This window comes from Idiotropiscis lumnitzeri, chromosome 5 (assembly GCF_059441095.1).
Source record: "Idiotropiscis lumnitzeri isolate Australia: NSW breed Sydney's pygmy pipehorse chromosome 5, RoL_Ilum_1.0, whole genome shotgun sequence".
In the NCBI taxonomy this organism is placed as follows: domain Eukaryota; kingdom Metazoa; phylum Chordata; class Actinopteri; order Syngnathiformes; family Syngnathidae; genus Idiotropiscis; species Idiotropiscis lumnitzeri.
The window spans coordinates 25,611,327-25,682,280 of record NC_142395.1 but is presented as its reverse complement, the minus strand read 5'-3'; the positions used below and the strand labels follow the sequence as shown (position 1 = coordinate 25,682,280).

The 70,954-nt window shown below is 40.9% G+C and overlaps 5 protein-coding genes across 6 annotated transcripts in view; 4 read left to right on the top strand and 1 right to left on the bottom strand.

Annotated features, from left to right (window-relative positions):
- Positions 1 to 13,884, top strand: part of LOC148337442 (uncharacterized) — a 15,965-nt gene extending 2,081 nt beyond the window's left edge. Inside the window, exons 2-6 of one of the 2 annotated variants that reach the window (XM_088295597.1) lie at positions 6,772 to 6,935; positions 8,443 to 10,035; positions 10,384 to 10,575; positions 10,654 to 10,825; positions 11,594 to 13,884. In XM_088295597.1, the coding sequence (XP_088151723.1) occupies positions 6,891 to 6,935; positions 8,443 to 10,035; positions 10,384 to 10,575; positions 10,654 to 10,825; positions 11,594 to 11,775 (2,184 nt within the window). In that variant the 5' untranslated portion in view covers positions 6,772 to 6,890 and the 3' untranslated portion in view covers positions 11,776 to 13,884. The remainder of the gene's footprint in view (positions 1 to 6,771; positions 6,936 to 8,442; positions 10,036 to 10,383; positions 10,576 to 10,653; positions 10,826 to 11,593) is intronic. The other variant, XM_088295599.1, reaches the window with a different exon arrangement.
- A 1,416-nt stretch (positions 13,885 to 15,300) lies between these two features.
- tmed3 (transmembrane p24 trafficking protein 3) lies at positions 15,301 to 18,355 on the bottom strand. The gene is made up of 3 exons (XM_088295601.1): positions 18,136 to 18,355; positions 17,269 to 17,514; positions 15,301 to 16,427 (listed from the first exon to the last, which is right to left on the bottom strand). Exons 1-3 carry the CDS (start codon positions 18,280 to 18,282, stop codon positions 16,194 to 16,196), a joined length of 627 nt encoding a protein of 208 aa, XP_088151727.1. The 5' UTR covers positions 18,283 to 18,355; the 3' UTR covers positions 15,301 to 16,193.
- Positions 18,356 to 18,773: 418 nt separating this feature from the next.
- Positions 18,774 to 21,763, top strand: LOC148337440 (retinol dehydrogenase 13). Its single transcript, XM_088295600.1, has 7 exons — positions 18,774 to 19,010; positions 19,635 to 19,775; positions 19,853 to 20,044; positions 20,448 to 20,609; positions 20,934 to 21,050; positions 21,127 to 21,328; positions 21,541 to 21,763. The coding sequence occupies exons 1-7, from the start codon at positions 18,935 to 18,937 to the stop codon at positions 21,635 to 21,637; spliced, it is 987 nt and encodes a 328-aa protein (XP_088151726.1). The 5' UTR covers positions 18,774 to 18,934; the 3' UTR covers positions 21,638 to 21,763.
- A 17,820-nt stretch (positions 21,764 to 39,583) lies between these two features.
- LOC148337439 (ras-specific guanine nucleotide-releasing factor 1-like) lies at positions 39,584 to 66,076 on the top strand. Its single transcript, XM_088296170.1, has 27 exons — positions 39,584 to 40,140; positions 44,384 to 44,490; positions 46,313 to 46,460; positions 47,174 to 47,266; positions 47,378 to 47,631; positions 47,728 to 47,807; positions 50,111 to 50,304; positions 50,961 to 51,070; positions 51,448 to 51,566; positions 52,000 to 52,160; positions 52,779 to 52,842; positions 53,751 to 53,893; positions 54,075 to 54,157; positions 54,471 to 54,719; positions 57,006 to 57,379; positions 57,565 to 57,681; positions 59,099 to 59,269; positions 59,737 to 59,843; positions 60,016 to 60,128; positions 60,338 to 60,398; positions 60,476 to 60,582; positions 60,861 to 60,945; positions 61,030 to 61,227; positions 62,170 to 62,249; positions 62,362 to 62,479; positions 62,603 to 62,671; positions 63,681 to 66,076. Exons 1-27 carry the CDS (start codon positions 39,865 to 39,867, stop codon positions 63,771 to 63,773), a joined length of 3,774 nt encoding a protein of 1,257 aa, XP_088152296.1. The 5' UTR covers positions 39,584 to 39,864; the 3' UTR covers positions 63,774 to 66,076.
- A 122-nt stretch (positions 66,077 to 66,198) lies between these two features.
- ctsh (cathepsin H) lies at positions 66,199 to 70,324 on the top strand. Its single transcript, XM_088296171.1, has 12 exons — positions 66,199 to 66,290; positions 67,226 to 67,257; positions 67,516 to 67,621; positions 67,705 to 67,775; positions 67,844 to 67,948; positions 68,058 to 68,144; positions 68,935 to 68,990; positions 69,081 to 69,162; positions 69,245 to 69,313; positions 69,549 to 69,655; positions 69,957 to 70,085; positions 70,174 to 70,324. The coding sequence occupies exons 1-12, from the start codon at positions 66,212 to 66,214 to the stop codon at positions 70,247 to 70,249; spliced, it is 999 nt and encodes a 332-aa protein (XP_088152297.1). The 5' UTR covers positions 66,199 to 66,211; the 3' UTR covers positions 70,250 to 70,324.
- The last annotated feature ends 630 nt before the right edge of the window (positions 70,325 to 70,954 follow it).

Here is a 70,954-nt window from a genome sequence, read left to right as displayed (position 1 = left end):
ATTTTGGATGCCACTTTGACTTTCATCCTCTCTATCAGTGCCCAACGGAGGGGTGCTGCGGGGCATCAGCCACCATCACCATCACTGGAACCAGTGGTCAGGAAGCTCACATTTCACCGCCCCCATCAAGCGGTTGAATAGTTTGCCAGGCAGCTTTTGTCTTCAATGAGTTCACCTCCAAACTCATTTAAGAAGCTCTGATTTTGATGCTACAATACAGTCAAGACCCATGATAACATTAAGCTGTTTCATGGCTGCTGGCTAAATTTTAATTAAGTGGCTTGTATATTAAAAGTGATTCAAGGCTTTGTCACGGTGGTATGTAAGCACCGTTCCCACAAAATGGCACACTTCTATTTTCCTTCACCAATTATTATGCAAAATAAGAATATATTTGTAACGGAATTGGAAAATGTCTGCACATGTTCTGGACTCATGTGTAAATGAAATCCAGTTTTTAATAAGAATAATGATATTATGATACTTCAGTGCACTTGCAGAGGTCAGAGTTCACCACAATGCTGTAGGTTGATTGGTTGAGAGCGAATCGCCCGCCGTCTTTTAGGTCACCACGAGAAAAGCATTCAACATACGAAACACTGCACATTGTTTATTTTCGTTTTCAATTGGACTTCTTGTTGTCTCCCTGGTATGCTACGATCTCAACGTTTTAACGCCGCTAAAGCGCTGCTAACGCAACACCTCAGTGAAAACTGCAGCCTGGTCGAAATGAGTGAGAAATTTGTTAGCGACTGGTGAAAAGTAGAGGCAACGCTGACTGTAATGAGCAAAACAAAGCAAAAAAAATAAAAGCTAAATAGCCGCAGCCACGGAGGAATGAGTTCGCCAGTGGCTGCTTGAACAAGGTGCCACGGGGTTCACCAGTGACGTTTCGGTACGTCGCCAAGCTCACGTCGTTGCCCCGGCGATGAATGTCAAGGATTTTGCGGGAGGATGTTCTTGGTGCTACCCCTTTTCTGTTCATGATTATTTTTCATTTAGCTAAATAACCTTCATTCATTAGATTGCTATCTGCTCCGGTCATAGCATGATGGATGAGGTCCAGCAGTAATAAATTGTACAAAACATGAGGATTTTATTTTAATATCGGTAACATACAGAAACCGACCACGCCGAGACATCCGCATGAAAAAAGGTCATTTGCAACCAACTGTGGGCTGAGAATACATGAATGAATGTTTTTTGTATATTATACCCAGTCCGTTCTTTATCATTGTGTGGAAATGTAGCCCATGCTAAGAGGTTTAGAATAGCGGATGATGGTGTCAGCACATTGCAGTGTTCTGCTCCGCTGCAGGCAGGGTTAAAAAAAAAAAGAGCGAGAGAGGCTGGTGAATCTGGAAGCAAAGGAGCCTAATGTGTTGGGTCTGTGTGTTCCCACCATGCTGAGCACCCTCTACTATTTAATGAGTGCTAGGGAAGCCCTTGAAGTGAAATCGAGGCTACATACAGCATGCAACTTGAAGGTAATTGTCTCATTATTAAAAGGAAGACATGTAGGGGGATGCCGTTAATCATCGAGTTTCAGAGTTGCTATACTCAGTATAGATCATTTAATTGTCGTAGTTTTGTGAATGTGAAATTTGTTGGTTGGCATGTACCAATATGACAATTCAAATCAAAACTTAGGAGATCAATCACACAGCGAACACAAAGAGACAGCAAACGGCAAACCAAGGTTGTTTTAGTTCATGAAAACTTAACGGAAAAAACATTTTTGTTGATGAAATAAAATAGACGAAAATGCTTTTAAAATGAAGCGAAATAAAATCGAGCTGAAACTACATTGTACGTTTATAAAACTATACAATATAAAAAAAAGTACACGGTACAACTGGGTTTTAACCTCTCAACAAGAATTCAATCCACAAATCCACTTTAGAAGTTGGCAGCAAGGCATCTTAGCTTTATTTAATTAGGGTGCACACACACGCATGCATGCATCTAATTTTAGAGGCGGTATCGTGCCCCGCACTTATAGTAATTCAAAGTATGTGGACTGTTAACCTGTATCCTGTATTATCAAAATGTTTGTTGAATTTTTACAACAGAACACTTGGCATGTTGTTTTTCTAGTCTTGCCCACACGTAAAACAAAAACTAATATTAACTAAAACTTTTTTTGAAAAAACTAAAACTAATAAAAAAAACTAACAAAGCGGAAAACTAATTTAAACTAACAAGACACTACATGAAAAAAAAAACAAACTCAAATCTAAATAAAAATTCTCCATAATAAAAATTCTCAAACTATAATAACCCTGGACCAAACTGAACAACTAAACGGCTACTATGATTTTACTTTTTTATAAAATGGACAACCGACCAGTTCGAGTGGACCTGACCATTAAAAGTTTAATAGGCAAACTGGCAGGTTAAAAGCTAAACAATGATCAACAAACAAGTCAAGGACCAATCTACTTACAGGTTACCAAAAAACCGGTGGAATGGTTTACAAGACGAACAGACCAGCGAACCAATTAACACCAGTTATCAATTTACTAGCTAACCAGCAGTAAGCGAACAGCCTAACTACCAACTGACAGTCTCAAAAGTTAAACAAGCAGCTAGCTAACGGACTAAGGAGTGACCTGGTAAAAGTGAATACACTCTGAATCTTACCATGCTACCCAACTGCAGGCTAATCCACCATTTTTTGTTAGCTTTGTCAGCATTTGTGGTTTTGTTTTCCATTCCTCTAAATCTGAAACATTACTGGCGTGGAACCAACTATAGTTCACTTGGGTAAAATATTAACGTGCGAGTCAAGTCCTTGTGTTTGGTCTGGTTGTTGTTATGTAGCATTCAATCTTTGGCGGGATTGTAAGTAGTTGTGTAGAAAGATGAGCTATTGTAATACTTGGCTAGCTGTTTTTTACGTGTGTGCGTGAGAAAAAGATGCACTGACTGATTTACTTTTGTCATGGTGGTAATCTTTGTGGCTGTGTATGTTAGCAAAGTACCTTTTTGTAGCGAGAAGAACCCTCTTAATTTGGGATCCAGGTCAATGTAAACAAAGACGGTGAGCACGCTTTTCATCTCCTTTGCTTGCTTGGCAGCTGGCCACCTTAAAAAGAGCATGACTGCCACCAACAGGACTGGAATGTAACTGCATGTTATGAAAGTTGTGAACTGGAGGTCCTATGTCTACCTGTTTAAGGATGTGTTTGCAGTCTGTGATTTCCATTCTGTAGCGCTGCAAATTTTGTTGCTGGGTGCCGCAGTAAGGATATAGAATATTATTATTCTGGAGGAGACTGATGGAAGCAAGAGAATGAAACAATGCAGCAACGGTAGACTGTAAAGTGTAATACTGCTGTGTGCAGGTAAACGGGGTGAGCCAACGTGAGAAATCTACTCATCTGATGAGTGATTGGAAGTATTGCACCCATATGGCATCGCGTTGCCACACTCGTATCCTCGGCTGACCTGACAGTAAAAATCGTATCTGGTACTACCTGCACTGAGCCAAGTTAGTATTGCATAGTGATTAAAAAATAGTCAAAGACTACTTGGAGCACCTGAAATTTTAAAGTTTGTTTACTGGAAGCCGGCCACTAAGACTAAAATTCAATTTCATCTTCAATTAATCTTGCATCATCAACATCATCGACTCTACATGTATACGCCTGCGTAATATGACACGGCAAGGAAATGGGAGTTCAGCACTTTCAGAGAGATTCTTCCATGGCATTTAAAAATATAATAATTTTTTTTTTTTCCTATAGTCGATGAAATGTGCACATACTGTAATGTGTCAATGATGATTTTTTTTTTCACACATTGGTGGAGGCTTGTGGCTTTTGAGTTACAGTTGTCGTCCTATTGAACTGAGAGGTGGATTTTTTTGTTGTCTATTGTTGTAATTATTGTAGCTTTCTACTGTGTCACTCAAATGGTTTTGCTCTTTGTTGGACCTCTTAGCTTGTGCAAGTGTACCTAATGTTGTCTCCATTGAAGGACTTTGAAGACATGACAGTGAATGGCACTCCGATCTGATGGTGACATGTGACACATGGTCAATGTTGACGAAAAGAACGAACACCCAAACCAAACTCCCCTTTCTCCCATGAATGCAGCCATATTTGTGTGAGGCTTTGCTTTGTGCGCGCCCTCTCTCGCTCTCTCTCTCTCTCTCTCTCTCTCTCTTGATCGCTCTCCCCCTCTCTCTCGCTCGATCACTCTCTCAATCTCTCTCTCTCTCTCGCTTTCCCCTTCCTCTTTTTTGTCTCTCCCCTCCCCCTCTCTTCATCTCCCTTCTTTCATTTCTCCCCTCCTCTCTCGCTCCATTCCCATCATGTCACCCTTCTCTCCAACACGGCACTTCTTCTCCAATCTCCCACCCTCCCTCCTTCCTTTTTGATTTTTTTTCTCTCCTTCCTCTCCATCATCCCTTCCCCCACTCCCGCCCTCTCTCTCTCTCTCTCTCTCTCTCTCTCTCTCTCTCTCTCCCTCCCCTCCCAGCCCTGTTCTCTTTATCTCCTCCCCCTTCAATCCCTCTTTCATTCCGTGCAGTCATCTGTTCTCTTCCCCTGCTTCCGCTATTGTGCCCCCATTTTGTCCTCTGCAGCTTTCCTCCTTTCTCTCTCCTCTCTCCTCCATGTTCTCTCTATCCTGTTGTTTGTTGCAACCCCCGCCCCCATCACCACTACCGCAATGTGTGATAAACAAAATACAAACTTTTGATGAATGCAAAGACTCCGACTCAATATATATCGCTTTTGTCTTTACCAGTCTTCTTTTTTAACCCTCCGTGGTAAAAGATTCCTGGTGTTTGCATATGCACTCAACAAGTGGCTAGAGCACAAATAAATGAAACCATTACGATACTCAGACTTTATCCAGTGTGTTTTAAAAGAGCTTTGAACGCAAAAATATGTGCATTTGCTTCACCCCATGTGGTCAAGCTGTCTTATTTATTATTATTATTATAATTAGTAGTCGTATTATCAGTAATAGTAGTAGTTGTCACGGTTTAGATCGTGTCACGGATCGAATCGTTTTTTAAATCGGCATTAAAAAAAACGATAAATATAACTGATTTAATTTTTCTTTTTTTTATAAAATGCCTTTGTTCATGAAAAAAAACCTCCTGATTTCTAGTATGGCTGTTTAGAATTAGAATTAGAATTAGAAATCCCTTTATTGTCATTGTACTCAAGTGTGCAACGAGATTAGAGGGCTCCCCTCTCCAGTGCAATACAACAATAATACAGACAAATATATAAAATCTTGCATCATCACAACATCCTGTTTATGCTAGGTTGTCTTAAAAAAATGTTTTACCTTTTAGCGATTTCGTTCCGTTAGTTCGGCCACAAGCCATTGAGCCACTGTTCATGTCGAACCCTGAGTTTAACAAACATTTGAATGATGCCCGGTAGAATTTTTTGTCCTCAAATCTGGTGAGAAGAGTGTAACATTTTGTGAAGTTTAACCTGAGGTGCTTAGTTGAAGAGAATGCCGAGCCATTGGTTGTGTAAATGTTGTGGCGTACACTGAGTGGGATCAGGAATGTGACATGAACATGGCCTGCCAGCAAGGACGCGTGTGATTAAAAGTGTCTAGAGAGAGCGAGAGATGCTCTAATGGACTCTGGGAGGTCTTGAGGCCTGAAATGTCATTCTTGAACCAGCATGAACTCCATTGCCCACAGGTTTTAGAACTGATCTCGAGGGGGCTTCGCATGGCCCGATTTCAAGACTGCCATCTCTAGTTGCTAGGCCTCAATTAATCTCCAGATGTGTCGTCCTCTCACTGATGAAACTGATTATACGGTGATCTGATATAGTTTTCTGCAGCCTTGTTGCAGAGACCAGATGATTCTCAAGCTCTCAAAACATGTTTTGTTCTGAACTGCAGTTCCCCTTTTTGCCTGAAGGTGGCTCTGCCCTCTCCTGTCCCAATGATTAGTGATGGGTAAATGCAGCTTCAAATCTGCTTCATGAACCAGTTGTAGTATTTTTGGATTCCAGTAGATGGCGCTCTCAGTTCAACGTTGAGCTGAAAGCACACTGACTTGACATTTTTTAAAGCAACAGTGCCATCTACAGGACTCCAAAATACCACAACTGGTTCATGAAGCACATTTGAAGCTTCATTTTCCCATCACTACCAATGAGTCATTTTTATAAATTACATTGGAACCTCGGGATCCATTCTGGGTCGCCTATGAATACCTTCCCAAAAATCCGATTTGACTCACGTACGTGTGTTTCAATATAGCTCTTTGGTGGCATCTCATTAGATTGTCCGTGTACCTAATTAATTGTCCACTTAATGTCCTTCCCTTTGAGACTCACAGCTTGCTCCTTTTGCTGTGGTCCACTTCGCACCACCGGTAGGATAAACACAAACATCTCGGCCTCCAGTTGGCACAATTTAGCCGTTTTCATACCTTTTTTTTCTTCTTTCTCTGCCTTATTTGGCTGACAGTTGGCAATCATGAATTAGGTGTGATGGCAGGAGTCTTCCCTTTCGTCGTCTTTTCATTTTCTTCTCCCACATCCTGCTCCCATCCTCCCGTCTCTTCCCCCCCCTTCTGTCTTTTCCCTCTCTCCTTCATCCTTCATTCGCTCCCCCACATGTCAGTCACCTGACAGCATCTCCCTCTCTGCTTCTTTTTCTGCTCCTTCCCAATACATTTCCACACTGGCTGCTCGCAATACAGAAGATGCACCTCAGCGAGCATTTGTGAGGCTTCAGACTTACTTTTTGTTTGTTTTTTTGTTTTTGTTTTTTCAAACGCAGCCGGCTCGGTTGTTTGGCCGGATGAAGGGAGGCAGGCTGAAACAGGTCCCGCCTCCCGTTTGCCTTGACATATAAATAGCGGACCAACCTCATCTTACTCGGTACTCTCGCTCTCAGGGATGAGATCCTTAAAGCACCTGAAGCCTCACAGCAGAAGGATTGTGGTGAGTTTACAGCGGCTTCATATGGTTGTTTTTTTTTTTTGTTTTTTTTCTGAGGTAATATCAAAGTTTGTTGTAATTGCTCCTCAGGCGAGGCTTTCTTTCCGTCTGCTTGTCATATTTTTTTTCTTGATCATTCTCCCTCTTCCCTTCCTGTCTCACTACATCTCTTTCATGGCTCTCTTCCTCCTCTCTTCCCTCACTCTCTGCCCTTCCCCCTTCTCTCTCCTTATCGCTCTTCCTTTCTACCCCCCCCCCTTGTCTGCTTCCCTCTTTCCTCCATCTATTTTGTTGTCATCTTTTTGTTTCATTTTGTTTTGTTGTTTTTATCCAAATCTGCCTTCCTTCCGTCATATGCTGTTTGTTGATGAGTGTCGCTTGGTGGGTCATCAAATCCCTCAACACACACACACACACACACACAAAACACATGGCGAGCATGCTGGATCGGGGACGGCGTCTCAGTTGGAAGATTGGCTGTTTTTTGTCGTAGTGTCTATAAATGGAAGCGTCCATTTCTTGTCATGTATTTGCGCTACAACATTTTTCTGTACGTGGACCCGAGATGAAAACTTTTTCACACCCCTCGTTTAGATGAAGGAACTAGCGGGCTTGTCAATTTTACTTTGATAGCGTTTTGACTTTTTGCGGACATTGTAGATTTTGTGGGATATTTTTTTCACCAGTTTTAATATCTTACCTCTGAACTTCAAAAAGACTTTGTAGAAAATATTTTCCCCCAACAATTTTTGAAGGACATTTCCAATTTCCATTTTGCAGGTTTTTGATGACTGTACAAACCCGATGAATCAAATTAGCCAATCATCTTAAATTGTCTTCTCTTTTGGAATGTGCAGCTTTTCTATGCGAGTCAGAATCAGTAAGGCGTGTAAAAATGTATGCTCGAGCAGGTTGTTGAACGATTACTTGGATCACACTCACGCTATCAAAGTGGAAGGTGAGTGGGAAATGATTCCACTGCACATGAAGAAGGAGCAGATTTTTATTTTTTTGCAAACGCTGCAAATTCCCGCTATGCGCAACCCACTGCTGTGGTGGGCCCCAAAAAAGTAGAAAGTCCATAATTTGTCTGAATGTGATTTATTTTTTTACTTAGTCACAAGTACTGTGCTGGAAAATATCTGTAAGGTCCTCATTGATTAGTTGATTGCAAATCAACTATTATTACATTAGTGTCGACTGACAAAAAAAAAAAATTGAAGTCATACAACCGCCAGTGTGAACGGTCTTCTGACTGACTCGATATGTTGCCACAATTTGACTGTCCGGGGTTTTTAGTTTGCCTTTTTAAGCTATCATCGGCAGCCTCCCCCGGACCCTGAACAGGATACATGAAATAAAAACTGAATTGATGTACTCTTGTAAATAAAAAATAATATCAAACAATCAAATGCCAAAGAGTCAAACAAAAAGAACAGTTTTATTCATCGCATGTCGAGCCTGACCACAAAACTGTCATGACTGGCCATCTGTGTCTGTGTGATTGCAGGAGGAGGCGAGCCGGCGCCTGGGTAGATGTGAGCCCAAGGTAATGGCCAGGCTGGTGGAGACAGGCACACAAACAGATCCGGTGGTCGTGCTGTCCTTGGCCCAGGCCGCCGTGCTCGGTCTCATCTCCCAAAATGAAGTCTTCGGCGCGACCATCGCACCCAACGGCTTCTACACCGGCGAGCCCAAAGAGTCGCCCGCGCCACCAGTAGACGGAGTGGACTACGAGTACGCGGACCAGCTTATCGGCGCCAACGGAGATTACCTCGGGGACAACTTGGCGGAGGACGGACAGATGCAACCCAGCTGCAGTCAGAGAAGGTGGCAGCAGGGCCCACCTCAGCACCCCGACGTCAAGATGGTGGTCCCCGATCGCCATGCCCTCCAAGGTGGCGATGGCGTCGTGTCTCACATCAAAGGGGAAGTGGTGAACTCTGTCATGACTTCATGCGTCCACATGCTTAACAATATGGCTCCCAGGGGGGGGTTGGTTCAAGTGGACCCGGCTACCTTAAGAGGAACCAACAAGAACTGTTCCGAGTGTGAGCGGGAGGCGTCCAACCAGCAGCAAGTCGGCACCCACGTGCACCCTCCTCCTCCCACACAAGCGGCCCACCGAGGAGCGGACCACAGAGGACTGCAGGGCCAGCGCCCCCTGGGGGGTCACGGTCGAGGCGTCCGCGAGGGTGAAGAGGAGGTTGATCACCAAGGCAACAATATAATGAAGCCCAACCAGCAAGATGAAGCCATCAGCAGCTACTTCCAGACTAGCGAAGTGGGCAGCTACGACTCGGGGGAAATGTCCATGGGAGCCGAGTACGAAGACGGCAGCCAAAACATGATGTGGACGGACGGGACAGGGACCGGCGGAGGAGGCGGAGGCGGAGGTGGGCCGCACCAGCAGCCTCAGCCTGCGCAGCCCCCCCGGCGACACGGCGGCCGCAGAGTGGACCGCCTGGACATAAACATCCAGATCGACGAGTCGTACTGCGTGGACGTGGGCGACGGCCTGAAGCGCTGGAAGTGCCGCATGTGCGACAAATCGTACACGTCCAAGTACAACTTGGTCACGCACATCTTGGGCCACAACGGCATCAAGCCGCACGCGTGCCCCCACTGTGGCAAACTCTTCAAGCAGCCCAGCCATCTCCAGACTCACCTGCTGACTCACCAGGGCACGCGGCCTCACAAGTGCACCGTGTGCAAGAAGGGCTTCACGCAGACCAGCCACCTGAAGCGCCACATGCTGCAGCACACCGACGTAAAGCCGTACAGCTGCCGCTTCTGCCGCCGCGGCTTCGCCTATCCCAGCGAGCTGCGGGCGCACGAGGTCAAGCACGAGCGCGGGCGTTGCCACGTATGCTCGCAGTGCGGCCTGGAGTTCCCCACCTATGCCCACCTCAAGCGCCACCAGACCAGCCACCAGGGGCCCCACACCTTCCAGTGCACGGAGTGCAACAAGTCTTTTGCCTACCGCAGTCAGCTCCAGAACCACCTGCTGAAGCACCAGAGCCCCAGACCCTACACTTGCTCCCAGTGTGGCTTGGAGTTTGTGCAGCTGCACCACCTACGCCAGCACTCGCTCACCCATAAGGTAACAGACAATAACGGCTCACCTGTTTTCTGGCTTTGGCCATGTGAAGTTCACAAGCTGAGCCCGAAGGCACTGTGATGTTTTCAGACAGCAAGTGGCAACATGGCCGCCCTCCCGAGATCATGGAAGTAGAGTATATATGATTGGACTAACAATTCTCGCGGCTGACACCAGAGGGCAGCCATCTTACGTTGCCATTGTTTCTGACTTTTTTTTTTTTTTTTTTACACTACCTTACAATAGTTGTTGAGATAGAATGGTTGCGTTGTCTTTGCATAGCCTCGTTAATATTTTGTGCGTTACACTCCTCAAGTCAGCTCATGATTTTTTTTTCTGGGGCCCTTGCAGGGTATGAAAGGGCACAAGTGCGAAGTGTGCTCACGTGAGTTCACGCTGTCGGCCAACCTGAAGAGACACATGCTGATCCACAACAGCGTGAGGCCCTTCCAGTGTCACGTGTGCTTCAAGAGCTTCATCCAGAAGCAGACGCTCAAGACCCACATGATCGTCCACCTGCCCGTCAAACCCTTCAAATGCAAGGCCAGTATCTGTGGCCGATTTCGCGGCTCAGTAACCTACCTCGTAGTAACGGTTTTGAATTTGTGCTTTGTTTGTTAGGTGTGTGGCAAGTCTTTCAACAGAATGTACAACCTGCTGGGCCACATGCATCTGCATGCTGGCAGTAAGCCCTTCAAGTGTCCCTACTGCACCAGCAAGTTCAATCTAAAGGGGAACCTCAGCAGGCACATGAAGGTCAAGCATGGCATGGATGTGTCGCCTGAAGGACAAGGTGAGCGTCACGTACGGTCGCTGCGTCAAGTTTACGTGTCCTAATTGCTTGACATCAACTGATCGCCAATCGGGCGTTTTAGCATTGACAACACAGACGGCTCGCTGAACTGAACAGTTGGTCGCAAACTGGCAGCGGTGGCTTCGGTGTGTGGTTAGATTTGCTAAAATATAGACCGTGGCGTGTTCACTTGCTAAAATATACAAGTCAAGCTCAAATCTTGAAACGTAACGTAAGAAAATGAAGCGTTCACGCCACCACCTAGAAATGGGTAAATGAAGCTTCAAATGTGCTTCATGAACCAGATGTAGAATTTTTGGAGTCCACTAGATGGCACTCTCTGTTTAACATTGGGCTGAAAGCACACTGACTTGCCATTTTTTAAACCCTTTATTTAAAGCAACAGTGCCATCTAGAGGACTAAAAAAGACAGCAGCTGGTTCATGAAGCAAATTTGAAGCTTCATTTTCCCATCACTACCACCACAAAATGTTCTAAATGCTTCATCCTGCAGACACACGGCAGGCTCTTTTTTTCCCCTCATTAGTCGCTCAACCCTCCAATCACAAATCAGACCTTCATGGACTCCCTTCTCTGATTGGCTGACAAGTTTTGGCTAATTGCTAATTCAGGCCAAACTTCTGTGACATCAACGTTTTTTCACACATTTATTTGTAAGCAAATAAGAAAATTCCACAAAGATGTCAGTCACTTGTCAAGTTTGTAATCAAAATATATTCCCCCCCCCCCCCCCCCCCGATTTCGCAGAAGTACTTCCTGAAATGGAGAGCCAGGCAGAGTATGAAGGCCAGAACTTCAGCTTCACATCTGGCGACAACATGGACAATAGCGGCTCGCAAAACCTCACCAAGCTGACCACAGCCAACATGGACGACATGGAGGAGTATTACAACTTTGGCAAGGACACCAGCACCTACAGCACACCCTGAATGGACAAAAAGGGGTGTGTGTGTGTGTGTCAAGGCGTGGGGGTGGGGTTGGAGTGGCCGGGGTTTAATAATGACTGAGCTGCTCATTTTTGGCACGCCACTGAAACCTTATATGTTGTGTGTGGATTTGTTACAAAAATGAAAAAGAAAAAAAAAAAACTCCACATCCATCAGTAACATTTGATGTGATTCATGTCATGCACAAGCAACCCTTATTGTCTGGACTGAAACGGCTATGTACTCGCGCTATATAGTAGATATAAACATCATGTTTAATACATAGTCAACACTTATTCTGAGGTTTGGACGCACTTACTTAACATTACATTTTTTTTTTTCTTTTGTGCGCTTCTGTAGATGCATTTCCGCCTCAACTTCCAGGGAGTAGTTGTTGGCACTTGGAACTGAAAGGATCCAATTCAGATATGTTCACCTCGCCCCAAAGGTACCTGGACCTCTCGAGAGTAGTACTTTTGGTTTTCTTTTGGCCCCTCGTACCAAATGATGGTAATAGTTGTCGTGCGCCTCACTAAATGTTTTAGTTCCTTTCTTGCTGTCCCAATCAGTAAATGCGCCGCTCTTTTATTTTAGCATTCTTTATTTTACTTGTGTCCAGCAGTTAGATCGTTTGAGAGCTCCAGGAATCTTTGTGGTGTCGTGACTGCAGTAAAGTACTTTGAGCACCTTGGTTTTTTGTTTTTTTTTTCCTCCCCCATTTCGACCCCGATCAGATCTTCACCCCGAGAAGTAAATATGCATCGATGTGAATAATCTAACTTTTTTTTTTTTTTTTTTAGCTTTTTGACTAGATGATCAAACATCACATGGACATTTTGTTAAGGAAGTTTGTTTTTGTTTTTTAAGAAGGTGGTGTTCAGTGGGCTGATTGTAAAAAGCTCCAGCAATATGATTTTCTCTACTGTAAACTTTGGTCAAACTGCGGTTTGGAGCCTGATTTCATTTTTTTTTTTTTTTTACTTTTTATTCAATTGAAGCAGAAACATATTTGATTGAAATTTTCCTAAAGTGCAGAATGTGTACATGTTAAAAAAAAAATGTGGGTTAAAAGTGGACTGAGTCAAGTCCTGCTTATATTGACAATTGTGTTGTGGGGAGGCGGGTTCCCCCTGTCCTGCCATGCAGGTCAGTCAGCTTTGATAATGCACACTAAACCACCGCAACGGTCGACTAGGTCAGTGTTTCTCAACCGTTATTGAGCCGCCAAACAAAAATGTTACAATAAGTATGAATATTGAAATAATGATCTTGTCTCAATTGACTTACCCAGCGCGGTATGTTTAAGTGATCATAAATCTTATTTAGTAGCAGAGAGGCCTGATTTATTGTGTCGCATGAAAGAGAACAAATGGATACAAAGTTTATTGTAGCTTGTGTCCTTTCATTGAAGAGCAATTTATTGTTCTGCCCATCACTATATGTCACAAAATCATTTTCTGACAAAGTGGAATTTGCAGCAGCTCCCCTGACAATCTGTCAAGGCACCTCGGTTGGGAATCACTGGACTAGTTGATGAGGAATTAAAATGTCATGGGAATTGACTATGGATTATTTAATTAAAAAAAATCTCGAGTTGAAATGACTTGTCCTTATGTCATATATCGAGTTTTTTGTTTTTGTTGGAGTTCTAAAAGTAATCTGACTTATATGGTAAACCCCTTGATAAAATCTGATCTACTCTCCATGCATATTCAGAAATGTAATTCAAGTGCATCTAAGGAGAAAGTTAAAAAACAATGTTGTTGTTCTTTTTATAGTAGCGTTTATACAAAGCATTTGGGCTACACTGAAAATAAGAAAAATATAGAATACTACAAGAATAATAAGGGTGCTCTGTTCGATTGGCCGATTTCCACGGCAAAGTACGTGGTCTGCATATGTTGATCAATGCTGCCTTTAATTGATCACCCGTAGCTCGTTCTTCGCAGCCAACTAGTGAACAGCCTTTAAGCCTTGTAGCACCCCCTTCCCACTTTCCTTAACATTGCACGTTACACACCAATCCAGGAACTGAACCATTTGTTTGTGCATTTTCTGCAGTCAATTTGAAATAATGTCCTGTTTTTGCATAATAAAGAGATGGAAATATGGATAGAATGTTTTTTTTAATTTGACTTGTCAATCGAAAAAAATAATTGATAGATTAATCAATTATTAAAATTATTGTTAGTCAGCAGCTCTAAAATTGACGAATATGCAATTAATGCATGTGATCTGTATTGGTCGCTCTAACTCAGAGATGAGTCACAACCCCAGAATAAATTAAGAAATTAAAACAAATATCATTGAGGGGCGGGGAGTTAAGGTTTTGAAAGAATATTCATAAGAAGGAAATACACACCAATTGTTATAAGATTAAGTAAATTTATAACAAATGTTATGCTAATGAAATCGTATTATGACCAGAAAATATTTTTTTTAAATGTCCAATACATTAATAGTTTTAAATTGTGAGGATGAAAAAGTAAATTAGTGGAATGAAGTTGTAATATTACAATGAAAAAGTATGAATTAGTAGTAATCCTGCTATTAAAGTAATTAGTTTTTATAGAAATAAATTACTACAAGTGAACCTTGTCATAGCTACGTTATATTCAAAAGCTGCAGTAACATTTTAACTTTTTTTTTAACATTTAACTTTTTGTAAAGTTTTATGTAAATATTTGTTAATAATGAATGTTTTTTTTAGACAGCATTGTTTATTTCATATGCGTGTCTGCATAGTGAATAGAGAAAACCAAACACGCTATTTTATGACAATGTCGACATCTGCTGGACATGAACTGTAAAATGCTAAAATGGATCATCCAGCCGAGATGGTCCATTTTACACTAATTTAGCTCAAATTATGTATTTGTTTCTCGGGAAAATTATATTAGCTTGCATTTTCCATTTTATCAATTTGTTTTGGAAAAATCTGTGACTAAATAACGTTTTGAAAACCAGCCCCTAAAAATATGGGACATTTTCTGCACAGCATATCCTCACTTGGGGCGTTCACGGGCGTGCTGGAAGTGAAACTGTTCACCAAGGTAACAACAATAACACCAAATGCAAATTCGTTGGAGAAACAACCCTTTAGAAAAGCCATGTCGTTTTGTGTCGGTGTTCAACTGCGCATGGCGGCATCTTGTGGACACATCTGCTATTGCGCCCTCTGCTGACTGCAAGCGTGAGTGCTTTGAAAAATATTGCTAAATATTGCGGTTTTTTTTTTCATTTTCTGTTGTGATTTTACATTTACTGTTATTAGTTGTAGCCATTTCTGTTTATTCATTTCCTGTAGTTTTTTTTTTGTTCAGCACAGCTTCAGCATTTAGTTCGTGGCTAAAAGGTGAATTATCCGTCATTGTCTGGTCTTCTTTTCGAGGGAGTATTTGCCCTTTCCTCACATTTTCTGCTGTCAATCACTATATCCACTCGCACCGATATTTTTGTCCATCCATTCCACACCTGAAGCTGAATAACAACAATGCTTCCTCTTTTTTCAGTTGAACATGAATCACATTTTTTAGAAATTTTAGCAAGTATGTTTACTATAGCACAAAGGCAATTATTCATTTGTGCCATTTCGATTCAACACAGTCCCTTCTTCAAAAATTTAGAAGGAAAGCAAGACCGAGGCAGATTGTACTGTCTGTGGGGAAAAAGGCACTAAGATACAGTACAAAAAACCACAGAAAATGGAAAACGCAACATAGAAATTCATATTTTTAAAACTTGTAACACCTTTCCCCACATAAATCAAAACAATGAGCACAAAGATATGGCTTCAACTTGAGTCATTTTCAGAGCTGGACTGGCCATCTTGGGCAAGGGGCAGATACCCAGTAGGCTGGCATCTTTTCGGGCCAATGCAGCACTATTTAATAGAAAAAAAAAAGAATGGCTGACAAATTACAGGGAGCAGCCATTTAATCAATTTAGGCTTTCAGCACTTCATCTGTTTTTGGGTTTTTTTTTAATTGCGTTTTGGACTCCTCTAGATGGCACTCTATGTTCAACATTGGCCTGAAAGCACAATGAATTGCCATTTTTATTTAAACCAACAGTGCCATCTAGAGGACAGAAATATACAGCAGCTGGTTCATGAAGCAAATTTGAAGCTTCATTTTTCTATGACTAGTGCGTATGCACACGTGCGAGAAAGGCAGACTTTTTTTGTGCCAGTCCAGCCCTGCTCATTTTAGATTGTTGATGACATTACATGCTGTTAAGGCAACCTGGTTAGTTCCAATTTCTCAGTGTACTACGACGATAGGACAATAAATTATCTCTCTATCTGTAAGAATCTAATTTAAACAAGTCTTGAGTGGTATCTCTTTCCAGCAAAAATATTTTTCATTTAAGACATTGAGGACAAAATGTTGCACTCCTGGTGTGCTGGAGTAGACGCGTTTCTAAGTCGGGACAGCCACCGGGCCTTTCTTATCGTTGAAAAAGCTCTTGAGCAACATGACTTGACCCACGCCGATGACGAACAGCAGGACCGTTTCGCCAACGGACCAGAGCATGACGCTGTTGTGGATGTGGTCCGCCCTGTTGCGGTCATGTGCTTCCCTGAGTCGGTACCGGGTCTGCGACTCCGAAACTACTTTGAGGATCTCGTGGATGGACACGCACGTTGTTTCCAACTGGAGAGAAAAACACATTTACATTGTTGTTATGACCACAATGCTTCATAGATGAGAAAAAATAGTTTGTTCAACCATTAACATCGCATAAATAGAGCAAGCCATTTTCAACATTTACTATATTTATATTCATATTTACTGATTCTGTGCAATGGCCTGTATATTTTCAAAGTCTTTTTCAAAAAGTGGATTGTGATACCTTCACCCCTGTCCTGTGTAAGTTGGTGGTTATTTAACTTTGGCCAAACTTTTCGATGTCTATTGCCCGCTTGTTTCTTTCTCAGAACATTCCAAACAATTATATTGGCTATGTTGAATGTTTGTGCAACAGCTATAATCAATTTCCCTCTTCTCTCAGGTTCAAAATAGTTTGCATTCCTCCCAAAAGTAGCTCTCCGGGCTTCATGTTTTTAAACAGCAAATAGAGTATTCACAAGTGAAACCCAAAGAAGAAAAACAAGCTCGAACTAACGTAAAAGTAACCAATCTAAAAGGCAACAAGAAATCAGACATGTCCCAATACTTTTGCTCACTTCAAAAGTAGGTGAGTTTGAATAAAAAGGCCATCCAGAGTCCGGGGGGTTGCATTACTCACACCCCCACAAAAGCCCCTTTAACACTGTCTTAAAAACCATTTTTCTAAGTGATTCTGTTTACCAGCACTGGCACAGGAAGGGTCAGGTGAAGTTGACCCTGGCAATTTTCCGGCTTTGAAAATTGTATCAACATCGTAACAGTTGTGATGTGTTACTCTGTGTTGAAGAGGCTCTGTAGACACATAAAGAGATCCAGGAAGAGAGCATTCATATCGTGATGAAAATGATAATCATGTCACAAAAACCTGAGTCAACGCTGTGGTTCTGGTCATGCCGGGTAGGAGAGGCTCCTCGTCACCGTGCCGGAAATCCAGATAGACGTATTTGTGTGAAAAGGCGGAGAATTCGTTGTTGAAGCAGGCCCTGTAGACACCCCTCATGGTGGTGGTGTGTGAGAAGCTGCCGTACTGTTTCTTCTCATCCTTGTACAAGATGTTATTGTGAGGGTCTGCCACAAAACAGTTCACGTCGTAGTTGCCTCCCGATACCACCTTTCCAAAGGAAGACATCAGAGTGATCACGGCATAAGATGGTTGACAAGCGCCTCAGGTTAGACTGTAACCAGTGCCAACATACAAGGTTTCAACGTGAGCGTGCAGTAAAACTGGTTATTAAATCGTTGTTATTTGTTTGTTTTAAATGTACTTTTCATTCAAATATTTAATTATGAAGACAAGCTCAATTACCGGTACCACCCACCAATTATATGTAATGCCTACAAATACAAGCGTTCTCTAATTGATACTTTACTACAGTGCACAGCCGATTATTCAATATTTTTTTAAACTACTTACGGGCTATAATTGTTTTTCATTCGATTATGTATTTGACTTTACGAAACGCGTTGCGACTTACGTACATATTCGTCACGTACGTCGCTCCGTCGTAAACCGAGTACCCCGATTATGATCTCATCAGGTCTACTCAACCAACTTGACAGCTGCTCAGATAAAAATCCCACAAATGTATGTGAAGTTACGACAAGATTTTGTCTTAACTCCTGACCTAAATACAGGAATATGTATTGATGGAATACACATAAAATGTAACAAAAAATGAAACTAAAACGCATGTTTACCGCGATAAGCAGATCGCGGAAGCTTTCGACTTACTTGGTAGTCTAAGTCAAAATTGTCACCATTTTCCATCTCCTCGAAGAAACAGAATTGTTCATTATCGGGGAGCTCAAAAGTGAACTCGGTGGCGAACACCACGATAACGTGGAAGAGCAGACAGCCCAGCGATACCAGCTGTTGCATTATCACAGTAACTAGGAACGCATGAATTTAGCAATTATACACAACAGTGGCTGGCGGTTAACTGTGACGTGGCACAGTGGCTCCACTCTTCCGGGTTACTCCTTTTTTTTTTAAATATAGTTTTTAAATATTTCCCGTCAGTGAATAGTGCAACTAAATAACATTAAATATCCAATACGAATATAATATTTCAAAAATCAAACAAATAACATTCTTGAATAATAAAGTTAAGATGAAACCGGAAATGGAAGGAAGATGAACAAAATAAAAGGCGCGTTAAAGCGCCGCAAAATATATTTTTCCAACGCGCCCCATTTCAGCTTCTCTCGACCGCTCTTAAAACATAAGAATGAAACAAAAAAAGACCGTGATACTAAAAGCAGAACCACAAAATTATACTATTAAACATATAATGTTCATTTTCAGCAGAAAACTTGTAAAAAAAAAGTGGTGTAATTGCGTCATTTCCGCTTCGTGCCACTGTTTATTATAAGTATCACGTCAAGTTACAGCTCATACAGTAATATCGCGTTTGGTGTCCAAGACAGTGATCTGATGAGTGTGTGTCTGCAGTGTTGCCAAGGAGCGTCTCTTCAACCTTAAATGAGTCACTTCAATTGTCTAATTGTCTGTTAATTTTTTAAAAATCAAAATGCAACACTACGTCGAGACAGCGAGAAAGTTTGTTGAGTCGCACGCCATCGGCATCACCGTTGCAGTTATTACAGGTAAAACGGATTTGTCTTTGTTGATTAATCTTGTATATTAATACGTTTCCATAGTAACCGTCAGTGACGGGAAGCAAAATTGACTAAGAATGTAAATGGTCTCTCGTTTAGAAGTGAACAGAGATTGACAAAGACCAAAAACTTATTATTAAACTCTACAGTAAATGTTGCCTTTGCTTTAGAAATGTCTGAAAGCAAATTGTTAGGGATACTTCACTTCACAGCACATCATAGCAGTCCCCACATGCCATGTAGATCTGTGAGCAGCATTGTGGACACCACACCGCAACACATCACAGTCTACACTTTTATGTGTGATCTTATGGGGAAAGTGATGTTTCACTATAACAGTGACACAGCACTGGTTCCTGGGTTTCAACAATTTCTATTAATCAATAAGCGGACAAAGTGGACCGCCAAAGGTATTTTTTTGAAAGGGGTGACATCAGAACAGTAAGCAATCTGATCTTCTATTTGTCGTGACATCATTGGCACATCATTGCTTTATTGTAATTTCCTTTAACAAGACTCACCTTTGAATGTCCAAAGTTGAGTATTTTGATTAAAAATAGTGTGCTTACAAACATTGCTGTACCCTTGAGCAGCATGTTTTCCCTCTTCCAGGGGCGAGCCTGCTGGCCTTGCGCAGGTGGCTGGCGGGGGGAGTGTGTCGGAGCAAAGCCAGGCTGGATGGAAAAACAGTGCTGATCACGGGCGCCAACACCGGCATTGGGAAGGAGACAGCCTTGGATCTGGCGCGACGAGGTGATTGCTTAGTACCATCTGTTGATTCATATCTCAAATTTACATGTCTTTTGATTTCACCCCTCATTTTGTCCAAGGGGCCAGAGTAATCCTTGCCTGCAGGGACTTGACCAAAGCCCACATGGCGGCCGACTACATCCGCCAGCAGAGCGGCAACAGCAACGTGGTGGTGAAGAGGGTGGATCTGGCCTCCTTGCAGTCAGTCAGAGACTTGGCTGAAGATGTTGTAATGAATGAGGAGCGCTTGGACATCCTCATTAACAATGCAGGTGTGCCCACTTAGACTTTGCTACTACAAGGGTGAAATGTTCAAACTAGGGCGACAACAATTAGTTGAACAAAAAAAACAAAAAACATTTGTGCATTTTGGGTACGACGAGGTGCTAACTTTCAGTAGCTCGGTTAATACTAGCAATAATAATCCTCAACGATTTTATATTCTAGCTACGGAAATGGGTAATTGATGATAAACATTAATATGGCAAATTTTCGTTGGCACACATTTTTGCCTTGGGCCCCAAATGACTAGCCACGTTCATGGGCTGAGCCAGCCAAAGGATAGATGGATATGGTTCCCTTTTTACATAATGCGCGGCGCCATCTACAGGACTGGAGTGGAACGGGACATGCATGCCACAGAGTGCCGTTCAAAGTTTCTTATTTATTTGCCAGGTCTCATGATGTGCCCAAAGTGGAAGACGGACGACGGTTACGAAATGCAGTTTGGCGTCAACCACCTGGGCCACTTCCTGCTCACCAACCTTCTCGGCGAGATGCTGAAAAAGTCTGCCCCGAGCCGAATCGTCGTCGTGTCCAGTTCGGCGCACGAGAAGGGTAAAAAAAAAAAAAAGGTTGACTTTAATTTAAACATTGAGTGTTTGTGACTTTAATTTGTTTTAAGTCTAAAAATTTCAATACTTTTGCTCACTCCAAAATTCAAGAAAACGAGAAAAAAATTCAAATAACTGGGGGAAAAAGCTGAAATGTTCAGCGCTGCAAACATCACCCCCCAAACTCCTGGACTTCTTGAAAGTACAACCATCCCGACCAGTATGCGTTGGCTGTGATAAATTGAAACTAGTTTCAGACAATAATTGCTGTGGTCGTCTAAAAGTATCTTCTTTGGTTACAATGTGCCATAAGTGTGGCTTCTTTCAGGCCGCATCCACTTCAATGACATCAACTTGAATCTTGACTACCAACCTGATGTGAGCTACCGCCAAAGCAAACTGGCCAATGTGCTCTTCTGCAGGGAACTCGCCATCAGGCTGAAAGGTGCACCATAAATAAACATCCACTTGATCCATTTTCTTCTTTTGCTCTAACAAAAAAAATGGATTCCCATCAACAGGCACCGGCGTGAACACGTACTGCCTCCACCCCGGCGTCGTCCGGACTGAGTTGGGCCGCCATGTGTTTGCTTCGGCCGTGTGGAAGAAGCCGCTGCTCATTCCTTTCCTGATGATGATCAAAAGTCCCCGGGAAGGAGCTCAGACTTCCATCTTCTGTGCCGTGGACGAGAGTCTGGCCAATGTCAGTGGCCTCTACTACAGGCAAGTCATTAAAAATATGAAAATGCAATCTTCGTCTTTGAAGAGATAGTTTTATTCCAACGATTCAATGTGGAAATATGCACGTGCACATCCGTTTTCTATCATCATCCTCATTCGAAACGTTTGACACACGATTGTAACGGGACCATTGCAAGCAAAAAAGATAGTGTTCGCATAAGGAAGTCATTTTCTTATTTTTTTCCTCCCAACAGTGACTGTGCCCTCAAGACTCCTGCCCCAGCAGCCATGGATGATAGTGTAGCCAAGCGACTGTGGGCCCTCAGCTGCTCCATGGCCGGCCTGGTCTGAAGTCGGCGTCCTGCCGCGCTTCCGTTTGTGACGCTCAGGCCAATGCAGTCGTTAATATCATGTACTGCCCATGTTTCTTTGCATTTGACGTTTTAATGAAACCCATAAACTAAGGGCTATAACATACTAGAGAATAATCACATTGAATTATTTAACTGTGATTATTATGAAAAGAAAGTCAGAGTATTATAAGAAATACATAAAAGAAAATCAAAGAGAAAGTAACACAAGTTGGCAAAAAAGTTACTCCCCAAATGTGCAGTTGGTATTTAAACTGCCCTAAAATAAGTTTACGCTTGACGTACTCACCTTGTCACACAAACATGCAGGCGAGAAAATACGTTGTATAAGCGACCTTTATGCTATTATTGTTTGATAAAAGAAAACTGAATGGATTAAACAACTCTTAATGATAATGCCTCCTATTTATTATGTACACTTGGATAAGATGTAATGTATATTTAAAGTAAGGCCAGTCACATTAGGACTTTTTTTTTTTTAACACCAGTGCTGCTCCTCCACATGAGAAGTGCAATTTACTTGTAAACGACAAATGGAATTGCATTTTTAAGACATGGTCGCAAGTCAGTGAATGTATATACTTTACATGTTATAACACCCATAAACATTGCGCAATCATTTCATTTGGCCAACACGTTTATGCAAACACTGCATGTTACTCTGAACAATAATGTCAGCACTGGCACTAGAACAGGGATGGGCAACTGTTGGCCTGTGGCCCCTGACAACACAGTGGGCCCTTTTTTTGGGTGGTTTGAAAGGAAAATTAATTGGAACGTCCCCCCCAAAAATCTTCCACAAAAAACACTGATAAACACTCAATGTGCGCGTTCCACAGAAAACGAGGCTAGAATAGGGGCGATAGTCCAAATAGGAAAAAATATTTGGAAATAAAATTCATAAGCAAGTCCTTGGGTGCCGAACTGCAAATACGCCGGGGTCGACTGCCATTTTAAGTGGTAAAACTAACAATCACCACTAGATGGCAGACGTGTGGACTTTGAACTGCCCTGGACGACAACACGGATTTGGAGTGATATGCAGGACAAACATAATGCATCAATATGAACATTTAGAGGGACTTTATTTTTCCACTTAACGTTGGTTAGTAATGTTTGTGCCGTTTTTGAATGTCCAATTTTCATGCAAAAGCCATCTCTACTGAACAAGATTCACAGTGCATGATTATTTTGCTGTTTGCGGCAACCCCTTTGTTGTTGGGTTAGGATCGTGGATCTTTCAGACATGCATTAAAAAAATGACAAGGTACTGTTAGAAATGTTCAGATAGCAAGGTCTGCAGAAGCTAGATAATGATCCTGATCATTTGAATCAGGTGTGTTGCAGCAGGGAGAGATGGAAAACAGGCAGGACACCGTCCCTCGAGGAACAGGATTGAAGACCCCTGCTCTAGATTATCCAGATGTATGAATGTGAGTGGGAATGTACCCTACCGCTGCACAAAGTGGATGTTCAACACGACATTCATCAGACCCAAATAATGCAGTCCCAAGATTATTCATTTTTCTTTATTATTGTTTATATTCATTTTCTATTCTATTTTCAAATCAGAATGTGATCAGATTTTCACCCTATTCTATTCTGTCATGAGGTATATGAGGTAAGTCTGAAGCGCTTTGAGTACCAAAGATAGAAAAGCGCTTTATAAGTGACAGCCCATTTACCAGATAAGCGGTTCAGACAATGGACTTCGGCTGAGAGTCGGGACACACCGTGAACTGGTCTTAAGTCAATCAAAGGGCACAAAAAACTAGACACACATTCACATTTTCGAAAAATGTAGTCGTCAGTAGACCAAACATGAAACTTCACAATGGGGGAGGACCATTTTATTTTGTTCTCTTTTATAAACAAAAATGTATTTACCTGTGTGTGTGTGAAAACATATTGCATAATATTAAAAATATTTTATTTTTTCAATAAAAAAAGCATATCTTGTATCAAGTTAAAAAATGTCTTCTACCATTTTTTTTCTTATTTCACTAAACTGTATATCATTCAACATTTTAACTTTTCTTACAAACCTGATGAGTGCCATCGTTTTTTTTTTTACTTAGAAAATAAATCCGATAACAACCGTGCAGGGGGACGCAAACGGCCCCCAGGCCAGACTTTCAACACCGCTCATACAAAATGTGTAGTGTAGTACGGGCCTTATTGGGCAAACTACTTCCTATATCAAAATTACAACAACAAAAAAAAAAACATGTTAAGTAATTTGTATTATGAGTTTAATATCATGTCAGTTAACTGGCCCGGTGTGGATTTGCACCTATTTAACATGCTCGCTCTTGCACGCCGGGCAAAGTATGAGATGCACGCTCGTTAAAAAAGCACAACTATGCAAAGACTGCGCTTTTGGCTGAAAAGAAGAAGAAAAAAAAAACTAAACACGCAAGCCGGCGTTAACGTGACTCACCTAATTCTTGCACTCCACTTTACCCGCTGCATCACCCGCCCCCAGTGCAGTTATAGTCGCATTAAGGTGTCGCGGCGGTCATGTTTTATCATGTCAGCATGCTCCATTTGGTGGCAGGAGGGAGGCAATAATGTGTTAAAGTCTAAAGAAACATATTTGAAAAAAGCACATGAGTGAGTGTAGTCTGCACCAAGAATTGCTTGAGTTATGCTCACATATTTGGGACAAATAAGCGCAAAGCTCCAGGTGTGTCCTGAGCTGCCTGAAGGGATTTTTTTTTTTTCTTTGCTTCAGTTATTCTTCCCAGTGCAGAAATGCCAGCAATTTCAATGACAGAGTGCAGTTAGAGCATAGCAGCACAGTAGTTACGGTGTACGCTTTGTACAAGGGGACCCAAATATACTAAAATACATCATGTTATCAAATCGACATGTATTGTACATAAAATGTCATTATTAACAACTTTTGTCAGGAAACTATGCTTGCTGACCAAGTTTTCTCACCATTTAACATGAACTACGACCCACATCTGGGACCCAACCCTCATTTTAGAAAACCCTTTCCTGAATTACTCAGCCAAAGAATTTTGCAGATTAAGTGTTCTTGTGACCAATTAGGACCTGATGTTGTCTCTCTGGTGGTATTGTCATGCACATGCCCTTATCAGTTCTCCGTCCAACGGATACAGAATCAATAGCTGGGCTGGAAAAGTGATAAGGAGATGTGAGCGACTACAAAACGACAGCATCAATGTCACACACATGATGAGAAAGTGACCAACTAATAAGAGTGTGAAAAGGTCCTCTCAACCAGGGGCCCTCCTAGAAGCGCCATCCTTGCTCTCAGTGATCCGAGCTCAGTCTTTGGAGTCCTGTCGAGAAGCTCCTCGAGGCTGCAAAGGTTTCCCCATTAAAAAAAAAAAAAAAAAGTCTGCTGCTCTTCACAGTTTGACTGCCGACAAACTTTTTGGAGACACACCCCACTCAGGAGTTTTATTCCAGCGTGGCCCCGCCTGCCTCCTATGTAAGGATGTCTTCTCCACGCCATTGGTCCAGAGGGTTACCAAACCTGCCCCCGATGCTATCCAAAAAAAAAATAAATAAATAAAAATCTTCAGTTCTTGTCGGTCTTGACGCATGCGAGTCAGCAGGATGAGAGAGGACAGGCTCAGTAGGTGTGTTTTCCTCGCAGGTGTGCGTGCTGTCGTGCAAATTCCAATATACGCATACCTGTTCGCTTCTCCGGTATTCCAACAAAGTGAGACCTCGCTCGTCCTGGCCTTCGGCGCCCGCTTTTTGCTTTCCTGCTTTTCTAGGCCCACACGGACGGACAGGGAGAGGCCCGGCTGCACGCATATGCAATATTTTAGACGCGTTGTCGCATTATTTCTCTTGAAGCGTGAGCTTAAGAAAGGTGGAGCTCGGCGTCACAGGAAAAGATGTCACGGGAAATGCTTGCGTTGTGCCTTCAAGGCAGTTTTCAAGTGTAAACACATGTGAGTCATTTTCAGAGACCTTTTGTCGTTATGTGCACCAGCCAAGCTGGACTGGACGCATACTTCTTGAACTTCCTGAGTCTTTACCATATGTACATCTGCATATGTGGATGTTGTCTTTCTGGCAGTGGTACAGCTAGCCCAAAAAAAAAAAAAAAAAGAGCAATAAATCAGTTCATGAAAGTATCACTGCCCAAGTACAATTCAGTTCTATTTAACCTTTACCATCTCTGTAAAGGAAAATTAAATTATAGATTTGATACACCACAAAGAAGAATGTTGTTAACAAGATGTTGAATGATGGTCAAGGGTATAAAATAAGCCTTTGTCTCCACTCCCAAATGCTGTGGATGTGTCCACCGAATGTGTTAGACCGCATCCCGTAGAAAGATGCATACCATTTTGTAACGCCCGACTACTCAAGGATAGAGTTATTTATATATTGAATAAGTTGGACCAGATTCTAGATTCTCGAAGGCTACAATAGTGGTAATTGGCAGGTGTGTGAATGAAATAGCTGGAGGCATAAATGAGCAACATCACTAACTGTATTAACATCGAAAACAAAACAATTATTTACAATTTAAGAGATCCATCCAGAGATTTCAGTAACGGTAAATTTTCGGTCTATCGCCCAACCCTATCGGGAGGATATCAAACGTGATTGAGTCAATTCAATATTGCACTTTAAACTCACATTACATCAAAATGTGCAGTCATTATGTTTGTCAACATAAACCTTGCTTGAGAAAGACCTTAAAACAAGTATAATCAACTTTTTTACTGCAACTAAGCAGTACATTTCCACTCGCGATTAGCATTAGCTTAACGTTAGCTTAGCGGTAGCCTCACATAAACGAACATGGCGACTCAGCAAGGCGACGTTCGAGGATGAACACGGTCGGTTCGTCACAGACCATTAGTTCTCACTGGGATTCACACCTAAAATAAAACATTTCCCAATTAACAATTTATTATTGGTTACATTTATATCGACTTCAATCAGTATTTCCCTCACCAAACGGCACATTAGCATTAAGAGACATCGTCACGCAACTTTTCCGTTGGGCATCTAATTGTAAAAGTACGAAAACACTAAATTAATCTTGACTGGCGTCTTGAGAAGGCGGGACAACTTGACTTTGACCAATCAGAAAGTCATTATCCCTAAAGTGACATTCCCAATAGGAATCAAGTAAGAGAGAGACGTACACTTCCTTTTAACAAAATAAATGCTTTTTCAAAATAAAATGTTGCATAGAGAAATATGACATTTTCTTTACTGGGTTACAATTTGCTTTTACAACTCTCTTATGCGTGCATAGCCTTGTTTGAACTATGAAAATATATCCACTTACGCCCGCAGAGGCTGGAATTGAGCCGACCGGATTAAGATGCTAGCCATCAGCTAACTCGCAAAGCTAACTTGGTCACCTGCTGTTCTGTGTCACCGCCTTGCGTGTGAATTGAAATGATGACACCGACCTATTCTGTCAATTGGGGTAGACACATTTTCATAGCGTAGTCTAGTCATAAATACCTAGCTAAATGCTATAGTGGTAGAAATGGGCCTAGTAATAATAATTAAGTAATTGACAATAACGGCTGATGTGAACAATGCGCTCATGTTTTTATGTTACATAACTACAAATATGCAGGGATCCACTGTTGTTTTAAATTGTAATATCACCAATCACCACTAGACGGTGTTGGGGTACCACTTTACAAAAATAACCTGGTATAGTAATATATTACATTTTGGCAGTAACCAAGTAATAGAATGCGTTACACTCATTTTTCTTGTAATATTATTACAGTTACTGAGTCTGGTAACGTGTTACAAATTTTACCTTAACATGAATTCAACCAAATATGTGGAGTGGAAGTGAAGCCTATCTCCTCACACCAACTTCTTTTCTATTGCATGTACAAAATGTGTATAGCTTATACTTACTAATGGGCAACCCAAAAAAAAAAAACTTGGATTCCATGAATCACACATATTTAGTAGTATGCAGGTGCAGCCAGTGGCATGCAATCTGCTCCTCCTCCACCAAGAGCATATGCTCGTCTCTGGAGAGATCATAACATTTGGAGGAGAATGTGCGTGAAAGCAAGGATTGTCCTGTCTGCCCCAGTGGTATGCACTCCTTCCTCACTGTCCATTTTTTGGGTGGGGGTGCAGTCGCTCGTTCATCCTGCACTGCTTCCTCTCTCAATACCACCCCCTCTTTTAAGCATAGCAATGAGCGCCTGCGGCAGGTGCGGGAATGTAGGTTTACCGCATTCACAGGCTCATGGGCGAACGGAGCGAGCCGACGTTGTGGTTGTCTTGACTGCGGGACTAGCCTGTGCATGCGTGGCGCTCCATCAGAGCAGCTCCAGTGACTAACCCCAAAGAGGCGAGTGGGTGACAGAACACGTTGCTCTCAGAACCTGTTTGTGCCTCTTGGCCTAATAATGCCATGAGCGCAAACACACCCTCATACCACATTACACTTGGTGCTTTATTGTACTTGGGCCTGGCCACTGTCTTTCACGCAGATTGTTTTTACACGCAATCATGTACGATTTAATATTGGATTTACAGTGAACCTCAGGGTTAGGGTTAAGGTTAAGGCTAGGGCTAGGGCTAGGGTTCAGGGTAGGGTTAGGGTTATGGGTAGGGGTAGGGGTAGGGGTAGTGTTAGGGCTAGGGCTAGGGTTAGGGTTATGGGTTGGGGTAGGGTTCCGGTTAGGGTTAGGGTTACGGTTAGAGTAGCGGCTTATAGTCCATAAAATACGGTCCCCTGAGTTAATATTTGGTGTGTGTGTGGGGGGGGGGGTAAACCTGACAAGTGGGGGGTGTTAAAAGTTTCCTCACCTATTTGTTTGAAAAATGTTGCCCGACAGTCGTAAACGTTAAACCGGTTTAATATAAACCTTCTCTGTTCATATTTGATCAATTTTATATTCTTTTCTCAAATCTATACGATTGGCAGTCCCTTCGTGGATTACTGACTAGCCTAATGACGTGCGTTCTTTGATATTTCAACATTAATGGCTCAACAAATAAAAAGTGACCGTTTTGGAGACGTGAACTCATGATTCTCTCTTCTTAATTTACTGACAAATATTCTTAATCATAGTGTGTCATGTGGGCCTGTTTAGTTGAGCCCAAAGCTGTTATGACAGCTTTGTGTTAAATCCAAAAGGTGGATACACAGGTTAATTTTACCTTCTATTGTTCTGCCTGTCAATATACGTCACTGTCATAGACAGATGAATAAAGAGACATCATAAGTAGTAAACAATGCAAAACAATTGTTGAACCAGTTCAGTGAAGTTGGATGAGAAGCACTAAAATATGTGACTAATCCCCTAATTACAACCATATTGTTTCTTTAATTTTAGAGAAAAAAACGGACACCAACTGATTCTCCCATCATTAACTTTAGTTCTGATGGAAATGAAAGAAGTCGCGATCGTCTGGATCAATGAGACAAATCCAGATCTCAGTCTGGGCGGATTTATGGCTGACTGCGAGGTGTGTTTGCAGGCCCGAGGCAGTGTCCCGTCAGCGGGGATAAAGACACTGTGGAGCGAGCACACAGACAGCGGAGGAGCTGCTGAGTCAGACGGCCTTCACATCCACTCAGCGCACGCTACGTTGAGCCTCCCCACCCGCTCCAAATACGCCGCATGCTTCCCACCAGCTCCTCAAGTCAGAGCTCTCCAAGCCATATTGACTGATAATTATACATTTATAGCAGTGATAAAATTGAGTCACCGTTTAAGAATGGAGACAAATGATGCATGAGGTCCTCAAATTTTAGTGGTTATTGTTGTTAAAATTTGTATATTTTTTGCATGTGAATAAATCGGTTGCAAATTGTTTGACACTCACTGGTTCCCAATTGCTTAAAACAAAGGGTGAAAATATTAAAGAGAATATTCTGTAAATATCCTCCATAACATTTTAACCTACTGGGAATATCAACTTTAATTTAGGTGATACTTAATTATTTACTTAAGTTAAATTGTTTGAGTCGTTGAATTTAGCTTTCAATTGTAAATCTGAAAGTCCACTTATTCTATGACCACGCTCGTAACATAAAACATCTCAAATTATCTTTCCGCATTGTAATGAATGAAAAAGCCATTAATCCATTCCAGCTCCCCTTGGGAAAAAAAATCGAATGACTTTTTAAAGTAATATAGCGCTCTAATATTGTACTTGTTGTTTTTCGCACTGGATAAAGAATACTGTATATGCTTGTGAGTATTGTTATATTGTCTGTCTATGTGTGTTGCTGCAGCATTTGTGTTATAACACTGCCACATAGATTTGTTTGCCCAGTCAGGCAAAGTTACGTGGTTGTTTTAAATACACAACATGTAATTCTCATTTTCACATTTTTAGTTTGACAGTAAATGTCAACTGGGCGTGCCAATAAACAGCGTGAAGCCTTTTTTATACAATACACTACTTCTATGAAGATGTATTTTCATCTTTCGAGTATATTTCACTACCTGCCGTACTGTTGCCTGTTGTGACGTGACTTGAGTCCCCTGCCGCCAAAACCGTGTTTATTTGCTTTGGTGGAAAGTCAAAAAAACAAAACAACACAAAACAAAAAAAAAAAGTGTTCGAAGTTCCAAACCCAATAAAGGGTTAAATGCGCATCCCTCTTTCCACATGGCTTGCCAGCGTTCTCTTAACATCTAGTGATGTCTTACCATACCATGCGGACAGGAAGGGCTGTAAGCGCCTCTGCCGGCATTGTTGTCGATTATTTAGTTGACCTGTTCTCGTCAGTGTGAAAGTCTGCTGCAATGCAAACAGGCGTCGGCCTCTCTTTATCCGGTTCCGGAGTTTGCAGGATCGTCGGATGCCGGGACCACTCATGTGGACCAGAGGAGCTCTGCTAAAACATCTTGTGTCTCTTTCTGGGATTAGAGTGCACACATTCCTGGGACCTTTCTGCTCAGTGGCTCTCACCGCTCAGGCCTTGTGCTGCGGTTATCGTTCATGCAGTCGACTCAAATTGTCATAAGATAGTAATAAACACGTTTAATTAACATCTATCAATCCACATTTGATAATACTTATCTTGTCGGGGCTATATGAAACACAGAGAGCCAATACAGATATTTCAAAATTGCTTCACGCAATCAAAAGCACACTTAAAAGCATTTACAAATGACAGCTAAAGATATTCAAAGGCAGCAATTAAATGCATTTACAAACAAACTATTTTGCTTAAAAGACCTTACGAAAGGTTTGAGAAACAAAAGCAAAGTTTTGAACGTAGATCTTAAAGCTGAATTCACTTCTGTAGACTGCTTATTGCACTTGTGCGCAGCATAACAGTTAAAAGCTGCTTCACCATGTTTGCTTTCAAAGCTGGCTAAGTATGCACAGCTCCGAGCACTAGTGGGTTTATATCCAATCATCATTTCTTGAATACATTCAGGATACAAACCACTCAGTGATATACAGACCAGTAACAGAATTTTAAAATCTATTCTACAGCCAGTGTGAAGCCTTTAAAACTGGAGTAACGAGTTGTAGTAGTGTAACGAATTGGGTTATCTGTTAGCTGTTCTTGTGTTGACATGTTTTTTTTTCGATGAGTTGTGTAGTTTCCGATTTTTATGAATGCATTACGTGACTCACTGGACGGGGGGGAGAGAGAGAGAGAGAGAGAGAGAGAGAGAGAGAGAGAGAGAGAGAGAGAGAGAGAGAGAGAGAGAGAGAGAGAGAGAGAGAGAGAGAGAGAGAGAGGGAGAGAGAGGGAGAGAGAGGGAGAGAGGGTAATCCTTTGTGCTGATGACGGAGCGAGTTACCCGGAGTTATAATCGGTTACGGTAAACAGCCGTTTTGGTGAGAATAAAGGCGAGAATTTAATGAAGGTCTGACGTGTGTCTTTTAAAGACGCTATAGTATTGTGACTGAGCTGTAGCTGTTTGATGCTGTTTTGAGTCTACTGGAGATAAAACAATGTAACTAAATTTCCAATTATTTGAAAGACTTCGGAAAACCCTGACACGCAGATGAACACTAAAACAGACTTTTTCATCCAACTCTCATTGACATCATGATATTGCAGCCCATCAGCGTAGTAATGTGCAATACAACACATACATAGAGAAAATAAGGTTTAGAATGTTTGTAGTCCAGTGTGCCACACCTCACCGTGATCGCCTGACACTAAAAATGACGAGGCGAGCAAACGGCACTGGACGGTCATTGAGTACATTGCAGCACTAGAGGGCGCCATTGTACTATTTGCAGTCAGAGAGGTTGTCGGGACAATTAAAACGTTGCACAATGGTCATATTTAATGTCAATTTAACGTTCATCTATCAGAAGATATAAGATTTTAAAGGGACACGAATGAACTACTCCTACTGAAAAGGCCGATTTCTTGAAGGAACTTTTCCTCAGAGGGACCAAAAAATTATTGGAAGAGGCAGATTACCTCTTGCTCAGGTTTAAAAAGATGGTGAGCAGAGGTGGGGGCCTTGCCATGTAAAATATTCAACACAAGAATGGCATCTTGGAAGTTGAGAACATTTTTGTAGAAGCCACTTGTTGAATTATTATAAATCCAAACAAATTGGGGTAGGGTTGTCTCCAGATGAACATTAGAACATTTCTTTCACAAATCCTGTTGATAACAACCCTGAAGCCAATTTAAATGCACATGTGACTATGAAATTTTGTGCTTCATGAACAAAATTATCCATATTGCTGCATTTAGCACATTACAATCCCTTGGAGGAGCACAATATGGACCATTAACTTCAACGTTCCCTCAGAAGAAATCCAAATTTAGATGACAATTAGTATGACTCAAAGGAGGCAGGAAAAAAAAAACAACTTAGGATGTAAAATGAAGTGCAACTGAATAATATAGACAGTGGTGCCTTGAGATACGACTGACCTGACTTATCAACGTTTCAACATATGAGCCTTTTCTCTGATTATATTTTTGCGTTGAGATAAGAGTGCAGTATTGTGGTCCAAATCCTATCACCTCTATTTTAAACTACCCCATAGCTTTAAATCCACTTAGCTTAATGCGAACAAACAAACATAATAGATGGACTAAAAAAAAAAACTTCCGTGTCATGTAATTTATAATCTTTTATACAGTAGCTATTTAAAGGCAGCTGTGACATTTATCCAGAAAAGACTTGTGGTTATATATTCTTTATCTTCTGTGAAGAATAAGAAAAATCACAGCAGCCTACTATGGTGTCTTCATAGATATGCATGTTTTTATGAGGGCACGCCAGAAAGAACAACACAATGTCCATTTAATTGAAGCAAAAAATGCGGCAAAAATTGTTTCATTTTTTTTTTTACATTGTATTTAATTGCATCGTTATTTTATGGTTATTTTTTAAAGTACAATATTATAAAAGGGCTATTTTTCTCATTGAAAATACATTTAAACTATTTTTGTTCTTACGAGAGGCTGGAGTGTTTTGACTTGCGAACGAAGTCACGGAACAAATTCAAATCGTATCTCAAGGCACCACAGTTGTATGTACCAGATGATTACCAATTAAATCTGAAGGACTCCCCTGTTTGTTAATTTTCGGTCAAACTGCACAGGAAGCTCCCGGCTCCACCCCCAAGGTCACATGTTCATGTTGTTTGTTTCATTTGAAGTCGAGCCCCTAACAGACTCTTGTCAGGATGTCGACCCTCTGCTCTAGTCCACTTTTCCACTTTACTTTATACGGCACCGCCAGCCGTGGTAAGCGAGCAAGGCCCACTCAGGCAGATTTTCTCAGACCTCTGCAGGGCATGGTGGAGGCAACGACGGAGAGAGGTAGACCCAAATAGACTCTCCAAATGTGGAGCGCCTCGGTCGAGAGAGAAAAGGCACGATCGAATTTTCCATAAAAAGGAACGAGAATAAATAGAAGCTGCACGACTCATGACACTTTCCACAGGAGTGTGCTTGTGTACGCCTTGAGTGTTTGTACTGTGAATGTGCTATTGAGTTATACAGTGTACAATTTTAGAAATGGCATTTTTTTAATTCACAGTGCATGAGTAAATTGTTCGAGATGTAACGTCAGAACTAAAAGAACCCAAGTTTATGGAAGCAAGGACGCAAGAGTGGGGAGAAGGCGTTATCTCCAAAAAAAACACACAAAAGAGCAAAAAGAAGGAAACAAGAAGACTAAATGACATGACAAAGGTACATAAACTGTTGGCAACAAAAACAACAAGGAACCACCAAAGACTGAAAGAAACCAGAGAATGAAATACAAGCAAATAGACGAGACAACGAGGCACACCTGCACAAGACATGAGTGTCTGGAGGGAGCTGATTAGTTGACACAAAGGCCTGCGCTGACGAGAACAGGTGGAAACAAAAATCTAACGAGCAAGACACTATGAAAAAAAGGTACAAGAAAGGTTTAACTAAAAATAATCAAAATAAAGTCAAAAGAAATCATGATACTTAAGGCATCTATAGACAATTCAAAAGTTTCTAGTGCCACTCTCTATAGATTTAACCTGACATTTTTTTTGTTTGCCGCGTACAATCTGTCCTGTAATTCCAGCACACATTGACCCAAAAACATAAAATATGTTCTGTTAAAGATTCGTCCACGCTGACTAGATTATCATAATGAACACATGTCTTTCATCACGCCGCATCCCAAAACCATAAGAGGGTTTCTGTGCGCCTGTGCAGCAACAGATGTTGCCCAAAAAGCCTCAGGTGATGACAGACCACCTTTCGAAACATTTAAAGACACGTGTCAAGGACAGGCCGCTGCCCTATACTTGAGGATGACGTGTGTGTGTTAATTAATCCATCCATTTTGTTAGCGAGCGTCCTCGTTAGGGTTACGGGTCAGCTGGAGTTCATCCTAGCTGACTTTGGGAGGAGGGGTACACCCTGAACTGGTTGCACTATGGTAATGACATGGAGATCTGTGGTGTGGCTCACCCCGTGGAGGCTGCAGCCAGGTGGTGAGCCCGGCATGCGGTAGTAGCCTCTCTGCAGAAAACTTGGCGACACAGGCAAAAATTAGAGAGCCTGAGCGTTTTCCACTCTGTACAATCTGAAGCGAAAAGCACATTTTGATGTCGCCAAATAAAGTGCTGCAGTTTGTGTGTGTTGTCTCAAATGCTTCAAATAGTCATTTTGTAGTTATAAATCCATTCATGGGAGTATTTTATATATAATGTATATTTTTCATCTTTTTCATTAGTTTCCTTTGTCCATGCACAGTTTTGACATTGATGGCTGAAAACAATTTTTGGGCAATTTGTCCCAGTCTGTGTTTCATATATCAGGTAAAACTATTTAGACACGCATATTCCTCACCTTGTGACTAACGTCACAAGACATTAGAAGTCAAAGTGAACCCAGCTTGCTTTTCATGTATACTTGAACAATGATTACAGGATGCTTTAAAAAAAAAAAAGATGACACATAATCTGAGTGAAATCACCAGCACCTGTGGGCCGGGGGTGGGGGTGCGTTGGGGAATGGCGTCCGTTACGCACGTTTGAATCTCATCTCCGACCTTTGTCAAATGTCACCTGAAAAATGCCTCACCAATCTTCTGCCTCGCTCGTGTTTCAAGCCGTCTCTAATATGAGGTCATAAAAAAAAATAAAATCAGCTTTACTATCAGTGCCAGTCATGGAGGAGAATCACCACCTCATTAATGTCGCTGTTTGATGGCACAATTATGGGGTGGAAGAAGCTCTGAGCTGAAGGCTGTGGGGTGTCACAGTGGCAAGGTCAAATTACACTTCCTTACACACGAGTGCTTCACTTCCCAGTCATTTCCCCCCTATTTTTTACTTGTCACAATAAAACTATAATAATAGCACTCAGGAGAGTACAGACCACCAAAGTTAACAACAGTAAGGGAAAAAAACACATCAGGTGTCCTAATTGTGAGAGTTTGTCTGTTTTAGGGTTGATTTAAAACAACTGGACCAGACCATTTCATGAATATGTAAATGCTTATATTGTAACAAAACTATCTATTACACTCTTCTAACAAGTGAAAAATATATCGACAGCCAAAACTCAAATTTTCTATCAGACAAATCCAGGTCCGAATAGAAACATTATGTTACAGGCTTAACCTGGGACAGCAATGTGGCGTGTCACGTGTGTTGGTGGCGGGACGAGAGACCCGGAAGAGAAGTGTATGTTGAATGTAAATGGGGGAAAAAAAGATAGATGACGATAAAAGAAATCCGTTTGCTAAGCGAATTGACACCTCGTCGTCCGTGTCGTCTCCAGTCAGTTCACCCTCACCACGGCTTGGAGCTGAAAATACTAACACAAGCCTGATCGAGGAAGGTAACAACTGCCACAGTTTGTCTTTAGCCACAGGTTGTGATGGGCACTCTGAAATCGGAGCTTCGGCGCACGTTTCAAACCCGGAAATAAAATTGCTTCGGAACACTGTTCCGATGTTCTGTTCAGTCAATCCGGAGAAAAACACGTGACCTGTGACGTCCGAAGCAATAAGTGTTTCATTCTCGAAATGAACTCTAGTAGACCCTAAAAAGAAACAGTCTAAATCCTAAGACTGTGGAAAAAATAGTGAAACGACATCCCCAACATTTCTTAGCTCGACATTAAACAATCTATTGGCCATTTGATTGATTGTTTTATTTACTTAAAAACTACCACAAGAGACAAAAACATATTTTTTAGTATCAAGAACTAGGTATCAATCATCGTTTCCGTGTGCTCTACTCATGTTTTACTGTCTAAAAGCCCAGTCTATAGTATTTGATTGCAGTTCTAGTTTTTCGCCAGCAGGTGTCATCATCACTGAAGCTTTGAAGCTTCAAACCATTTTGAACCGATTGCTTCAAATGGTTCAGTGGTTCATAAAAGCTCCATTTGCCCATCACTAGCCACAGGTGCTTCTACTAAAGAGCTTCTTTACCTGCACATCTCGATACCTTAAAATAATCATTAAAACCTGATTTTAGTACGCGCTCATTCCTGACCAATATTCAAATTGGGAGGAATTGAAATGAAAGTTTGATTTTAGACATTATGTTTGTTAGGTAACATGCTGCCAGATGAAAGTACTGGTGTGTTTGTTAGTTTGCATGCTGTCAAATTTCAGGAATTGTGTTTAAACCATTTGTAGACGGGGCGTAGGTCAAGCGTTCTCGGTGACACAAAATTTCGCTTTCTCATTTTGTGCTTGGTGGAGGAAAAAAATCAACCATTTTTTTTCAATTAATATAGAGTTTTCGTTCACATCTTTGGACAATGTTGAGTCTTCAATTAAGAGATGGAGCAAACATCCAAATTCCACATGAGGGCCAAGGCTGACATTTGAACTGCCAGTAAATGAATTGATAATTGAAACCTTCTTTTCCAATCAAGAACTAGTCCATTCTGGTCAGAAAATCTCTTTCTTTTGGCCCTATGACCTGGCTGTATGGTTTTAATGATCCCCCTCCAGCCAGAGTGCTGTGATCCCTCTGTGATGAAACAAACCATTGTGTGCCCTCTCCCCAATATGCTAATCCGCCTTTAATTATGGACCGGCCCTAATGAGAGTCTCTCGTGTTGTGTTAGATGTGGAAATCCCGCATCCAGCAGTGGACAGTGTGTCAGTGGGGCTTTTGTTCAGTCTCTGTATTCTTCCACTGAGTGATAGGACATCAGACAACAATCATTGAAGAATAATTTAAATGATAAACCTACGTGTGTTTTCGCCGGGTCAAGAAAGCTAAATAGAAATGACAGCAAATGTAATCATGAATCTGAGTTCACCTTTAGGGATTGCAGCGATGCAGTTGATTAAAAAATGAAATTAAAATCAAAGCTGCTCTGCAACCCAAAGCCGTCTCAATATGGTTATTGCGGGATTACTGATGTCGCACTCATCACAGCAGTTGATACCTGTCTCTCTGACAGCATGACAGATGACTTCTCTTTCAGCCCAGTAATTACACAGGAAGTGCAAATATGGGCATAGCCACAGGAAGTGCGCCTTTGTGGCACCTTTGATCGCAGTTATTGCAAGAGAACCATTTGCAATAAACCATTTACAATGTTTTTTTCTCTAAGGAGCATAGCAAAAGTATTAAAAATATCATGTGATGATTAAATAAATGTTTATTACTTCATATAACAGAATTTGTGGGTTTTTAAACATTTCCGCTGAGGTTTTTACATCTGGCTGATGAAATACTCTGGCGGGCCCCATATGGCCCACCTGCCCTAGATTTGGCACCCCTGTTTCAAAGTTTACTGCAGCATTCTTGTCACTGTCTGCGGTTTGTATTTTCTGTTAGAATTTATTTACGGTGCTCCTCAAAACAATTTCCTTTGGGGTGGTCATTAAAAAGAGATATATTTTACTGGACCATATTTCTAAACAATACTGCTGATTAGCGCACTTGATGTTAATGTAGCAGATGAACTGTTCTGAGACAGTAAAATTCAATTGATCCATTCTATGGCAACCACTTGTGCTCACGATCACACCCAGGGCTAATTTGGAGTGTTCCACTAACCTACCATGCTGCATCTGGAATGTGGGAGGAAACTGGAGTACCCGGCAAAAAGACACAACATGCACACGCCACTCAGGAAGGCCGCCGCCAGAATCGAACCCTGTACTGTGTCCACCGTGCTTCCTTATATGAAACACAATACTTTTGTGTTAAATTTTTTTAATGAAAAAAAAAACCCAAACAATTTGGGCGTTTTTTTTTCTGGAGTGCATTAATTGCATTTCAATTCATTTTATTGGGGGAAAAATGACTTGACATAAGAGTGTTTTGAGGTGCGAGTGTCACGATTAGGGATGGTGCAGGGTGACCCAAATGCAGGGAAGTGAGGCTGGGCTAACTTCAATGGTAATTAATTGAAGGAAACAACAAGGCAAACAAGTTCAAAGTGCAAAAATAATGGATAAAGTGACAAAACAAACACTAGCAAAATAACCATGACTATGACCTAGAATGAGAAAACTGAAAGGCACTGAGGAAGAGAGGACAGACACTTGGCAGCAGACAACGAACCGGCAAGGAACCAGCGAACTAAATGCATGCAAATTAACGAGGAACACCTGGACAAAACACAAAGGGTTGGATTGAGCTGATTGGTAACACAAAGGGATTGGTTAAACAAACACAGGTGGACACAATAAGCATAACAAGACAGACTCAAAAGCAACACGAGAAAAAAAAAAGAAACTAAATTCCAAAAACCAAGACCACGGCAAGGAGCCTAAAATCTCAGGTCGAATAAAACTCATCTTTCCAGGCAATAATGTGCTTCCTGCCACCACATTGAAAACTTCACTGAGCAACCAAGTATAAGGCTTTTCCGAATCTAACGCTGCTTGCTATTGCGAATCTACGGAGCTCTGCTTATCTTTATTGCATTAACTTCAGTACAGGGTCGTCCAACCCGTGAGGATGTCAATATCTACATTATAGTGAAACAGACCGAGTGCTAACTTAAAAGAGGCTCGCATCACAGGAAACTCTGAGTGGCGTTGGTTATTATGTATCAGTCCCACTGTAACATAAGACAGAGACATATTCAAATCTCACACCAAATCGGTGGGTAGGCTCTAGGGACTCTAAAGATTTACATATTTTCATAATGACAGCTGTTCGTAATATTTTGATCATCTCTTGGACTACCTTTTAAATGAGTACTTCCTAATAGTGTCAATCAAAGTATAATCATTGTATGGCCAAAATCTAATGATACATTTCTGGTCGTGTAGCTCATTCGATGCAGGTGTATGTAATTTTATGCTTGGGAGTTTATTAAATCAAAGCCATGTCGATTAATGATCGACATGACAGCGCAAGAGTTGTTAGTGTGCGTGTGTGTGCGCGCGTGCACGTTGTATATTAGGTGAGTTGGAGCATCTGTCCAACGTGCTGAAAGCTGCCGCTCAGCAAGTCACATGACTGCGCTTCCTTGCGCGCGTATGCGTCGAAGCGCGTGTGCGTGCGCGCGCGCCCACTTCCACCCTCACAATGAGGGGCTCTCTCGCGTGGATGCTCTGATTTCATCTCAGCCTTGAGCGCGCGTGTGGTCCTTTTTGAGTGCGTCTTTTTTTCTGTTTTCTTTCTTCTTTTTTTTTTCTTTTTTTTTTTTTTTTAGGAGCGGGAGGCTTCTTCCTCAAGAGAAGAGGCGCTCCTGCCAAGTGAGTGTGTGTCTCGGAGCTTCTGAGGAGGAGGACGAGGAGAAAGATGTAAGAAGCGTCAGTGCGCGTCCTCCCGGGGGGCTGCAATATGCAAAAGGGGATGAGGCTCAACGATGGCCATGTCACCTATCTGGCACTGTTGGCCAGGAAGGACGGCACCAGGCGCGGGTGCCTGAGCAAGAAGAGCTCGGACAACACCAAATGGCACCCCAAGTGGTTCTGCTTGCTACAGAACATGCTCTTCTATTTTGAGAACGACTCCAGCTCGCGCCCCTCTGCGCTCTACCTGCTGGAGGGATGCGCGTGCGACAGGGCACCCTCACCCAAGCCACCCCCATCCGCTAAAGAATGTCTGGAAAAGCAGGTAGGATGCTTCGGGGGACCGGTGGTGGTGGTGGTGGTGGGGGTGCTTTGGAGTTCTTGTTTTCACTAATGTTGTCATTGTAATATTGACGATACTGATAAATGCAATATGTGCTCTCAAGTTTTCCTGTTGAAACAAAGCAAATGAGGCAGAAAAACTTGCAAGCAAACTTTTTGTAGTCTGCCATCTGGTGGAGGCAGGTTGCCACTCCCCCTGCAGTTTTGATGTATTGATTGAACTCCTTGTCTTGATATTAATAGCATCCTACCTTGGCAACCGCATCTGTGTGGCGGCAAGATTCTGCAACCATGCAGAGCACTCACATTGCCACTAAAGCCATGAGAAAATATACTTCAAATGTATTTCTTCACTCTTGACTGAACGCAAAGCACTTGTCGGGGAGATTCTGTCAACAGCGTGCATGGTTGGTCGTAAGCAAAAGCTTTAGGACGGTGATGAGACGGTCTGGCGTGTGCGAAAGCAGCCCTGCCAGCTGCAGTCTTCCGCAGTACAGTTTGTAAAGAAGCCAAAAGTCTCCACAAGCTTGTCTCTTTTTTTTTTTTCAAATGACAGTAATAAAAATAATCAGACCAAAACCATTTTCTATACAGTACCTGGGCTTTCCAGTGTCCCAAGTTAGTTATATTTGGTCATTGTTGTGAGGCAGAATTTGATCATGAGCAAGATTTTGTTTGCAGTATACAACCCTTAATCACAGAAAAATCTCAAAGGGCTTCACATGCTCACAAATATTAATTGACATCCTTTGATCTTAACCCAAATGAGGGCAAAGAAAAATTCAACAACCCCCCCCAAAAAAAAAAAAGTGAAGTGAAAAAAAATATTGATTAATGGACAGTCATGCCCTCACTTTTGGGCAATGAGAGTCATGTTCAACAATGCATTTGAATAAACAGTCAAGACAGAAATATTAAATAAAAAACAAATGTTTTGCTTTTTTACTCAATTGAACACAAAGCAGTAGTAAGAACTGCAACAGGTGTGTCCACGTTTTATTGTGCGCCTTCTACAATCAATTGGAAGATGAGCTGATGACATGTAAGGTGACAGCTGCTCGTACAGGCTGCTCCGCTCATTTATTTCAGCAGTGATTAAATGCATCTGAAAGGCAGCCATTAGCATCACACTGTCTTCTGCTTCACCACGTGTCTCATGTCACGTGTCTTATTGGTGTGAAGATGGCTGTGTGTGTGCGTGTGTGTGTGTGTGCACATTGGTGTTTTTGATATGAGGTACGTCACGACTGTCACTTAACCACCTAGGTGAGGGAATTAGAATTACATTTATCTTACATTTAATATACTAAAATGGATCTTCAGACGGCTTCGTCCATCCATTTTTGAGAGCGCTTGATGAGGGTCGCAATTTAGAGTATTTTATGAACTTAACAAGCATTGTTTTGAGACACCCGGCCACCATGCCATCTCGTGAAGCCCCCTTAAGTAATAAAAATAATTATTATTGTCATTTATTTAAGAAAAAGGGACAGTGCACAATGATGCATATTTTCACGTGTAGTCCTTTGACTTTTTTTCATAAATTTGTCTATATTATTTATTTGAATATAATTTCTGAAAACAGGAAACAATGCCAAACTATGTAGTCATGACCTACGGCGATATACAGTAGCATTCAACTTTTTTTCTTTTCACCATTTCTGTGTTCTTGATTTTTGGGGGGTGTGGCTAAAATGGCTGCCCAGTGACATAATTTTGAGATAGGCCCTCCCCCACTACATAAGCACTTGAGAAAACCATCTGACAAAATACATTTGCTGTTTATTGATTGCCCACCTTTAAGTGGCTAGGATTGTGTTATGTCAGATTAATGCAGTACATATTGCTAATTTAGAAAAGTAGGTCAAAATTAGAGCTTCACTGGTAGCTCACGTATGTCGTTTTGGGTTGGCATAAGAAAGTTGCTTGATGACTTAGCATCCATTATTCAGTTCCTAGTATTTGATTGACAGTTTACCGTTGAGTGGGGCGTGGTTTCAACACAAAGTCATCAAAAAAAAATCTAGACACTCTTTAACTTCACTGTACTACTCAATTTTGGTTAAATCCATGTCACTTTATGGACACCATATTATTTTTGAAAATCTGTGAATCGCCGAGTTTGCAAATAGAAGAACGCTGGAGATTTCTTGTAAAATCATTCCTGAAAGGCAACTCTTTTCTGTGTTAATTATATAAAAAAAAAATATCGGAAAGAGCAAAACAGCGCCATCTGCCAGATCTGCCTCGTGTGCTTTTCATGTCAATACACATCTCATTGTAGTTGTAGTTCGTGTCGATGCGCCCATCTGAGGTGAAATGAGGACAAGGAGAGGAAGCAAAAGACCAAGTGTCTGAGTGCTTGCAGATTTCCACAAAGATCGACACTTGAGTCCATGAGCGGGCCGTTGAGGTCATGTGATGAGTCGTCTCGGGCATTAAACATATGCACACCTGTTTGGTCCCATAGCGCGCGTGTGTGTGTGCGTGCGTGTGCGTAGGCGTGTGCGTGTCTGTGTGTGTGTGTGAGGGCCGTGCAAGTGGATCTTATCAGTGTGTGACAGTGAAAGAGACAACGCAGCGAATCGATGCCAAGCCAACAGGCACCTTGCAGGGCTCCGATGCTTTATATAGCCGATCTCGCTCAAAAAAGAACAAAAAAAAAAAAAAAAAGTATCTTTCCCCTCCGTCTCTCCTCATTTTACTTTCCTTTCTCATTGTAGTATTTGTTTTGTTCCACTTTCTTATTCCCCATTTAGAAGGCAAGCTACGGTTAAGCTCACTGCCATGCTTGCCACTGTTACCATGACAACTCCAATTTGCATCCGGGGGGGGAAAAAAGTACGTTCGAAGGGGCCAATAAAATGAGAGAATATGAGTTGTTATTGTGCACTTAGAGATGATACAAATGTGATAAAAATGACGGGCGGCAGGGAGAGTGACTGAGAATTGTGGCGATGCAAAAGTGGGTCACACAAAAAAGGACCAAAAAAATAGGCAAAGGAAAGTGATTATTGTGTTTTTTTATGGTTATTATTGTGATATAAAAATTTTTATTTTATTCACTGATTAATAGTCTGCTTTCTGAAGGCTCAAATCTATTTGCACATTATCTGTTTTGTTTTTTATACTGTACATAGCATTATTGTTAAACATCAGTCAATTACCAGTTTCATGAAAAACCTTTAAATTGAAAAAAAAATCCATAAATTATCAATTTCTCCAAACCGGAGTAAGTTTCTATTTTCACATTACACATCCAATAAAATCAGCATATTGTTTAGATTAAATTTAAAAACCAAATAAACGGCCCAAAGGTGCTTTTGAAACATGATCTCTTTGTGTTACGTTGGAGAGGTGTTACTACTTTTTTTGGCAGACCCACTTAAATCTATTTTGTAAAAATCTATAAATTTGATAAATTTTTCAGAAGGTCCCTTGAAAGATGCAATATACATCAATTGTTATTATTGTGATTGTGACTAACACTACTCATCCTACTTTTTATGAACTAGAAATGCATACCAAAAAAAAATGCATACACAAAGATAAAATTGTTTTTAAAAGGAGCTAATAAAATAGGTCACATCGTGAACTCCCAAAATGTTCCATGCTCTAAACATTTATGGCTGGAGGCAGTTGCTAGGCAACCGGCATAGATGGACCGAGTTTCACAATGAAATTACAGTGTAAAATTATTACTGTGATTAAACCGTATTTATTGCATGTTTTGATTAGTGCAATGCTAATGCTAATTTTTGTCAGCTCTAAGGTAGTCTCTGCACATTAACAAGGACAAAAAGAGCTACCTTATAAACAAACCCGTTTGTTGTTGCTTTTTTTTTTTTTTTTTTTACAATTTTTTCAATAACATGTTGTGCTACTGTGGAACCCGACCTAATTGAATTCTTGAATGAAGGAAAAATTGAATGAAGGCAGCTCCCAGATCTTGTATGGATCATATCTGTTCACTTGTTGATTTTTACAAGGTGACAAACGTTTAAGCCCTGACATGCTGTAGTTCACAAAATCTCATGAGAGATGTGCTGAGGAAGCCGAGGAACACGTACAATGCTACTGTGAGTTATGAGCGTAATTCACCGCTTAACCTTTTGTCCAATTCTGGAGAGAAGACGCCGCATAGTTAATGCTGAAAGCTTTCCCCTTCAGAGGGAGCATCTTGAAAATATGATCTCGTTGTGTCTCTTTCTGTTTCTGTCTTCTAGTATTACTTTACAGTCACGTTCAATCACGACAACCAGAAGGCTTTGGAGCTGCGCACGGAAGACATCAAGGACTGTGACGAGTGGGTCGCCGCCATCACGCAAGCCAGGTAACATTCACGTCCAGTACATGGTGCTTCAACTTTTTTGCCCAATCGGCCTTTCACACAGAGGTTGTGGCTTCACATTAGATGCACGATGAATTGAGGGTTCCCTCTCATCCTCACTATTTTGATGAATGTGTATAAAATGTTGATTCGTTGTGTTGATTTCGCATAGCGCTGCCCCCTTACGAGTGAGTATCCAATCACAAGCCGCGTTCATCACATTCAGCGTAAGGCCAGCGAGGAGGCTCACCGTAACCAACTCGTGATCTGATTGGCGTTCGCAACTGCCTATCAACTGCTTGAGCCCCAACACTCACACAGAAGAGACGCCCGCACGATTGTGTCTGAAGGCCTCGGACGAATAGTGCGTGCTACTGGTATTATAAAATCTGCCTGGCAACATGAGCTAGCTGAATTCTGATTGGATAAAAACTCTCACTTAAAAATACAACACTAGGATATAATATGACATCAATGTGAACAATGTGATCATGATTTCTTGATTTTAATAGGCCAGCAGAGAAGGCCTTGGAGGCCTTGACCGCTCACCACTGTGTTCTGGAGAATAGTGTCGTTTTATGCTGCAGTAAATTTGACAATTATCCAGTCCAAGTATTCAAACCCTGTGATTTTTTTTCCTTGAAGATCAGATAGGGAACCCCCTTACATTGTGATTGGTCTAACAGAAAAGTAATTAGCAATAACTCTAACAAGTCACTTCCCGATTCTAGTCGAGTCGGTAATGAACCAATATTGTTCATCCAAAAGTAGAAGACAAATTACAGCACCTGTGTATAATGTTGCACTTATAGACAAGTTCTACAAAATTGTATTTAACTAAATATTATAAAAAAAACCTGTTGACTGTTTTAGCCTATAAGAGAATATAGTTTTAGATGCTAAAAATGCTAAATGCTAAAAGTGGTCATCGGGGTTCAGTTTGGTCATGTGGGAGTACAGCAAAATAAAAAAATAATGGAGTAAACGGAACGCAGCCCAGTTCTTTAGAGATTTTGCTTGTAGTGTTCCTTGAGCATTGTCCATTTACTCAAGTGCTATTGCGTCCACCGGGGGATGCATTATTCCCGTTGTGGTAAGCCTAAACATTAAGCCGTTGAGGGGATACTCGAGGCGCTACAGGCACAATTTAACCTCCTTATACATGAATGTTTTAATAAATAGGTGAAACAACAACCCAAATGAATCATGCTTCTGTTGATTTGTTTAATTTCCCACCACCCATTCGTCTTGCTTGGATCAAAAACTGTTTTGTTTGACTGCGATACTTTCTCTTTAACTTGCTTCTGACAGACGCAGGAAAGCTAAACCCCACAGTGATACCTAGAGGACACGATAAAGGCGTGTAAAAATGGCTCGATCAACCAAAACACCGTTTTTTTTTTTTTACAAGATCAATGCAGATTCACTATACCAGACAGCGGGAATCATCTGCGGTTTCTTCCTTTTATCTGTCAAAGGCTGATTCCGTCAGATCTATCTTAGCCTACCTAAAATAGTTCTCACGACTCCAGCATTTGACCCCCACCCCTGTGGAACTTTCTTCCCATGGAGATTTGGCAGTCACGAACTGAACAGTTTGAAAACTGTACTGAAACGACTTTTGTTCAGCCGGGCCGTTAGCAACTAGCTTGTTTGGTTGTTTGTTCTTGGCTGTTTGATTTTGTTTTTGTTGTTTGCTCGTTATGATTGCCTTTTGAGTCGCCTTTGTCGTGCTTGGGTTTCATAAAAAGAATCTATAAAATAGTTATTATGGTTACATTCAACATAGTTTTTTTTTTTTTTATTAACGTGTTTGTCACTGTAGTTACAGGAACCTAGCTACAGAGCATGAGACTCTCATGCAGAAGTATCTGCACCTACTACAAATAGTGGAGACGGAGAAAACGGTTGCCAAGCAACTTCGACAACAGATAGAGGATGGGGAAATCGAGATTGAGCGGCTAAAATCAGAGGTAACCTGCTTCATGCTATCTATCAAGAACCTCTCGAGTGTGTTTTTGTCCAGAATGTCCACACAGGAGACCAACCACGGAATGAAAAAAAGTGCCAAGACAATAAATACTGAAAGGTTTCATCAAGTCTCTGCCGAGATGTTAAACCACGTTTCTGTGAGTCAACGTTTCAAGATGTGACTTCCAAGCACTCCCAAGAAGTCCTTTCAAGTCAAAGGGATTCCCAATGGCAATTTTAATAGTTATCAGGACATAAAGTTTAAATAAAGGGTTTATGATCTTTTTTTCGGATCATAAACTCAATCTTCCAGCACACTGGACAAGTATTTAACCCCGGGGTGGGCAAACTACGGCCCGGGGGCCTCATGCGGCCTGTTAGATGTTTTAATCCGGCCCGCCGAATTTGAAAAAAATTCAATGAATAAACCTTGTTAATGTTTTTTTTCTTAATATTGCGTTTTTTCAAAGGAAATTTTTTCAAATGCTTTTGTTCACTTTCATTTAAAATTAAATGTATTTTTTTTCATCCGGCCCCTCTGTCAAATTTTAGAACCCATTGTGGCCCGCCAATCTAAAAGTTTGCCCACCCCGGATTTAACCGTACAAAAGCCTGTCAGTCATCTGAGGGAATGTCAAAAAAAGGTATTTCTCTCTAATACGCTAATCGATGACATTGTTTATTTTATTATATTCCTTTCTGTGTTGAATGTTAGATCGCTTCACTGCTGAAGGACAATGAGAAGATCCAGTCCAATCCAGAGGTACCTCCAAGTGATGACGACACTGAGATCCAGAAGATAAAAAAGGTAGGGGAACTTCGGAGTCATCGTTACCTGGTCACCGTTTGTAAATGGGACACACAACTTCTAAACTTTTCAGGACACATTGATTGTGCCAAATATTTCCGATGACAACAGGTCCAGAGTTTCCTACGAGGTTGGATTTGCCGCAGGAAGTGGAAAACCATCATCCAGGACTACATCCGTTCACCCCACGCGGAGAGCATGAGGAAGCGGAACCAGGTTGTGTTTAGCATGCTAGAGGCCGAGGCCGAATACGTCCAGCAGCTGCATATCCTGGTCAACAACTTCCTGCGGCCGCTACGCATGGCTGCGAGCTCCAAAAAGCCGCCCATCACCCATGATGACGTCAGCAGCATCTTTCTTAACAGGTAGTAAGACTGCCAGGATCCAACCCCCAACCCTGACCTCCATCAATATTTTTCAATATGAAAAGCGGATAACGGCATTTGTGATTGTTTTGTCAGCGAGACCATCATGTTCCTCCACCAAATCTTCTACCAAGGCCTGAAGGCCAGGATAGCAAGCTGGCCCACACTGGTGCTGGGTAAGAGAAACGATGACACTCCCCCGTTACTTTTTGTCATACAGTCGACCGTTATTTGAAGTTTATTGGAACCGAGCCTTGCCATAAACAATTGACGATAAATGTTTATAATTGCCTATAATAATAGTTTAAGCCGTAAATATACCTTAAACCAGGGATCTTCAATCCTGTTCCTCGAATGCCTGGATGTTTTCCACCTCACCCTGATTCAAATGATCGGGATGGTTATCCAGCTTCTGCAAACCTTGCTGATTATCTGATCATTTGAATCAGGTGTGAGCAGCAGGGAAAGATGGAAAACAGGACAGTGCAGAGCAGGATTGAAGACCATGGCCTCAAACTGCGATCCAAAAAACAAATACCTTTAAATGTATCTTACAATATTATAGCTTACATAATATTTAATTTGGAAAAAAATGCAGACTTTCCATTAGTTCAACATACTTCCTGAACTCCAGTTACTAATTTCCTTTTAGCCAGAGTTTGGGCGCCATCTTCTGGCAGTTTAGGATACTACAGCAAGAGAAAAAATTATGTCAAAATTCCACAAAAATGTGTTTTTCAGCGACTAGCTAATGTTTGATTCCGCAGAAAAAAAATGCAAAATTGTTTTTTTTTTTTTTGTTTTTTTTTTTTTTGTTTTTTTTTTTTGACAGTCACGTGTTCTAACAAGATGGATGAATATAACCCCTCATGGGGTCAACTGCTAGTAAACAACGCCACATACATGCACACAAGGTGTGCTGTAATTCTCATGTTCATTCAAGCTTCCACTTCCGAGTTCCATAAAGGACCACTTGAATAATGCTGAGATAAAACATTTATGATGTGCAAGCCATCTGGCCCTGACTCTTTGTTCAGTAAATCTGCCTCGAGTTGTGCAAGTCCACAAATCGTAACAAATCTCCACTGCGCTTCTCTGTTGCCCGCAGACAGACATCCAATCTGGTTGGGCTGTTGCGGCCAAATTTTTGACTGAGGTTTTAATCAAGCTCTCAAAACTGTAGATGAGTGTGCACAAGTCACGTAGGTCTTCGCCAACTTGGAGCTGGCAGTGGGGCTGGACATCTTGTAGCTTTCAATGGGACATTAGTTCCAAAGCTTTTCTGTCTGTGACACATGACTTCGGGTCCAGCATTTTTTTCCTGATTGACGGTTTGCATTAGTGCAGGCGTGGGAAAACTACGGCCCAGGGGCCACATACGGCCCGTTAAACATTTTAATCCGGCCCGCCGAACTTGTTAAAAATTAAATTAATAAACCTTGTTAATGTTTTATTTTCTAAATATTGTGGTTTTTCAAAGTCATATATATTCATGTAATGCTTTTTTTCACCTTCATTTAAAATTGAATGTTTTTTTTTTTCTCCGACGAGGTGAGGTTACCAAAACACTCCATCCATCTGCTCTTGGTTCGGCCATTGTGGCCCGCCAATGAAGTTGGTCCACCCCTGGTGTAGAGTCTCAGTCGCCAAAATGCATGATGTCAGTCAATGAATGGGAAGCGTGATCATTGTCAAAATATCAGAGTTTCCTCTTCTCTGTGGCTTCTTCTTTGAAAACCGCACCATGTTTTTGTGGTTCAATGAAAAACAATATACTACAGTCCGTGGAACCTCAAAATCCAATATGGGGTGGTAGTTCCTCCATTGCCACACGTCGGTCGATGTGCAGTGCTCAAGCCCGATTTCAAGTCACATCACTCACTTTTGAATGATGGATTTCATATCTAGTCGGCGCCAGACTTTTGGCTCCTCTCGACCGACAATGGGCAGATGAATTTGAGAAATGTGGTCAAAGATAATAATAATAATAATAATAATAATTTGCCCTTTATTAGTCCCACAATGGGGAAATTCGAGATTCGAACCCAGGCCACCTGGGGAGACTGGGTCCTGAACACGGCGCCTTAGACCACTCGGCCATCCTGGCAGCCATGATAGATGATATTGATCTCATACATCTGATGGTGATTTCTGACTAAATTTCCTAAACTCAAATTCTTCCGCATTTCACTATACCACAATTGATGTTAGGAATGCTGCTTGTGCTTCACAGATTAAGGCACAACGGATAAGGAAAACATATTTAATATTTTGCACTACTTTCAGAGTCCACAGATGATAAGAACATTGTCCTCTCCATGAGTTAAAATGGTCAATAGCAATCCTTCCACGACTTTAGTGGAATAGCAACAATCCGAAGTTTTTGTGTCAGATCTCCCATCATTAGCTTCGACTTAATTCTCGAAGGAAAAGTCTTGCCCAGTTGCTTCACAAAATATGCTTCTGTCCCCCCTAACAGCGGACCTCTTTGACATTTTGCTGCCCATGTTAAACATCTACCAAGAGTTTGTGAGGAACCACCAGTACAGCTTGCAAATCCTGGCCCACTGCAAACAGAACCGGGACTTTGACAAGCTGCTGAAGCAGTACGAGACGAAGCCTGACTGCGAGGAAAGAACGCTGGAGACCTTTCTAACATACCCCATGTTTCAGGTATGGACAACAGGAACGCGGCCTACAACTGCACTGCCGTATGGACTCCCCACAAATAACACTTGTAACATCAATTGTTATTGTTCTAGTTGCGCAGATATATATTTTTTCATAGCTGCTTAAAGTGCTTGCATAAATTTGGGCGAGTGGCGGTGCACTCCGCATCTCATAAAAGAAGACAAAAAAAAAAAAATCACTCCACTTCTCATTTGTCGTGCAAAACGTTAATCAAATTAAACCAATTAAAGCCGGACATTTTTATGAATTGATAAAACCCTACCGGTCGCCGGGATAGGGTGTTAAAAAAAAAAATGGACAAAAGAGGACGTTTGGTCACCCTCATCTATTAGGTTATTATTGTTCGTTAGCCTGTCGTTCTCAAAGCTTGGTAATGAGTTTCAACTTCTTGTGAGGTGGCAACAGTTGCTAAACGACAGCTGTAGTATTTAACAGGAAGAGATTTTTTTTTTTTGGTGATCCAATAGATGTGCGAATATAGACATCAATAACCACATTCATCTGGACTGTATTGTAGTAAAAAAAAAAAAAAAATGAAGTCCGGAAGCTGGCCAATTAATACTTTTGTACAGAGAGCACATGTTGAACATCTTGTGACTTGTCGGAGTTTTTAATGAGTCAGTATTTTTCTCTCTCAGATCCCTCGTTATATCCTGACCCTCCATGAATTACTGGCTCACACTCCTCATGAGCATGTGGAGAGAAATAGCTTGGACTATGCCAAGTCCAAACTGGAGGAGCTTTCGAGGTACATCTTTACATCATGTCAATCATCCAAACACACACATGCTTCGCTAAGAATAACGAGGCATACCAACATTCCATAGGCCCATCCAAAACGGACAAACGGTTTTTAGATTGATCAACCTCTCTCGGCATGTTCTGAACTCCTGTTTCCATGCCAGTTTCAGAATCACGTCATTTCGGCTATTAAGTCATCGATTAATCAATGATTTTGCCCAACACAAAACTGAGATATACAACATGACCTTTAACCCGGTTTATTCCACTTGATGGGTTAAAATAAAATAAAAATGGTACCGTACATTTAAAAGGAGACAAATGCTTCTTTTCAAATGAAACCAGATCATGTAGTTAGACCTGGTTTATTATTTTTGTTTTCAGAATAATGCACGATGAGGTGAGCGAGACAGAGAACATTCGTAAAAATCTGGCAATTGAACGAATGATTGTGGAGGGCTGCGAAGTACTGCTGGACACCAGCCAGACCTTTGTCAGACAAGGTAGGTTTGTTTTATCACCACTCACCGACATTATTCGTTTATCCAGCCATTCGTCCATACTTTTTTTTTTTTTTTTTTACTTGTCATGGGTTACACACATAATGACATTCGGGACAAATTTGAACATTTTCTCTCCTTTGTGATCAAAGTGAGTAAAGGCCTGATTGACAGATGGCTCTAACATTATCCCGTGATGTATAGTAAGACAAATTTTTCCTTCCTGATCTGTTTGCAAAACGGTGTTCGCAAACACTCAATCAAGTCATTTGCGACAATAACGTTGACAAAGAGAAGTGTTTACCACTAAAACGACGTTACCAGCAAAGCTAGCAGTTCGCAAAGAGTATTTCTCTGTTGGTTTACTTATCTCGTTGTCACACTTGTGCTCCACTACGTGTGTGTGTGTGTTTCTGATAATACTGCCCTTCGACAGGTTCTCTGATCCAGGTGCCCATGAGCGAGAAGGGCAAGATCACCAGGGGTCGTATGGGTTCTTTGTCCCTGAAGAAGGAAGGCGAGAGACAATGCTTCCTCTTCTCTAAACATCTCATCATCTGCACCCGAGGCTCTGGGGGGAAACTGCATGTCACCAAGGTGAAGCAAGGGAATCACGCCGAGGAACATGCTGTTTGATAAAGCACGGAAAACCATTTGCACATTTTTTACGGCTTGTACATGACAAGAGGCGCACACTCTCCATGACTAACAGTTTACAACCCAAACTAAAGTAAGCTCCTCCCCGATATGCAAAAATGTTAGTCTACTAATTTCTTATTTGCCAGGGCTTTGGTGCCATCTGGTGGCATCTTGGAGTGTTATAGGCACGTCATAAGAACTGCAAATAGGTGAAATCCTGAAATAAATGCAAATAGGTGAATTTTTGAATAGACAACTGGAAATAGTGTGTTCACTGTATTCTACAAATATGTACAGTACATACAATTAAGGGCAACCCCTATCTGACGTTAAGTAGATCCATTCCCGTCTACTATGTGCGGAAGTACGATATACGAAAAGGTTAAAATTGGAAAATGTTGTAATCATTTTAATATGATTTTCCATCATAATAAAATAGTATAGTATCATTTTGCATTGATGTAATTTCAAAGTCAAAGTCATTGGTCCATCCACTCACAATCAATGCGATTATGGAGAATTTTACCGGTAATTTGTTCTCTATTTAATCTTATTGATATGCACCCTGTGTTGCAGAATGGTGTGGTGTCCCTCATTGACTGCACCCTGATGGAGGATCCAGAAGGCACTGATGATGAGTGTAAGTTATAATAGATGGAAGTAAGTTAGCTCCATCATCATGGCCATCTTGCCCCTTGATCTTGGGAAACGGGGGGGGAAAAAAATCACGCAAAGCCTGGTCAGATGAGTCGGAAGCCGTCTTTTTGTCCAGGAATTGAATTTTGTGTCACAAGTTCGTACAAACGCTGCTGCTGGATACCAAAAGTAAACCAAACAAGTAGAGAAAGGTTTAAACAGTTTATTGGGAAAAAAGAGCATGCAAGCATAAAAAAATACAGATAACCAAAAAAGTGCTCTGACAAATGGGAAACGTGCAAAATAAAACCATAAAACCGGAGAGGCACGAGAGCAAGACACAGGGATAGACGCTTAACTAAAATACACGACACAGGGCTAAGAAAACAGTTGTACTTACAGGCTAAGATAATGATAATCATCAGCAGGTGTGACGAGAGAGGCTCCGCCCACTTATACTCTCCAAGGAAACCGCCAGAGAAGGAAAAGAAAACAAACAAAACAAAATTGTGAAATTTGTGAGCAGCCACAAGTCGTGCTCCCACAACGCTCACCTCTTCTCACGCACTGAACAAAACTAATGATGCAGGGTCGACTTGTGCATGTGCTGGTTGAATGTTGACATTAAATGAAATTTCCCAAAATGTATTTTTAAAATGTTTGATTTCATTAGTTGTATTCATGTTTTTATTAAATTTACAACAAATAAATTAATATTTTTTTAATAACGTCATTATGCACGTATAAATGAAAAATGACATGCATATTTCCAATCCTTCATATTTTCACCATTTTTTTTTTTTTAAAGCAATCTATTTTCAATGTCATTCAAAATACGTGAACTGCCTTTTCTAGTGAAACTAAATAGAGTATACAGACGAATGAACAAGTTATCCAATTTTTACGCTGTAGCCAAAGGGGAGCGGAGTGGCCAGGACACTGAGCACCTCGACTTTAAAGTGATAGTGGAGCCAAAAGACGGGCAGCCTTACACCGTCATCCTGGTGGCATCATCAAGACAGGAAAAGTCAGCGTGGACAAGCGACATCAGCCAGGTAAAGCCCAATAAACTCCACGGCAAGATTGTAGAGCGCCGATTTTTGTTAAATTGTCGGCTGCAAAACACTTGCACACTTGGTGAGGAAGTGACAGTGGCCCAGACTTCAATCTCATCACTGAGAATCCGCTAACACTCTTGCGCTTCCATCTGCTGTCTTGTGTCTATCCGTCTCCTAGTGCATCGACAACATCCGCTGCAATGGTCTGATGATGAATGCTTTTGAGGAAAACAGTAAAGTCTCCGTGCCACAGATGATTAAGTGAGAATCGCATCATACACTTTACATGCACAACTGCAGATATTTTAAAGCATCACGGAAATCCCTAAAACATTCACCATGGGAATTTCAACCATCTCCCCATTCAATCATAAAAAAAAACCTCAGAGGAAGTGTAATAGCGTACACAGCTCATATAACATCTAACCCACACACATTCGTATCGTTTCAAATACTTGCATTCCGTACTTGGGTGTACTTGATTCTCAGTAATCACAAAATTGTGCTCATTTGATATACAACATAAAATTCAAAACATCCTTGGAAGCTAGCCTCATTCTGTACTGTCCCTTAGGTCCGATACCAGCTTGTACTGCGACGACGTCGACATCCGCTTCAGCAAAATGATGAACTCCTGCAAGGTGCTGCAGATCCGCTACGCCAGCGTGGAGCGCTTGCTGGAGAGGCTGACCGACCTGCGCTTCCTCTCCATCGACTTCCTCAACACCTTCCTTCACTCCTACCGCGTTTTCACCAGCGCTGGCATTGTGCTAGACAAACTCATCACCATCTACAAGAAGCCTATCAGTGCCATCCCTGCACGGTGAGCATTTTGGGTGGATTTGATCAAGGTGCAGGTAGACAAATTCTGTTTGTACGGTGGATGTCATTGAACGTGCATCGAACTCTTGGAATAATTGTAATTGTAATTAACTGGATGAATTATTAATATTATTATTATTATTATTATTATTATTATTATTATTATTATTATTAGGGATATTTTTGGAGATCATTATTAAGAAGGTCTCCTGCACAGACTCCAGCGAGTCCGATATGCTTGAGAGCCGGCATGTACAAACTACGGCCCGGGGGCCACATGCGGCCCGTTAAACGTTTTAATCCGGCCCGCTGAACTTGAAAAAAAATTAAATGACTAAACCTTGTTAATGTTTTGTTTTCTAAATACTGTGGTGTGTCAAAGACATATATATATATATATATATATATATATATATGTCAAATTTTAGAACCCATTGTGGCCCGCCAATCAAAAAGTTTAGAGGAACCCCTTTGAGTAGTTGCAAAGCGAGTCGGCTTTGTCCACTCCCAAAATGGCGCAACTGCCCCTTTTTACTTACAGCGAGCTACGAAAGTACCAAAATAAAGACAGCACTTTGCGCTAGACTTGCGCTGGGCATGAAAATGGGGCACATTTTTAACAAAAATGCGTATAATGAAGTTGATTCTAACCCTGAACCTAAGAACTGTGAGTCACAAGTTTCAAGCACGAGAGCACCATGCTGTAAAGTTAGAGAACTCCATATATAATAAAAACCTCCCCCCCCCCAAATATTTTCTTTCCATTGTCCATTCCCGTGGACATCCAGGTGAGGACGTCACGCTCCACTGAAGCCCACCCACTTTTCCTTCACCCTCCGCTCGCTTTTTATTTCTCTTTCCACAAGTCTGACCATCCCTCTCTCCGCTGCGCTGTCGCCATGACAACCCTTTACTTTGCTGCAGGACCCCACCCTCCCCTCATCCTCTTCCTCCCTCGCCCCCTCCTCTCATCTGCAGCAGTATTAAATGTTGATGATGGTGTTTTGTACTCCATCGCCCCCCCCCCCTCCTTTTTGTCTGCGGCTTCCATCCATCCACTTCCTGTTTCATCCTCCTTATGCATCATAACACCTCTTTCACTTTCTTAACAAATGATGCGAGCAAACACGGCACATGCAGAAGGAGTAGCGGTAGCATCCCCACACACAACCGCTCTCATAGTTCAGCCTTCACTGTGGAGGAATCCATATCCGCTATGTCACCGACTCCAGCCTTTCTCTCCCACCTTGCTTCTTTCTCTCTCTCTCACTCTCCCCGTGTCTCAGTGGGCCTCCTCCGGGCTGGTTGCTGTTGGCAGCGCCCGTGCCTTCCAACACTGTCACTTGGCATGCTATTTATAGGCCTTCAGAGGGGGTGGCTCTTAGTGCAAGGAGGATGCTGTCTTAAACAATGTGGCTCCCATAAAAAAAGAAGAGGTGGCTGGATCTCCCAAATGGGCCTGATGTTAATGTGCTTCCTCTGTATGCCCAACAAACACACACACACACACTAAATGTACCATCCATGCGCTATTATGTACCTACTATATTTAGCTATTTTATATTCAATTGTATTTTTTTCCTCCACCATTACTGCAGGTTGGCAGGGTTGCTCGAGACAAAGTCAAGAAAAAAAACCCTCAAATGAAGTTTACTTTATTACCTCCCACGACTGGTTTTAGGAAGCATTTAAAGAAGTCATCCAAGTGTAAGGAGAAGTTGACCACAGCAGGCTATAAGGACTATTAAAAGTGACACTGTGACATTACTCCTCAAAATATTTGATGATGCCTGGCTGACAAAACATAAAAAGAATAATTTTAACATTAATAACACAGAAATAATGCAATGTGTTTAGTGCGACAGGTTTCGAAATTGCTTCTTTAAGGAAAAAATTTAGAATTATGTAATCTGATAGAAAACTCTTTGACTTTAGAATGAAACTCTTTCTGTCCAAATTTTATGATTCAATTCAGAAAATCACCCAAAAATGTATAATGTATTTTTCATCGGCTTCAATGGGCCAAAAGTGACCTCTGACAGAGACTAAAGTTATAGTTGATTGTAAATAGTATATTCTTTATATATTAAAAGAGCTGAAATTGGAAATGACAAACATCTACCTTTTTGGGAGAGTTTATTAACATTTGCATTAACACAGATAAGATGATTTTTTAAAGGAGGTGCGGTATAATTTTTTTATTTAAAAAAAAAAAGGCATATTCTATACAGGATACATTTGTATATTTTAAGATATGCACAATGAAATGTGATCTCCCTGCCTGCAGTGCTTTGGAGCTCTTCTTCGCCAGCAGCCAGAACAACAAACTTCTGTACGGCGAGCCGCCCACGTCTCCACGTGCCAGTCGCAAGTTCTCATCCCCTCCGCCGCTCGCCATCACCAAGACATCGTCTCCCAACCGTCGCCGCAAGCTCTCGCTCAACATTCCCATTATCACGGGAGGCAAAGCGCTGGACCTGGCCGCGCTCAGCTGCTCCCCAAACGGATATCCCAGCATGCACACCGCCATGTCGCCCTTCGGTAAGACCGCACTGGACATCAACAAGCTGTTTGTGTCCAGCACGATGGCCAGCAAGATCACTGACGAGGGGGAAGCCAAGGCCGAGAGCAAAGTCGATGAGCCTCTCCTCAACAAGCAAGGTTAGAGTCCTGTTTTTTTTTTTTTTTTTTTGCGTGAATGAATTATTAAGCCACTATAACGTTCCTTAACTTTGCATCAATAAGCACACTAACAACCCTGAATTAAGATTTATATTGGTTTTATTTCATTTGAACAAATAAAGAATAATTTGCCAAATTTAGAGAGATTTGTGTGTCCAATGCAGAGCGGGCAGTGCGAGAGGAATGTGACCAAGAACCATGTCAGAGTGACGAGACGGAAGCGGAGATGTCTCCTCCCAAGTCGCCATCCACACCCAAGAACATCAAATCAAAAAACTGTGGTACGTAAGTTACAATTGATTTTAATAGTAGTTTGTTTTTTTCTCATATTATAATATTGTCACAATAGTATGAGATTTTTTTCCCCCTCATCTATTGATTTATTTTCCTAAAATTAGGACATTTTTTTTACGATTATGCTTTCATCATAATTGGACTATTCTAAAATTTAAACTAATCTACCACGCGGTGATTATATGTACCTTCTCAAGAAATGTCTTAATGTACTTCTTGACTCCATAAAACACTTTCCATTCGCTCAATTGGCATGTGTTACTCCTCTCTCTGTACTTGGGGTTCTGCCCTCCTACACAGTCTGCCTGCTGAGGAGTTACTGGATGAAGTAGACGCCAATTATAGCAGCACCACCGATTGGGTTTGTTTTATTTAGTAAAAAAAAAATAGAGTATAGAATTTAGCAGTTGTTTTGTTAAGTCAAAAGTAATGTGTAAGTAATATAATATTGTAATATAATACTAATATATTGGCTGTAGCTTTCCCATTATTGTAGAACGGTGTCTGAGGCTCTTTATTTGATCTCGAAGCTCGTATTCTGTTGTACAAATGACCAGCACAGGTCAATTGTGTCTTCTGCCATCTAGTGGAAGAAAATTTTATTGCGCTGCTTGTCACCAAAAGTCGCTGGCATAGATGGATAACAAAAGACACACAAAATACTTTTTGACTCAATTAATTGATTTTAAAGCGCTAAACTAAACACTGTGTCATGCGCCAGCATTGCAGAGTCGAAGTGAGCTGTTTCACGAGCCAGTTAAAATAACAGCAGCAACAGTGCACATGTTGCGACTTCTTAAAGTGGAAATGATCAAGTCTGGCAGCAGCCAAATAAGGGCTTGCAGGGAGAGAGAAAAATAAAAAACAAATAAACACCCACAGCTTTTCGGACCAGCTTCTACCACGCGGAGGAGCATCCACCCTGTCGGCAGTCAGGCACAATTAATCCCCAGTGTGTTCTCCTCCCACGGAGTTGGATGCAAGGGAAGCCAGTGCCGTGCGAGTGTGGGTGGAAGGAAACCTTGTACCTTAGCAACCATGTGCGTGTTCTTCTAATACCGCCCCCGGTTCGATGGAGGAAGGCAGGGAGGAAGTGTGTGGGGGAGGCACAGGCAAACACCGTCACTGACGCAAGCGCACGATCCGGTCTGCTTCGGCTCAAGGCCGCCCTCCGATGGGCAACTCTTACATTCGGTACGCTTCACGTTACATCAAGTCTCGGGGATGGACGCAATGATGGTTTTGATACACCCTCCATTCATATGCTATCATGATTGTCCTCATTATGCGCACGAGTAAGACTCCGGTTTTTATCTCTTAAAACATTAACTGAGCAGATAAAGGTTTTCCGATTGCCCAATGACATGTAATGAGTTTGAACGTTCAATTCTTCTTGGCCCACAGAGTTTACGCTGTTCTCCTTCAACAACAGCATGGTCGTCTCATCATGCCGAGAGCTGGACAATAACCGCAGCGCCCTTTCGGCGGCGTCGGCCTTCGCCATCGCCACAGCTGGGGCCAACGAGGGCACGCCGACCAAGGAGAAGTATCGCCGCATGTCCCTTGCCGCCACAGGTCAGATAATCTACAGAAATATGAGCTCCCTATGATCAGATGGAAGTTTTAAAAATTATTTTTAACATTTTTTTTCCAGAATTTGGATGACAAAATCATAAACATAAACAGGTTCAGATACTAAAGACTAAAGATTCTGCCTTTGCAATGTTAATCAGATACAGAGAGTTATTATTTTAACAATAAATTATGAAAATATTTTTCAGAATGCCATTTTTTACCTAGCATCTCTACTTGAAATGATCTTGATTGCTGACGCATTATTCTAATTTCTTCAGAATTTCAAAATTCAAAAATTTGGCATTTCTCTAAGCATTAATCATCAAATCTTCAAATAATTCACTCTGTTTAAAGTGAATCTACGTAATCTATGAAACATATCAGGTTCACTTTTTTAATTGTAAATTGAGTTTTTCCTCAATATTATATTTTTTTTAATTCCATCTGTATCCCCAATCTGTTTGCAGGCTTCCCTACAGACCAGAGGAATGGCGACAAGGAGTTTGTTATCAGAAGAGCGGCTACAAACCGAGTCCTGAACGTACTGCGTCACTGGGTTTCCAAACACTCCCAGGTACACACACTTTTGGAGTTTAGAAGAATCAAATATTAATATATATATATATATATATATATATATATATATATATATATATATATATATATATATATATATATATATATATATATATATATATATATTAATATTTAATTATTATTAATATAAGATTTTTGTTTATCTGCAGGACTTTGAAGTGAATTCGGAGCTGAAGATGAGAGTGATTGGCTTTCTTGAGGAGGTGATGCATGACCCAGAACTCCTGACACAGGAAAGAAAAGCTGCTGCTAACATTATTAGGTAGTTTTTTTTTTTCTTTTAACACTTCTTTTAACACAAAAAAAAAAGATGAAAATTCATTACCAACAAATAAAGGTAAAAAAGAAGAGAACTAAACTGAGGAACTCCTGTGTACACTAAAATGAGCACTGGTGCTTTTTCAGAAAGAAATTACCGCTGTGACGCTAGACACAGACACATTTCAAACACTTTTCTCACTTTGCTTTCAGGACTCTAACACAGGAGGACCCTGGAGACAACCAGGTCACCCTGGAAGAAATAATTCACACGGTGAGAGGAACAAACCAGCCTGCTTGCCGTCCCTTCGCTGCCGGTGTTATAAAATTGTGTTTGTGGATTTGTTTAAGGCGATGGAGGAGTGCAGGAATGAGCCGTTTGAGAGCCACTCAGCCCTGGAGATTGCAGAGCAGCTCACTCTGCTCGATCACTTGGTCTTTAAGGTCATTCCGTATGAGTGAGTACAAATCTTTGTCGTTCCTGAAAAAATATGATGTGGTGATGTGACAAATGTCATGAATGAAGTACAACAAAAACAATTCGTTCAATGCGCGAGACTTGCGCCCGGAAGGAAAATAGGGCACCTTGTGTTAGAGAAGTTGATGCCGGGCATCCAACAGCCTAGCAACATTTTGTGAACTGGTCTTGGGAATTTTGTTCCATTTTTCGTTGTTCATTTTTGTTTGCCTTTAGTGTCATTGTAGCTGCATGTTCTAATGACCATTATTTCCCTAGGGAGTTCTTTGGTCAAGGCTGGATGAAGAACGACAAGAATGAAAGAACGCCATACATCATGAAAACGACCAAACATTTCAACGACGTGCGTACACCGGAGCAAAAACGTGCAGAATGCGTTAGAGGCTCAAAAAGAGTCACCACGATTTATGTGCTTGGTTTGAATCAGATCAGCGACAGGATTGCCACCGAAATCCTGCAGTGGGATGACGTCAACATGAGGGTGGCGGCCATCGAGAAGTGGGTGGCGGCGGCGGACATTTGCCGCTGCCTGCACAACTACAATGCTGTGCTGGAGATCACGTCTTCGCTCAACCGCAGCGCCATCTTCCGCCTCAAGAGAACGTGGCTCAAGGTCTCCAAGCAGGTAAGGTGCAAAACGTTAAGTAGTCGTGGGGGTAGTATAATATAGGACAGTTGGGTTAAAAAGGGGCAGTCCCACTAATTGGGTCAAATCGACCCAACTTTTTTGGTTGTTTTGCACAAAACAACGCAAACAATTGAGTGATTTTTACCAAGCAACCGAAGACGGTATGGAAAAGCATGGTATGGTATGGTTCAAATTGACCCAACATTTTTGGTTGTTTTGCACAAAACAAAACTACCGAAGTAATCAAATAGTGGATCACTCTCATTTTGACCCAAATTGTTTTGTTTTTTTGCAGGATGTATAGTATGGTATATTATATTATTATTATAGATATATATATTATATGGTATGGTATGGTTCAAATTGACCCAACTTTCTTTTGTTGTTTTGCACAAAAAAAAATTAATTAGGTGATCACTCCCATTTTGACCCCAATTTTTTGGGGGTTTCTTTTTCCAGGATGTATAGTATGGTATGGCATGGCATAGCATAGCATAGCATAGCATAGCATAGCATAGCATAGCATAGCATAGCATAGCATAGCATAGTATAGTATAGCATAGTATAGCAGTGGTCCCCAACCACCCGGCCACTACCGGGCAGCGGCGAGACACACAGATGAAAGAGAAAAATACTTCCAAAACGTATTTATTTAAATATTATTCATGACTGAAAAAGATTTTTATTTGGAAAAAATGACTGGCTTCTCTCTGTCACATCTATCTATGATGGACTCTCGACGAATGTCAAGAGGCTAATTATCTCAATTGCATTATGCGAATATTAAACCCCACGAGCTAGCAAAGTTTTGGTAATGATGATCTCAGTCTTTGCTTGCTTTTTACGGTCTTTTACAGGCACGACTTTCTCGTTTTGAATCCAATTGTCGGTGCGTTTTAGATCAGTCTCTAACAAGTGCTATGTGTTTGATTTTCTTAGACTAAACAAGTGATTGACAAGTTACAGAAGTTGGTGTCATCAGAGGGCCGCTTCAAGAACCTGAGGGAGGCGCTCAAGAAGTGAGTTAGGCTATTAGCCCGTAAGCCGCTGACAAAACTGGTTTTGTTAATGAAGAGTTCATATTTATCACAAACTAACACTCAATGTGTGTGTGTGTGTGTGCGTCCTCAGTTGCGACCCACCTTGTGTTCCTTACCTGGGCATGTACTTGACCGACCTGGCCTTCATTGAGGAAGGAACCCCCAACTACACAGAGGACAACCTGGTCAACTTTTCCAAGATGAGAATGGTAAAAGACATCTTCATGGAATGAATCGTCTTGCTGTTTTCCAACTGTGGAAAGGACCGCAAATCTAAGGCCTGGGGAAATATTGAAAAATGACTGCAATCATCATCTCTTGTTTGCCTTCAGATATCTCACATCATCAGAGAAATTCGGCAGTTCCAGCAGACGGCCTACAAGATTGACTATCAACCAAAGGTGAAGTTTTTTTCTTTTTTTTCTCCTTGGCACATCGGAGATGAATTGAATGTACTTTCATTCTTTGTGACAAACACAGTCAGGTAAGGGAGTTAGCTTGATACACTGTGGATAGAAAAGATGGCAATAAAACGGTCAGAACAGGTTAAAATTTAAAATTAAATATGAACTGTATCACCAGTAAGGAACATCAGGAGTGCACAAATTGAATATTAATATTAATATTAATATTAATATTAATATTAATATTAATATTAATGTTAATGTTAATGTTAATGTTAATGTTAATGTTACTGTTACTGTTACTGTTACTGTTACTGTTACTGTTACTGTTACTGTTACTGTTGATGTTGATGTTGATATTAATATTAACAAGACTGCTCCTAAATGCAGCCATTTTGTCTCTAAAATTTGAGACAGCGTAAGACATTACATTTTTCACCTGCACATGCAAATAGGACCAGTAAATTACTTATTTGAAAAAATATGTTATTGATTTTTACAAATTTTTTAAATAATTTTTTATTGCTTCATCTCCATACTTCAGTCCAGTTATAAGTTATAAAGCAAATGTGTGCGACTGTGCGGCACTAGAATTTCAGGTACTTCGAAAACGTGGAAATACCCTGAAATCCTTTGAAACATTTTGAAGCCTTGAACCTACTCGAAACCTTTACCCCAATTTGAAGTCTTACTTTGAAACTCTGATGATACTTTGAAACCCCATCTTTGAAACCCTAATCCTATTTTGAAAACCTAACCCTATTTTTAAATCCTACTTTGAACCCCTAAACCCTCATTTTAAAGGCTACCCTGAAACCCAAACCCCAGTTTGAAACACTACCCAAATAACTCCACACACACACATCCAGAATGAACTCGTTGACATCAGCGTGCTTGAAGTCAGCATCCACTTAAATGTAAAAAGCCTTTAAGTGCTCTACAATTTGACGTTTTACTCTCAATGATCGAGCGAGCGCAATTCCGCATTTTCTTATTGTTGTCATAGGTGGCCAAATACTTACTGGACAACAGCTCCGTGCTTGACGAGGAAAGTCTTTACGAAACGTCCTTGAGAATCGAACCCAAAACGTCATCGTGAAGAGGCTGGTTCAACTTCCACCGCAAGTGTACAGGATTGTTGTATTCTATTGTAATGTACATAAGCGCTATTATTTGTATTTGAGGCCGTGCCCTTCCAGTTTGTTCTCCTCAATGTCAAAGTAGATTCCCAGAGGTTTTATTTATCGAGTTGACAAGAGTATGGTATATGTTATTTATGTTCTTCTATACTGTACACTTTTATTTTAACAGAGGAGAGAGTATGTCGGTGTGATAAAGCACATATCTTGAGCTTGATTTACACTGCAGGTGCAAGTGGAAAACTCGAATTGAAGTCTTACACTATAACTGATTTTTTTCGGACTTTTTATTTCCATGTCGTACATTTTAAGTGGTAAATATGATCTTTTGCTACGTTTAGGCTGATGGAACATATTGTAAGTAAATAGCTCCTTAAGGGTTATATTTGGCAGCGACTACCCGGAAATAAATAATGCAAGAACCAAACACAACATAGCATTTAGTTGGCCTGGGCTGATTTTTCAAACGCCCTCATTGATTTAAATAAGCATGACCTCCACATTTCTGCACCGGCCGCAGTTGGCAATTCTTTCTTTTTCTAATGTAGCATATTTAGATCTTATTTTTCTTTGCATTGGCTGAAGTTCCGATTTTGAACAGGCGTTTTAATGTGTTTATTTGTGTTGTTCGAGCAGACGTGGTCGTGTAGACGTATCAGCAATCAGATTTCAATGACATCACGCTCACATTGACTGGTAAAATCCGATCGGTGGGTTTACGCTACACTCGCATTTGGTCGATATTTCATATGTATCTGGTTTAGAAGAGATTCCAATCTTAATGTATCTGATTCAATGCATTTTTCCCACGAGTGCAAAAAAATCTGAATTGTGTCACTTCAACCATGCAGTGTAAAATCCAAGATTTGGTCAGGCACCTTTATGACCAGGAATGAAAGTTTTGCCTTAAGAGTACAGCTGCCTTTTGTGATAATCAATTCAATGATCAACACCAATACACTATTAACAACTGCATGAGCCTCTATTAATGGATTGAATGATTAAATTGAAATTAAGTTATCGTATTTCCTCAAATATATATATATATATATATATATATATATATATATATATATATATATATATATATACACACACACGCACGCACACCCCCACCCGCAAACACACACCCCCACACACGCACCCCCCCCCCCCCACACACACACACACACCGTGTTTTCCAGACTTTAAGCCGCTACTTTTTTCCTCGATTTTGAACCATGCGGTTAAAACAGCAGTGCGGCTTTTCTGTGGATTTTTCTTTCACCGGTCGGGGTGCTTTATACTTCAGAAAATACGCAAAAAAAATGTTTTGTTTTTTTCTCTTGGGTCTGTTCTGTTTTAATTTGCAAAGTTGTTGCCGATTTATATGGCACTGTTTTAACAATCTGTTTATGTACCTTTATGTGCATTCACAGTATAAAATCATTCTGTACATGCAGTAAACAACTCATTTTTTTTTTCAAAAAAGAAAACTGCGGCTTATAGTCTGGTGCGGCTTGCATATCGGGTTTTTTTTTCCCCCCACGGTACGTGGTTTGGCTTTTTATTCTTCCCACTTTCGACGTAATGCAATTTATGTAGCAAGTTTAATACCCAGTGTTTCATGGATTATTCCCCCTGGAGTTTCATATAGTTTCAAGCCTTAATCATGAAAACACATACATTTTTACATATACACACTACCACACACACGCACACGTGCACACACACGCACACACACGCCTATGTATATATATGTATATATATATATATATATATATATATATATATGTGTGTGGGGGTGTGTATTGTATATTACAACTGTATGTCAAGTATTTTGTTGAACAATTTTGCCACTGAAGCTGATGTACATGTTTTCCCTGTGTACAGCAATATGTAATAACTTTCTCTGCGTATGATCCTTTTAAGTGGAACACATGCTGTCTATTGCCATGTATTAGCAGGACCTATACCCCATACAGTCGTAAAATTGTGTTTATTCTCGGGATATTTCTAAATGTATTTTTACAGGCTTTGTATAGGCAAAGGCCTGAAGCTTAAATGGCACGCATGTAACACTTTTTCACGTGTTCAAAATCTCTATCTAGCAGCACAGTCGCCCTGCCAAAAGGCTCACAAAAGATATTTGCAATACGCAGCGCTACGAGGACCAATTGTGTGCCACCAGCTTGAGTCAGTATTTGCAGTTTTTTTTTTGGGCAAATGAAAAAAGTGTATTCTTTCCTGATTACCTCTTGTTAATAAATCTCTTCTTTCTCAGGGGGAGAATGTGTTTTATGTTTCTCACACACGTATGCTCGGAGGGGGAGGTCAAAAGGAGGGTTTGTTCAAGGGTGAAAAGAAGCTTTTGGTCATGTGATGCTCACAATGCACTGTTGAGGCTGTGAGGGAGAGCATGGCGCGCACACTGGTAACTTTGTTAATCACCAACCTGTTTACAATTGCTTTTTTACAACCACTAACTTCACTGGGAGGTAAGTCGTCATGTTTAATTGTTTATATTTTCAATAGTTGGTTTGAGTATTGTGTTCAGGCTCCACTGCTTTATTACCATGTGAGGTGGTCAAATTGATTGTAATGTTATATATTATTTTTAATGTGATGTCGGCTTGCATGAAAATTTCTTCAGATTAAATAAATGAGGCCACAAAATGAGATATTTCACTTTTTATAGTTTATCTATTATTTATGAGGATATTTTTTGCGTGTTGAACTATCATTTATAAATGTTTTATTACACTGGTCAACAGCTAATTTTAATCAGGATGGCGTACTTATCTGAATATCCTTTGGGTATGAATTTAAGAAATAGCTGAACTTTTTTTCCCAAGCACATTTGACATAAAATTTCACACAATTCGTATTTCACCATCCGTAGTAATTTACATCTATGACATTCGAGAAAAAAAATTGCCGAACCTAACCCGTCATGAACATTAATAAATATATTACTATAATATTATTAGAATTAGCACAAAACAATAATCTAGAAAAATGTACTTGAATTTCTGAAAAAAAAAATAGCTAACATTTGTTGAACTGTGTTTTTTTTTAATAAAAAATTCATTGTATTATTTATTAATTACAATTAAATGCTGTAATCATATTGCTTTATTCATTCAGGCTAACTTTAAACCCTAACATTTCTTTTTGATTGGCCGAGAGACATCGCTTACTTCTGCGGCCTGTATTGTGAGCTATGCCGCATCCATTTTGAATTGAAATGAGCGAAAGATTCCTTGTCCAATAAATGGAAAAACTGTAGTCTAAATCTAAATGTAATTTTTTTTTTTTGTATTTATTTATTTATTTATTTATTTTACAGTACAGTACATATTCGCCCTTGTATTGTGGTAAATTGTCCAAACGAATTAAAATTAACTAACATTTTCCTTCCGTGTTCCATCAGCGGAGTATCAGTTCAAAGAGTGGATGTCACATGTACGTACGTACAAACAGCATGCATCATGTGCAAAAGTCTTTGTCACCATTATAGTCTTCCTAATGACGCTATATTGTCCTTATGTCCTGCAACTACAATATTACAGACCAGTCCTGTCATTTACTGACAGTAACTATACTCATAAAAAAAACAAAAAAAAAACAGTGGTGACCTTTTGCAGAATACTGTAAATATTACACATTGTAGTGAATGAACACTTTGCCTTAAGAATTGTTTTTCTCTTTCAAATCGTGCAGCACAGCAAAGTATATGACACCGAGGAGTACTTCCGTCGCCTCCACATCTTCACTGAGAACAAGAAGATAGTTGATGGGCACAATGCTAAGACTCACTCCTTCACAAGTACAGTTTGCATAAAATTTAAAGCTTGGCTCAACTTACTTGAGAATCACACAGCGGCCATGTTTTTTTAATTGTCATTCTAGTGGGCCTTAACCAGTTCTCCGACATGACATTTGACGAATTCAGGAAGCTCTTTCTCATTCAGGAGCCGCAGGTATGCGCCACTGCATACTCAGAATGATTTGAAGTTCGAGAACAGGTTAAGATTGTGGTGTGTTGCAGAACTGCTCGGCCACAAAGGGGAATCATGTCAGCAGGAATGGCCCTTATCCCAAATCTGTGGATTGGAGGACCAAAGGCAACTTTGTGACACCGGTAAAGAACCAGGTACCACTGCATAGACGGTCAATAATGATTCATTTTGAAAAAAAAAAAAAAAACAATTTCTCATTCGATGATGATCTGATTAAATGAACATCATTTGTTCCTTGTTGAGGGTCACTGTGGAAGCTGTTGGACGTTCTCTGCGACAGGATGTTTGGAGTCAGTGAATGCCATTGCCACTGGAAAGCTGATATCTCTGGTGAAACATTTTTATGAGAAATTACTGGATGTTGCGCATTATTAATCAGTTAGAAAGATGCTCATATTGTTGCTTTTATTTCTGTCTATCATATTGATCGTTTGACTTTTATACAAGTATTTGAGTTTGTGTTAATTTTCATATCGCAGTTTGGATTTGGGTTTGTACCTGGCTGTATTATCAGCTAATTTTGCACTGTGCCTTCCTTAAAAAAAAAAAAAATAAAAATGATTCATGACCATGGAGCCAAGCCTCCAGTGTTTTCCGATTTGGCATTCAAAGCGTCAAGGAAATTGAGCAGATTGATCGCTTGCTGTGTGGAACTGAACCAATTCCCAGATTCTGAACTGGCTAACTATCAATGTAAAAAAAAAAAATGATCAAAGCATACCATCGAGATTTTTATGAAAAACATCAGTTCTTACGCATGGACAAAAGCTCCTACACATAAGCCCGGCACTTTAATAAAATAAATAAATAAATAAATAAATAAATAAAATAGAAAAATAAATACATAGATAAATAAATAAAGACATGAATAAATAAATAAATTTAAAAAAAAACATCTAGCTGAAAATTCAGGACTTGTGTTTGAGTCTGGAAGCAGTCTCAGAGAGTCGAAAGTTCTCTTTAATACCTCGACAGAAGTGGGGTTGCCTTGAAAGAGGTTTGCTAATACAATTAACTCATTCACGACCAGCCTAGTAAAAAAAAAATGGATTTTGACGTATTTATCCGTCAATGGTATTGAATGAGTTAATAAATAAATTGTGTTGTGTTCTTGTTTCAGTCGGAGCAGCAGCTGATCGACTGCGCGCAGGGCTTCAACAATCTGGGATGCATGGGGTAGTTATTACTTTTTCAAATATTTGGTTGTAAATTAATTGTCATCATCCCAGTCTGCTTATCGTACCCGCGACATTCCGCTTGTTTCAGCGGGCTTCCCAGTCAAGCGTTTGAGTACATTAAGTACAGCAACGGACTCATGACAGAGGAAGACTATCCTTATAAAGGCTTTGTATGATTATAATAATTTTTTTCATAATTATGATTTCATCTATATATTTATCAATTATCATTAACATTTGTGTATATCACAGGATGACACTTGCCACTTCCACCCCGCACTTGCTGCCGTTTTCGTTCACGACGTCGTCAACATTACGAGTGTGAGTTTTCAAAAAAGTCGCAACTAACTTTTTTTTTTTACATAATGCAGCCCAAATTTTTCTTTATGAAAAACGTAATAAAAATCGTGTTGGTCTTTTGAGTGCTTGAACAAATGAATGGAATTTTAATTATTTTCAACTGAAAAAATGTATTTGATATTTGAATAAATGTAGTCAGGAGCTTGGTCATGGGACAAACGAAGCTCATGAAGAACCATTGCATTTCTGTCAGCAGTATGACGAACAGGCCATGGTGGACGCTGTGGCCCGCCTCAACCCTGTGACTTTTGGCTTTGAGGTGACCGATGACTTCATGTTCTATAAGGACGGCGTTTACACCAGGTGAGACACCTCATGCCGCTGCCTGACATAATCTGTAACCATCAAATACTAACTTGCATCTTTACATATTGACTCTGTATGTAAGATGGACAGACGTTATGGAAAAGGATTGGAATTCGAAAGGCACTCAAGTGACTTTTATCTGCAAAAATGTAGTATTAATGAATTGCTCGCATTCCTGATCATTTGCAACAGCGTTCACTTTGTACGGCTAACTTGGAAAAATTGTAATATTAAAGCATGTATGGCTTTTTAACACCCCTGCGAGAAGTTATGTTGAAGCGGGTGATTGTCTTTGAAGTACTCTGTGCAAGAATACGGCTGATTCGGTCAACCACGCCGTCCTGGCTGTGGGCTACGGTGTTGACGCCGATGCGACGCCATATTGGATCGTGAAAAACTCCTGGGGTGCCTCCTGGGGAACAGACGGGTGAGTATTACCATTGTGTAATTGTTTTTTTTTTTTTTGCGGGGGCGTAGGTCTATCCATTACCGTCGTTCTATTTCTATTCCCTCAGATATTTTCTTATCGAGCGAGGAAAGAACATGTGTGGACTGGCAGCCTGCGCTTCTTACCCACTTCCATTGATCTGAGAAATAATACGCGAGACTTTATGGATTATGAACGGTCAAGGAATATTCAAATACATGATGTATTTTGTTACGAAGGCGAGCAAACAGTCACAAGGTCTTGGACATGCATTGGTGATGCAATGGATTATGCACATAAAACAGCATTAAACACACTGGTTTTGTTGTGTAGTGTATCAGGCCTGTCACCGTGACTAAACCGAAAATATGTCGCTCTCAAAAAAAAAAATGAGGTAATGACTCTATCTGCATCATTGATGTCATGGGTGTGTTCTGGTACTAAATTGTCTTCTCAATATTTCCCAGAAAATACAATAATTTCTGACTATCTAATAGTGAGATAACATAAATAACACTCGGCTAACGAGTTGGCCTCCTCGCTGGAGCTTTGGTGCTCTGAATTTTTCAGTCTGTTCATTCATCCACATCCATCCATCCATTTTCTGTACTGCATATCCTCACTAAAGTCGTGCATGGGCGTGCTGGATTTTTCAAAGTTTGAAATTTCACCAAGGCACAACAACCGGGTTGTCATGTATTTTGCTATACGACACTGATACTCTCAAAGTGGCCCCATGCCGCTCCGCGACACGGACAAGTCAAAAAGATCACTTCCAGGGTTCGTCGATGAGGTGTTTATCCGAAATAGACGCCCACTCGCACTGCAAAGCTGAGTGCTGAATGACTTGCTTGCAAGCGGTGCAGTCA

Coding starts and splice junctions, on each gene's coding strand:
- tmed3 (XM_088295601.1), bottom strand. CDS start 18,282: ATGCAACAGCTGGTATCGCTGGGCTGTCTGCTCTTCCACGTTATCGTG. Junction 17,515..18,135: donor ATTTTGACTTAGACTACCAA/GTAAGTCGAAAG, acceptor TCCTTTGGAAAG/GTGGTATCGGGAGGCAACTA. Junction 16,428..17,268: donor GAACCACAGCGTTGACTCAG/GTTTTTGTGACA, acceptor TTTTCTCTCCAG/TTGGAAACAACGTGCGTGTC.
- LOC148337440 (XM_088295600.1), top strand. CDS start 18,935: ATGCAACACTACGTCGAGACAGCGAGAAAGTTTGTTGAGTCGCACGCC. Junction 19,776..19,852: donor CTTGGATCTGGCGCGACGAG/GTGATTGCTTAG, acceptor ATTTTGTCCAAG/GGGCCAGAGTAATCCTTGCC. Junction 21,051..21,126: donor ACTCGCCATCAGGCTGAAAG/GTGCACCATAAA, acceptor TCCCATCAACAG/GCACCGGCGTGAACACGTAC.
- LOC148337439 (XM_088296170.1), top strand. CDS start 39,865: ATGCAAAAGGGGATGAGGCTCAACGATGGCCATGTCACCTATCTGGCA. Junction 47,632..47,727: donor AGCAGCATCTTTCTTAACAG/GTAGTAAGACTG, acceptor TTGTTTTGTCAG/CGAGACCATCATGTTCCTCC. Junction 57,380..57,564: donor GCCTCTCCTCAACAAGCAAG/GTTAGAGTCCTG, acceptor TGTCCAATGCAG/AGCGGGCAGTGCGAGAGGAA.
- ctsh (XM_088296171.1), top strand. CDS start 66,212: ATGGCGCGCACACTGGTAACTTTGTTAATCACCAACCTGTTTACAATT. Junction 66,291..67,225: donor ACCACTAACTTCACTGGGAG/GTAAGTCGTCAT, acceptor GTGTTCCATCAG/CGGAGTATCAGTTCAAAGAG. Junction 67,258..67,515: donor TCAAAGAGTGGATGTCACAT/GTACGTACGTAC, acceptor CAAATCGTGCAG/CACAGCAAAGTATATGACAC.